This window comes from Typopeltis vanoorti, chromosome 4, assembly GCF_054136105.1.
Source record: "Typopeltis vanoorti isolate ZY-2024b chromosome 4, IOZ_Tvanoo_1.0, whole genome shotgun sequence".
NCBI classification, from domain to species: domain Eukaryota; kingdom Metazoa; phylum Arthropoda; class Arachnida; order Uropygi; family Thelyphonidae; genus Typopeltis; species Typopeltis vanoorti.
Genome location: NC_143552.1, coordinates 13,232,188 through 13,304,276, shown reverse-complemented (window position 1 = coordinate 13,304,276; position 72,089 = coordinate 13,232,188). Strand labels below are relative to the sequence as shown.

Genomic DNA, 72,089 nt, shown 5'->3' with positions numbered 1-72,089 from the left:
CAATTGCAACCAGATCTAATCAGCTGATAATGTGTAATTTTAGTACATGTTCATTTAATTTATACATGAAGTAAATTAAATTTCATTTTGTTAATTTAAAATCCACAATAGATATTATTTCACTGCTTGTTAAAAATTATAATCTTCATATCCCCTGTTATTGACGATAAATAAAAAAGGTTTAAGTCAATACCTTATCAGTCATAGAAGCATATCTTTGTTGAACAGAATATTCAGAAAAAAAACAGAAAACTTAATGTAAATCTTGCTGGAATGGAAAGTCATTAAACTAACTAAACAAAGAAGTTTTTGTTTTATTTTTCCGAATCCCACTGATTTGAATTTATTTCCTCGGTTTCACTTCTGTGTGCATGTGTGTCAATCGGAGAAGTTCTAATAGTACCATTTTTTTCGATGCATTCTTTAATGAAAGCATTAGCATTCAGGATGGTCTTCTTCTGGATACGTCCATTAGTTAAGAAGACGTAGAATCAATTCCTGACAAGAAAGCGAAAGAGAAGATTGGGGCGAACATTTGTATGTTGGCTATTCAGCTGAAGGTAAGTTAGATAATTTATACAGAGTAGCAAGTGGTTTTTCTCCTCTATAAATGAGAAAAAGTCCTAGAGGTTTTCTCCTCTAGGACTGTTTACTTCCGCAAAATACACAAACTGGCAGGTGAGATTGGCACATGAAATTGACAGACATAATACTTATTTCAATGCACCGCTTCGTTGTATTCAAATAATTCTTGGAAAGCAATTAGAACACTGAGAATTTAGTGCTCACACTAGATTCCACTCTGTAAACAGACAAAAAACAGATAAAAGAAATATCCCACACAATTCAGATGGTCTGAGTTTCGGTATATCCGTTAAGTAAACGGGTACTCCAAGCACTCACTTCTGAGATTATTTTTCATCATTCTCTATAAAGGATATAAATGTCAGTTTCTCCTGGTCTACTTATAAAGACATGACCGGTTAAAATTAATGCTTTTTATCGGTTTCAAAGAGAAAATTGTCCCATCTGACCAAAACCCTTTCATCCATTGGGGACTAATCAGGTAGTAAGTCATACCAATATCACAAAATTCAGGCGCTTGAATCGCTGTTAAATCTATCTAGTAGATCATCTTAGTAAAATCCAAAGCAGACACTCCAATTGGCCTATAACGAATGCTGTTTGAGAATTATTCCTTTTATGCATACTTGTTGTTTACAATTTGTATTGTCTGTTTAGTATTATGGAGTACACCTATCATCCACAAGGAGGTTTTCTCTGTGGCATAGCAAAATATAGTGCTTATCTTCAAAGATTAGATTCGTTGATTGAGAATGAAAACTCATGGCAAGTGAAATAGGTAAGCGGGAAAAAAAATAAACAAGCATCAATAATGCACATACATTATATTATAATAACTGATTCAAAATTTAAACGAACACTTTAACAGTGATCTTAAATATTTATTTAAGCAATTGCTTAAATTAAAATAGCAATACTTTTAAAATATTTTTGAAGTCTTTACGAGAAACGTAACATATTTTATATTTTAATTAAAATAATCGCATTATTTAAATCCACTTCCTAGAGTATATACAGAGAATGTATCTCTCTTTACCACCATCACGACCATGAATAAGTTTAGATAATGAAGATTTTTAACAGACATAAAACAGAACAATCCCCATAAGAGACAAACAGACAGAGAGAGAGAGAGAGAGAGAGAGAGAGAGATTATCTATTATAGGGTTCTGCAATGAATTTGTAAATCATAGTTTTGTCCAAATGAACTATTAAAATGACAAGTTCTAAAGTTTCACTGTAAGTAAATAATACATCAATTTTTATTTATGAATTATTTGATTCCAGCTGTTAGCCTGCTTACCTTAGTTTATAACAATTTGGCATCATTCAGTTCAGTAGGAAAATAACAATAGAAGTATATGAGTTACGACATAGAAGCAGGCATTGGTAGTATTAGCTTATACCAGTAAGAAAAACAAATTTCATGTTTTTTTCTTTAAACTGTACGGAAGCCCATGTTTAATGTGCAGGTTTCCCTTTTGATTGAAAAATAACGCTTAGTGTATTTCTAAATCATGTTATAGTTTCAGACAAACTTTATAAGTATGGAATAAGAAGTAGATTATGAATATGAAGAGAAATGAGCGATAAAATCATGCGATTAGGAAAAAATAAGTAAGGAAATAATCACTCAATCATAATATGTTGCTTTACTTAATCGCATTCTTGTATAGTCATACACGGCTTTACCACACTACTTGAGCTGTGTATCTTGTGTAGTCTCTTCATAACCTCAATAATGCAAAACGCCCAAATTATTTACAGAAATTAAGTGAAATACAAATGGTTAAAAACAGTGTCTTTCGAGTTCCAAAAGTAAGGATGAAATAGTTCCACCAGCTGCTTTTCGGGAATTAAGAGCCATAGAAAATCTATTGAATTGAGTTAATTTTTTTCCTGTAGATATAATTAATATTTGCTCAGCCTGTGAATAAAATGGTCCTGTTCAAACAAAAAAAGAAATGGCTCGATAAATTGTTATTCCTTTCTATTTAAGCTAGTGCATGAACATTCATGCACTAGATTAATTCTTATTCCTGTGTTATCCTATGTCTGTAAATTGCGCGTGTTCTTTTGACCGGTGTGCCAGTTTTGCGCGATCACGACCCAAGCTTTCCGGAAGGAAAAAACCGTGATACCTTCTTGTGAGACTGGCTAACTTACTTTCCATTGAAACGTTCTGATAAAAAGGCTTTTCACATCCTCGAAGAGATTCTAAGACGTGAACCCAATTCTTACCAACAAAGGAGCATTGTGAAAACCGAATGAGCTACGGACGCTCTAAATGGTTATTAGAAATCCCAAATATCAAATATAATTAAATTTCATACATTGAGAGTAATATTAGAGTCCCAATCATTTTAACCGTAAAATGGCCTAAAATCTTTCGTGGATCTTTAACCTTACATAGACAAAAAAAAAAAAGGAAAAAAAAGAATGTTTATCAATAATAATGTTGAATATATTGCATCGAAGTCATACGACCGAATACACGTTATATTAGCAGAGTAGCAAAAGTTTTACCTATAACAGCATTTAACATTCTATTGTCAACCTTTCCGTCGATTTTGCGAAAACTGTAACGATGCCTATGACAAATTTACGGTATTGTATATTGTAATTCTTTATCATTTTTGTACAATTTTTCCCAACTTGGCTATTACTCGTCGATAGAAACCATAATTGTTAAAATGGTTCTTAAAGTTGTATCTCCTATCTTAACAGTAATTAGATTTCGAGGAAGCCGAGAGTAGGTTTCTGCACTTGGTAAAAGACCATCCAGCTTAAGATGCTTTAAGGAAAGTGAGATGTTAAATTTTGCTACACATTGTAATTTCTGAATTTTATTAAATTAATTTCATTCAGAAATTGCAACTTTATTAATATCAGTTCCAGTAAATTAAAATTTGCTTTATTCTGTTTTTTCTCTTCGTTTCAAAGTGATTCGAATCCATGTGATTTCGATGCAGTTTTTCCTCTTTAAGTTCTTGCGAAGAGTTCAATAGAAATGAAAGTTGAGACTGCTTGACATGTTTTCTTAGAGATTCCAATTTCTCTTGGAAGAATCTTTTGCAAAGTGTCTGTTCCATCTGCTATTATTTTAGCATTGTAAAATTAGATTAATTATGAGTTATATACAAAAGAATAGAAACGGATCTCTCTTTTGTAGAAGTGAAGCTGCTCCTGAATGCTGGTTATCTTTTTCTGGTAATTTTCTTTCAGAGGATTTCTAGAAAAATTTATGCAGTTAAAGTATGCATCTTATTAACTTTATGACAAACTCAGGGTACTCACATCAGAGTTTGATGTAGATAAAGTATGAGCTGGTTACGCTTTTGCTCCTTTGCCAGACGAAAGCAGACTAAACGCAAGAAAAAAAAATGAATTTTTTTTAAAAAAATGCAAGGTGTCTGTTCTGGAGCATTGCCCAAAGGTGAATATCGCAGGTTCCATATTACTGAGAGAAGATGAGTGACTTTTGGTTAAATAAAAAAAATCACCTGACGATGTCAGATGCTGTCTCCATTAGAGTAAAGTTCATTCACGTAAACATAAAAAATGACGCGTGTAATTTTAACTGGGGACTGTTCTTTACTAGGTTAGCAATATCATTTATTCTGGTAGTTAAGTTAATGTTATATCCGTTTAATATGCTGTTCGTTATAACTTAAATTACGATGATCCGTTTTAAAATTACATATTTCAGTTAGATATGTAATTCAATAGATCAGTTTAGTATTATTGCATACTGTATTAATCACTAGCTTTAACTTTTTAAGAATAAAAATGATTGCATATTTCTCTCTTCAACATTAGCGATTATATATATATATATATATATATATATATATATATATATATATATATATATATATATATATATATAGTTGTAGCGAGGTTGTAGCTTAAGTTGTTATTTAGATGAACAGGATTGAAGATGATTTCTCTAGATTCCACAATTTTTCTCTCTATTTCGTCACTGCAACGGAAGATGTTAGTAGATTTTTCCCAGCAGATGACTTTGATTATCATCATTAGGATTAGCCGAGAAAAGGATATGACTTGATAATGCACTCGCTCGCTGTCTCTTGTAAGTAATGTCTCTCATGTGTTCTTCCATACGCATTTCAACAGATCTGTCTGTCTGCCCGAAATAAGGAATATCACAGTCACATAATATTTTATATACACCAGGGTATTTGAGTTGATGATGACGAGGTTTTGGAATCTAGAGAAATCATCTTCAATCCTGTTGATCTAAATAACAACTTAAGCTACAACCTCCCAGATTGTCATTCAGCTGTAATCATGTACTGGCGTTCACGTGATGCAGCAAACACGCACTCTCCCAACAATGCAACAAACGAAAGAACAGCTTCAAATACAACTACAACGTTTTCATGCTAATTATGTATAAATACTGTCTGTGTTGTTCATAGTCTTTTAACCCTCAATGTTTAGTGTTTTTTCTTTTATAATGTCACCTGAAGAAGGCTGTTACAGGCCGAAACTAGTAGTGTGTTTATATTAAAACCTTTTTACTTAAATCTCGGTTCTAGTCATTTAATTCTTCATAAAACTATGTATGTTAACCGAGTCAATGATCATTCTGTCATATATACTGTATATATATATATATATATATATATATATATGTGTGTGTGTGATTCAGCAAGAGGCATATTTCTCAAAATGTAATCAGCGCAACCAATCTTCATGCTTTCAGTTTTAAGATTAAAAAAAAAAAAAAAATCTGATTCTCAATTTTCTCTTCTTTTCGATAGAGATTACCATGTTTAAATGTCGTTGTAAGGGAGTATTTTACGAATTGTGCAGCTGAGTACTTAACACGCAATTTAAACATGATACTGTAGTACAAGTAAACTGTAATCCATGCCATTACCGACCATACCTTTTCTATAATTGTTCATCAGTCAATCGGTAGTTTTAAAACAAAAATACCTAAATATTCTATTATTCAAATATTTATAAGAAAAATGTTATTATCCAAACGCAAGCAAATAGATTACGGTAATAGATAGCTTGCTTCAACGTGCTTATGATTACGTGATATTCGTTTGCAGATCATTTCCCAAAAGACCAATTCCCAAAAGTGGAAGATTTCGATCGGCTTAATCTTCGGAAAAGGCATAAAATCTTTTTTTTATCTTGCTTGGATCTCTCTCTCTCTCTCTCTCTCTCTCTCTCTCTCTCTCTCTCTAGCAAGATTCCAAATATCTTTTTTATTTTCGAAATTTTTAACTCACACACGAATGTCATATAGCTATGCTTTTCCGTTGTTCTACCACATAGTTTTTCCTCTTACTCTGCCATTCATTTTCTTACTGGCTCTAGTTTTTATTCCTCTTATTATGAAATATAGAAACAGAAATGATGACATATTCTAGTCAATAAATTACAGACATCATTTACGTTGGAAATAAATATTAATTAAATCAAACTTTTCTGTCCAGTTTCAGGGCCATTCTCTGGTAAACAATAGTAAAGATACAATTGAATTAACTGAAAACGAAATCGTGTGGTATAATATACGATATTCACTGCAACAGAAGAGCTCGATCTATAACTACTGGAATGCAAAGAAAGACGCTGAAATTATTATCTGTTAATAAATCATTTAAGATAATGATAATGAGGAGTGTTGAGTAAAATGACTCCAAAACTGGGAAAGTTTAAGAAGCGTCATTTTGTTCAAGTTTGGATGAAAAATGTGAACTTCACTGCTTCTTTTGTAGAATCTTTTTATTAAAAATTGACTCCTGTGTAAAATATTAATCTTACTCCAACGAGTCCTGTGCTTTGTAGTATAGTGTGGTTGACAAGAAATATCTTATCAGCTTTATGGAGCTGGATGTAATCCTGATGTTCCCCTCGACGTATTTGAGCCTAATGACCTGCTTGCCCATAATGAGATAATCCGAATGAGAAAGAAATTCTCTAAACTTCCAGATAGGAGAGAGACAGAGAGAGAGAGAGAGGGAGAGAGAGAAAGAGAGAGACTTGTTGCATACAAATAAGGACAAATATTTGTCCTTATTTGTGTGCAATTTGGTGTGCAAATCTGGCGGAAGGAGACTTGAAAATTAATCTGGCAAGCTTCTGAGCATACCTTTCATACATTTTGTATAAGGAATGAAGACTCTAGAAACTTCTTTTGAAGTAGTACAAGGTATACGAGGCTAAAATTATCAACTACTTTGGTGATAACATTGGAGTTGTATTCATTTGAAACAAAAGTGGCTCTAATGAAGAAGTGTTCTGCTTTCAGAAGAGAGTCAGTGGAGCAATATAAATATCATTGACGAACTACGTTTTGATGACTTTTAATGTCTGCGATGGATTACGAAGAAATTGCTTATATATTTTTGGTATCTTGGTGTTGATAAGAACGTTCAGAAATGTAAGGCAATTGTTATTTTTTAATTCGAGACTATTTTATCCTGGGATGGACTGAATTAATTTTCTGAAGAGATATATGGAACCTGGATAGAGAAGAATTCCAACTGTGAAAATGTCGTCGACATATCGAAGCCATAAGGTTTAGAGAAAAAGGTGTTAATTAAGTTCTGTTCCAAATGATCCATGTTGCAGTTAGCTACGGTTGAAGAAATAGGCGAACTCATTGTACTACCTTCATCGTATTTGGAAAAATTTTTTTCTCGAATTATGATTCGACTAAACTTCGCGATACACGCAGGAAAAATATCCTGAGTATATTACGAAGTCGAATCATTTCGTAATACTTGGAGGAAAATTGTTGCGTGATAATTCTAACATATCAGGGGTATTTTTAAAGAGCGAAACTACATCGAAAATAATTACAAGATCTGGTGGTTGTACGAAAGTTATTTCGTACTTTATTGCTTAGAATATATCTTCTTCTTAATTCATATAAATGCTATTGTGCAGTTGTCTTTATTTCTTTGTATACTTCGTTCGGCAGCTCAGTTGACACGGTGGAGTCGTCATAGCAATGATAAAGCAGTGAGTGAGGGCTCGTTCAAGAAATATTAGGATTAAAGTCCAACCATTTTTTACATAAGGATCAGATTTCTTCGGAGATTTTTTTCTTATAAAAATATTTTAGGAAAAGAGGCTTAATCGAATTTAAATACCAAACTTTAATAGTTGGCTTACCCAATGAACCTACTTTACTAGGGGATCGCGATGATTTTAGGTATGAGGTGATTTTCATCACCAGGTGGTCGGAAGTATCCTGAAAGACAAGTACCATGCTCGATTGCCAAAGAAATATTTGGAAACCTAATCGTTTTCCTACGCATGGAACTAGTTTATCGTGTATTAGAAAGTAATATGGAAAAATGAAGATTTCATCATGCCCCCAGATTTGTATATCAACAAGTATTGTTTTTCTGAATTATCCTCTGCTTCTCTTTCGCATTAACTTTATGACGTACTCAAATTTACCAACCTCACTGTTTTACCGACATTGTTATCAGTTACATCGGCTTCCATAACATTATTTTATTTTCACATTCTGATTATTCTCCTAGAACTTCGGTTGCATATTGTAAAATTTATTATTTTTTCCATTTCTTCTAGAATACTGCATTCAAGAGCAGTGTAAGTGATACAAGGGACGTGATTTAATGTTTCGACTTCTAGACAGGTGTTATCAGAAGTTGCAATACTTTCCATCAATCAACGCGTTCGTGGTTTGTGTCAAATTTCTTACGACAAGCGTTATAAACTCCAAAGTTTATAGGAATAATCTTTAAAAAAATGCATTGCAATCAGTGTTGTCAGCTATGTAATCTAATTAACGAATGATCAAATAATATCCATCTAATAATGCAAAATATATTTAAAAGAAGGAAAATTGAAGATCCATTCTTAGACTATATATGTTCCCTGCAGATCCATGTATTCATAGATGCTCCATACTGTCACAGACTATAAAAAAAACTAATAAGAAAACTATGAAAAAGATTTTTTGCATATCGCTTATGTAATTTATGGACGATCTGCAAAAATCATTTGGTATACAATTTTAGCTCAGGATTTTCACTGTTACATATATAGCATTTCTGTAGTTCTTTCGATGGGAGTCTATGTCTACAAATTTTAACAGCGAACATTTGTAACAGCGATCTAAAATATTTCACTTTCTTTTTCTATAGCTAGTAACTTTTCAGTTTTCGTATACAGTTCCAGTAAGCTGTTTTTGTGGTCCTAAGTTGATGTTTTGCTGAATTGATGAACTGCCCGTCACCAACCAAAATGCACGAATCGTACATTCTGCATCGCAAATGTTAAAAATGACTTATTATTTCAAAAATGTACACGCTCATCTCTACATGTAAAAATCCATTTAGTGAAACTAAATATAGTTACTTAACTTACACAAGAAGGGTTCCTAATTTGGAGTGTTCACTGTGGTTTGGGGTGTCCTGAAGAGAATAAATTTCGAAACGCTACACCCACACTTTGGACAGAAGCCAGAAGGTTAATGGTTTTGGAAGGCGGCGTTAACTACCTGCTACTGCTTCCACGAAAGATGCAATTAAAGTAAAGAAATTAGAGCAACAGCTTATGTCAGAGGATGATTTCTTGATGATTTATTCTTAAATCACATTCAAAGGGGTATATCTTAGAAATATATGTAATTCACTTTAAAGAGAGATATCGGTGTCCTCAGTAATATATATTTCTATTACTTGCTAAATATGAAAGAAAAATGAAATTTATAAACATGAAGCGCATATATACGATGTTTAAGTAACATCCTCCAATTATTAGTACAGCCGTTCTAACGAATTCAGTATAAGTTATAGTGATCAGGAAACTGTTATTAAATGAAACTTGCAAGTGCTATCAAATAAACTGTGTCGATTAATTTCACTCGCTCTGCTCATATATTTCTCCAAAAAAAGTAAATCCCGATGAACAATCGCTAGTGATGTAGTGAGATGAAAGAATGGAGTTAAATCAACTGGAATAAATTAATTGCGTGGTAACTACAATTATCATTATATCTTATATATCTGTTTTCGCTTCGACTGTTTGCAAATATATATATATATATATATATATATATATCTACAATTGGAAGTAACTGGTCCCGAATTGACTGGATATTTCTATTGTATTCCATATTATTCCAGACAATCTTTATAAATAATTCAGTATAAATATAGATTAGGCATAATAGTCTGGAAACTGTAGAATATGGAGCGAAATCATTGAAATTGCAAAAAAAAAAAAAAATGATATATTCGTGAACTTCATTAACACAATGAAAAGACCGAAATTGAAATTTTTTCCTCATTCCGACCCACGACAGATTTTTCTAAAATTATAGTATATCCTATAATTTTAGAAACTACAGTATATCGTGAGTGCGCCAAGGAGTTTTTTTAATTAATTTTATACATACTTTTTTATTTTTTTTTACGTAGTCGGGAAACCCTGCTATAGAAACCAAACATGGATCTTTTTCAAGCCACTTCAGTTCTCAAATAAACGTGATAGTCGTCTCATACCAGGATATGAAAATCATCCCCTACCTAAAGACAATCACAAACATCCGCTCATGGCGGAATTCGAGCTTGTAGCCAGTTGGATGGAGAACGTATACGGTAACCATTAACCAACCTAACTTGCATTTTCAATCAAATTTAAGTCAGTAGTAATATATATTAGTCATAATAGTTTGCAAATTGTGGAAAGTGAGAAAAAATTATTAATAAAAACCATGAACTGTAAGCATTTGTTCATGAGAAAGACCGAGATTACTAAAGCTGCTCTATTTTCGAAAGAGAGACGGGAGCATGCATTGTATGACTCAAGTATAATTTATTAGGCAGAAAATATATAGTGATAACTCGATTAACGAAATGACTTTGTTAAGCGAAACTTCATTCTCAGAGGTAAAAATATAAATATACTATGGACATAATAGGAATACGTTCGTACGTAAAGAAAATGAAAGACTTTTTTTTTTGAAAAAAGAAAAGGTATAAGTTTAAGGGAGATAGTAAATCCCGTATTATTCTACAGCCGGGTACGAAACTCGGATCGAAATCCAAGAGTTTCAAGCAGAAGAACTATCGGCGACTCCAAGGTAAGTAATCACTTGGGTAGTACAACACTAGGGCAACTCGGAGCAAAGGTGGAACCAGCTCCGTCACTATCCTTAATATTTTCTCATAATGTAAAACACAGCTCCTAGGAGATATATTACTGTTTTACATTATGAGGAGAGAGGTCACTACCCAGTCCGGTTTCGACCCTTTTTGAGGTCTCATCAGTGAGTAGGTAGACCTAGAATATCAAGGTTTAAGTGAACCGAACTTACATATACCCCTACTAACGAATTGCCAAACTGGTAAGTAGGGATATATGTAGGTTCGGTTCACTTAAACCTTGATATTCCACGATAACGATAACGTTATCGTGGAATATTTCTTTTCTTTCTACGATAACGAGCCTCTTGGCTCGTTATCGTAAAAAGAAAAGTTTTATTAAATAAAAAGTCAATATTACATACCTAACAAAGATAAAATCACGAGATTTTAAAATAAATCTTTGGTTGCTAACACTTTTTCGGTAGGAACTTCTTTAATTTCGTCTTCATTTTCTTTGGCTTCTTTGCTAACAAGTTTTTCTAAATCTTCCACTGAAAAATCATCATCTTCTGCATTTAATAAATTTCTTCGTCAACAATTTCGAAGCCTATTGATTGAGCTATCTGCATAGCTTTATTTCTAATCTCTTGAATGTTATTTCTTCTTCTAGCACAACTTCTGGCCATAATTTGCGCAAAACTCCATTTAAGCATTTCTGAGGAACTTCTTTCCAAGAGCTATTAATGTTTTCAATTGCGCCTTTAATGGTGTAGTTTTTCCAAAAAGTTTTAATTGACATTTGCTCTTTATCTTCTGCTTCAATTAACTTGCTTAATATCCCATGCAGATAATAAGCTTTAAATGTTGCTATTACTCCCTGATCCATCGGTTGAATCACGGAAGTTGTTTGCTGGAAAAAAATACAACTTTGACAGGAATGCATGTGTTTAACGTACTGTTAAGATCAGTAGGAAGTCCCAGAGCGTTGTCCAACAACAAAAGAGTTTTTTCTTCAAAATTGTTTCTTTGGCAATATCGTTTCACTTCTGAACAAAAATGATTAACAAACCAATCAGTCGCAGAGAAATGAAGCTTTTTGAGAAAAAACTGCTTTCGTCAACATTGAACACCAAATTTGGGGAAAATTTTTCGCGTTCAATTATTTCCTTTAGTTTTTCTGGAAACCTTTCGCAGCTTCAACATCTGTACTTGCAGCTTCTCCTGATAATTTTACACTATGAATTCTGGCCCGTTTTTTAAATTTCTCAAACCAACCACGAGAAGCCGCAAAATTTTCTGCGATTTCTTCAGTGAGTTTAGATTTCAGTTGATTAAACAAAAATAATGCTTTTTCAAAAATCATCATTTGAGTTAAAGGAATATGACGTTGTGACATATCTATCCAAAAACTTAACATTTTCTCCATTTTTTCTAAAATTGGACTCCTTAAGCGAGTTAATTTTGCTGTAAAATCTGTACAATTCTGAGAAGACTGTTTTATTTTTTCTGATTGACTAAGTATGGTTGTTAAAGTTGACTGCGCTAATCCTAAAGAATGTGCGACATCGGATTTTCTTTCATCCCTTTCAACACGTTGTACGATATGTAATTTAGTATCTAAAGAAATTGCTTTTCTTTTTCTTGATTCTGACATTTTAACTTTTCTTCTTCTTCCTAACATGGAATTTAGGCCAAGTGGCCTGTTCCGGTCTCATGCCATTCCTTTTTTCTTGGTCTTCCGATTCTTCCTTTTCCACTTATTTTGTATCTGTATAATATTTTTGGTAGTTTGCTGTTGTCCATTCTATTTAAATGTTCTAGCCATTTTTGTTTATACTGTCTTATGTAGTAATTAATTGTTTTATTTTCAGGGATTGTGAGATTTCTTCATTTGTTTTGTGGTCCCACTTGATATATCCAGCTGTTTTTCTAAGGAACTTCATTTCTGCTGTCTGAATTCGTTTTTCATCTTTCCTTTTCATGGTCCATGTTTCACTTCCGTATAGTAGATTTGGTTTTGACAACATTATTATTATGCCATTTACTTTGACAAAGTTTGATATTTTAGTGTCTATGTCTTTTTCTTCTTCGTATGATAGATCACATCCCAAGTATCTCAAAGTGTTTACTTGTTCTGGTTATTTACGAAGTGTAAACAACAACTAAATTAAGCGGATGACGCGCGAAACTGTTAAAACATATATACCCTCAGCTTGAGAGTACGTGACGAGTCGCTGTCGGTTGACCTTTTAATATTTTTACGTAAAATGGGGCTTGAAATTGCCGACTTCTTTATATCGAAGCTTCATTACCAGAGATAACATTAACCGAGATATGACTGTATTTAATTACTTGTTTCGCATCCCATCGTGTACATCTTTAGATTAAATATTAAATATAAATAAGAAAAAGTATTTTTTTCTGACAGAGAGAGACAACAAACAAACAGATATACTAACCAGAGGTTGAATTGGTGTTCATATGTTAGACGCCTTTGAGTAGAAACTGCGGTAAGCGAAATATTTGTCACATTTCCGTAATAACTGGTGTATCCACACAAATTTCAATCTAATAGTGTTGCAGATTCGTTGTTTCTACATCTTAAAGATTAAATTAACAAAAAAATAGATATTGAAAAGATATTAAATATAAAGAACAATTTCTACATCATTCAAAACGTAAAGTCTCTTTCAAACAGGTTCTAGTATAATGCCGGGCTTTCTATTTAGGATGTCATCATTGATCTGGTTGACATATGCTTTTATATCTCATTTCCTGTTAAGTTTAACTGCTGCGAAATTTTAGCTGCTAAGCTCAGCATTTAGAGCGATCTGCATTTTTTGTTTGATCTAATTTGAATTACGACCTAATTTGAATTGCTGAGAGGCCAGCGTATTATCTCTGTTAACTCCTTGTGTTCTGCTGTCAGTCTTGCTGATTATTTAGAATGAGAAAATCAAGTTTCGATAAGAAACATTCTGCAGAGAGATCTAATGAAAAGGGATTCAGTCGAAAAGAGGTTTGCTGAAGGTTTCACGCCCCCTAGACGATTCCAACAAAGATTTTGCAAACGAAGATCCATACGTGAATAGAGTATATGACTGGTTTCTTTAACATTATCTGCAATCCACTAAGACTCCGCTGTACTACTATCACTCTAGCGGCTAAAGTCTAGCCAGTTTCATGTATCATTATTTCGTTATTTGGACCGTGAGTATAGCTGAAGATTAATTCGTATGAGTGAACACGAACAGATATACATTGTATAAACTGGGTTTAACCTTCTATGTAACTAAGGTGTAACGTAACATAATATAGCTGCAGACCAATTTACGCTTCAACTCATATAGTTTAAAGCAGCACAGGAAATTATTCTCACCCAAAGTAAAATATGAAGCAAGGTTTAATTCTCACCCACAGTTAACAAAAGTTAATATAAGATGCTACTGAGAAACGTATATTGCTGAAAGGATTCCTAAACTGCATAAATTTCATAAATGTGCTTCGATAAGACTGACTAGCATGAAAAAGGATAACTTACGTACACGTTTTTCCAACCTTGGGGAGTATCCAAGAAGACAGTTGATGGAATGAATGAGGAAATACGCCCTTTCAATTAGATGGACAAGTTTGGGAGTGGTGGCTGTTTGGGGAATAAAATGAATACCGAAAATGCTTTTCAGTTTCTGGAAAATTTGTGTTGCTTATACTGAAAGGCGGTCGGCGGTTCAAAGGTATGGCCGTTCTATAGAAACTATTCAGTTGAGTGAGTATCAACTTGATATTGTACAATATCATAATGTAAGGGCTTTATTTCAAGACACTGGGGGATGCAAGGATTAGATTAGACTGGCCACACAAGAGTCCCTTTATGAACCTAACATTCAGAATACATATGAAAATTGGTTTAGTAAAGAACTGACAATTTCAACTTCACTACGGAAATGCCTGCCATTTACGTGAAGAAATGAAATCGTGAAAACATCGTTCATTTATTAACATTTGGACAAAAAAATTGCAATGGCCGAAAAGCTCTAAAGCTTTCAAACGCACATAATATTCTCTAATGGATGTATAATACATTTAAAGAAAGTATGCGGTACTATTTTAGTTTAAACTTTTTGTTTGGAAATCAATAGAAATTCGTCTCCACCTCTCACAATTCCTGAGATGCATTCCTAAAGCAAGGCAGAAAAGCAATCATGCTTCCAGTCCTAACTATCATTTAGTAGTGTGTATTTGAGTCGTACAGTCGATTTTTCTATGTTGCGCTATTAAAATTCTGAATTTGTCCAAGTGCAAAAGACTCTACTTTTCTGCATAATATCGGCTGAAAACAAAATGCCTCACCAAAGTTTCTCTGGTCTGTGAGTAGAATATAACAAATTAGCAGGAAATTAACAAGAGACAACACAAGAAATTGCTTCGAAAAAGCATTGGTCGGCCTATCATATTGACAAAAATATTCTCACTAACTGTGCATCTTTCTCTATTGAATGGCTGGAGGATGAAAAGAATTATCTGCTACGGTACGTCTCCCAGTTATACAAAATGTAGGTTGATCGGGCACGGAATTAAATGTGCAAACTTTATTGAACCGAATTTTCTATCACCTTTTGATAAAACGATTTTGAACTTTCATAACTTTACAGAAATCATCTCTAACTACGCACTTTTATTTGAAGCAAGAAGTAATATAATTGAGCCAGTGGATCACGGAAATTAGATGGAAAAATTTGCAAAAGAACATATTCGGTGCAGTATGCAGAAGACAATATTTGTTCAGGATTTTTAGAATGGTGTGAGGATTAGAATTTAGGAGAGTAAAGGTTGATGCTCTGTAGGTTGTGATGATTTGTGTACCCCAATGTTTGTTAAATTAGAAGGAGGGGAGGAGTGTGCCGTACTGTGATCAGAAACACTGTTTATTGGCTGTGAAATGACTTGGTCATCGATATATAAAAGGAGGAAGGAGAGCGAGACAACAGAGCCTTGAAGAACGTCAACATTAGTTAAATAGTTTGAAAACAAAGAACTGTCCATCATCAAGCGTTGTGTGCATCTATTCAAAAAGATCAGTAGACAGAATAAATGAACGGAACGTACTTAATTGACTTTTATTTCAAACCCGGTCAAAAGCCTTGGAGGTATCAAGAACAATCACTTAGAAATTTTCCAAACTTACCCATGCTATTTGTTTAGAGACAAGTGACATAAGAAAACAGAACCCCTCTCTCCGTTAATCAACAGTGGCGCAATCCACTACTGGTGATCGTTTATTAGTTGAGTGCCTTCAAGGCAGGAATCGGGAGGTATTAAAATTAATGGACGTGTTTACCGAAACTCGGAAATTTTAACCCAATTTCCATGGGAGAAAAATTCATGCTATTACAAAAAATAATACGAGTGTAAGAGTTTAGATCCAAGAAATAGCAGTTAGATGTTATTCTCTCTCTCTCTCTCTCTCTCTCTCTCTCTCTCTCTCTCTCTCTCTCTCTCTCTCTCTCTCTGTTCTGATTTCATGTAGTGTGGAAATATGGATGAAATCGCTTTCAGAAACGATAACTAGAGAGAGAGCAACTTTCAGACCATTTCTGGCTCATGTTTTTTACCTAACTAGACATAATATCCACTAATATGCGATGAGTCAGAATTCTGAACCATTCTTTCTTTAACAGGATCAATTCACGTAACATCTTCGTTGTTATGACAAGTGCCCGACATTTACGTTTACCTGAAAACCGTTCTACAAGGGGTGACGCTAGAGCTCTACGCAACGAAGTAAATCTTTCGACATAATTTCTCCTCAACGCATGGTGCAATAGACAACGACCACCTGTATGGATCACATTAAGGAAAATGTCATTAAAATTAATGAAAATTAGAGATAACCACCTTAGTTCTTTACTTTATGTAGATTATGTTATAATCCTAAAAATCCATTACAAGCAATTCAGTTAAACAAATCTTCACGATTCGTTTAACTGAATTGGATAAGTGCTGTAACAAATTTCGTGAAAATCAGCAAAACAAAGGACTATGAAAATACAAGTAGGTAAGAACATTTGAAGCATCAGATAATTTTACTTTTCTCCATCCGAAATGGAGAAAAGTAAAATGTGATGACTATTTAACTGAACACTTTACTAAATATGGTAAATTAAATGAGAAAATAGACAACAGAATAAGCAAAGGTAGAATGGGAGTAGTAAATTGAATAAATTTGTATGATACAAAAGATAAATTAGTAAAAACAGTAAACTAGATGATGTATACGCTAGGGTTTAAACCGATTTCAACTTATAGATCTGGAAGCTAAGTTAGTTATAAGACAGTTGATCGAAGACTGGAGAGCACAGAAATTAGCGTTCCGAAGAAAAATCATGGGAATGAACAGACGGAATTAACCTCAAGCGGAACGATCAAAGAAGAGAGGAAAAATATTACCAAAAGATGTTTGGGTTATTTTTTATAATTCTGGAAGCAATATTTTTTTTTCATTTTTATATCATTGACTTTCTCAAAATGCGAAAAAACACCTACTCGAATTGTTCTCTTGCAGTAGTGATTTCTAAATTCCTGGCCTGTTGGCGTGTTTTGTTGATGTAGAATCTACTAAAATGTTTTCGGTTAATTAGGTTTTAGATTAAATCAGACAATTTTTAAAACAAGAATTGGGCAATAAAGATAGAAAATAATAGATTTAATACATAAATCTGGCTGAAATAATTTACTGATTTTTTTAATATTTTTATGATAATTGAACTGATCAAAGTTAGTCAACCTATCGCACATTTAATTGTGTAAATAGTCTAAGGATTAACTAATTCGATTCCATTGGTCTAGAGTTTTTGTTGTTGTGTGGATTTGTGGCCTAACCAACTCAGATTATATCCAATTTTCAGCTTGGCAATGAAAGTGTTAAACCTGGTTTTACTCCATTTCCCAAGTAAGCAAACAGACAAACGAGTCAAGTCTGCCCCTGCAAGTGTTGCAAGTCTAGCTGATCCTACACGTAGTCCAAGACCAAGACAACTCATGGTAAAAGTAGTATAAGCTCTGATCACTAATCTTAATAGTTACCCTTAATGCAAAGCACATCTCCTAGAGGAGATGTATGATGTTTTGTATTAAAGGCAAGGTGGCCACTACCCAGACCAGTTTCGGCCTTCATTGAGGTGTATTTAAGTAAAGAACTCTCTAAAAATCAGGACGATCCCTAGACCACTCCATAGTGGCCGAAAGACCGTCCAACTCAGCGTTGTTCCACTCAGTGACAGGTTCACTCCGTCACCGAGAAGAACTTCTCAGCGTTGGCTCTACCCAGTGGCAGACTCTCCCCACCACCAGCCAGAGCCATAATCTCAGCGGTGGCCCTACTCAGAGACAGGCAAAAACCTATCCCCAAGCAGAGCCTCTCAAAGCCAGCCCCCACCAGTTCCGACCCTTATCGAGGTCTCATCAGTTGGAGCCAGGCTAGTAATACCAAGATTTTAGTAATACAGAGCTCATAAGTATTTTACCAGAACAAGTTACCATAAGGTATTTTAACCTTATTAAATGAAAATCTCAGGAGGAGATATAAATGTAGAAAGTATTTTACCTTGGGTATAATAAATATTAAAGTTACCAAGCTATTTTAAACCTGGTTTTACTCCATTTCCTAATTAAGCAAACAGACAAACGTCAAGTTTGCGCCTGCAAGTGTTCCAAGTCTAGCTGATCCTACAGGTAGTGCAAGACCAAGGCAACTCATGGTAAAAGTAGTATAAGCTCTGATCACTAATCTTAATATTTACCCTTAATGCAAAGCATATCTCCTAGAGGAGATGTATGATGTTTTGTATTAAAGGCAAAGGGGCCACTACCCAGACCGGTTTCGACCTTTATTGAGGTCTCATAGTGATCAGAGCTTACGCTATGAACTCTTTTATGGAAATTCAATAGCACTTTTCCGTATTGAATCCAGATGTGGAATTTAGGTTGCTATTTAATCGTTTTTATTAGAATTTCAATAACCTTTAAGACTCTAGATAATATTGATATTGCTTTGTAATTTCAGAATGGATTTCTGTTGGCTTCTATTTAATATTCCCATATTCAAAAAATGTATTAAACATATGCGTAAAAATACTTTAATATTTTCGACATTCATATGATCATATTCCACTTTTCTTCTTTTTTCTTCGATTAGTATAATCTTTATTTCATCCTCAATGACTGTAATACATACAGGGTGTTCGGGATAAATTTGACATATTTATAATTAATTATATTTTTCCGTAAGTTACATGTATTAACACACACTTCTCTTCATTTAAAAGTTTGGACCCTTCTTCATTCATATACAAGATGTCAGAAAGGATGGATAGCTGGAACCCACCTGAATCATGGAAGAGAATAACTTGTATCATGATGATTCGTGCCCGCCATCAAAATAAGGATATTACGACTGCTGCCCAATGCTCCCTGAATACAGTAAAAACAATCAGGCATGAACTAGAGACTTGCAATGGTGACTACGAGGATGTAGCAAGAAGAAAGATCCCTAGCAGACGATCTGATTGCGTTCGTACAGCAGAATTCCTCGCAAATCTGCAGGAACAGGTGTTGAAGAACCCTGGCATTGGAATTCGGGCTTTGTTCGTGGAGTTGCTAACTGTAGTCAAGCCCTGGATAACAAGGGTAGCCAATGGTAGGCCGTATGTATGGCAGCAGGATTCGGCCCCTTGCCACACCTCTGGGAAAAGTCAAAAATGGTTGTCTGAAAATTTCTACGACTTCACCAGTCCAAATGTTTGGCCTCCAAACTCCCCAGACCTTAATCCCATGGATTATTTTGTATGGGGCGCAGTTGAAAAAGACACCAATCGCACTTCCAGTAATACAAAAGCCCAGTTAATGGATAAAATTAAAACAGTTTTTGCGGCCCTTCCCAGGGAGACTGTAGCATCAGCTTGTTCGAGGTTCCGAAGCAGAATTGAAGCTGTGATCGATGCTAATGGTGGTTATTTTGAGTAAATCTTGTTGATAGTATTGTAATTAACTCTGCCTGTAATGTTTTTTTGTCAATTCATTAAATTTAATAGATACAAAGAAGATTTTCTTTTTCCTTACGAAACTGTCAAATTTATCCCGAACACCCTGTATATGTATGTATGTATGGAGCCTCCTTACCTCAGTTGATATAGACAAGCCGTTTGATTTGAAAGACCCGGGTTTGAATCCTATCTATGACTTGAATAACCTTCATGGTTTACTTTTCAGTCAAATGTTAGCTAGACAGTCTCATACGTGGGGAGACGGGGGTCATCAAAGCAGACCGATCCCGTGACAACACAGATCTATGGGCATAAATACTGTACTTGCCCTTAGGAAGTGCAGTAAAGGAGTGATGAGGTGCTGGCTGCATTAATTCTTGTGACCGACCCTTATCTGGGGAATTTACCTGTCTTAGGTAGATTTTTTCTTTTTCTTTAACTCAGCCGTCCCTAAGGGACGGCTGAGTTAAAGAAAAAGATATAATAAAAATAGAAAACATTCTTATCTTATCCGTGATGCTAGTGATTTACGAAAAAACAACCTTTCGTGGTAGGAATGACATTAAAAATATTTTTAAAAAATGAACCATATTAATACCGATTTGAAAATAGCGGTCTCTCTCTCTCTCTCTCTCTCTCTCTCTCTCTCTCTCTCTCTCTCTCTCTCTCTCTCTCTCTCTGTGACTTTCCTAAAGCAGCATGACTGTCCTGATGACATTGATTACATATAAGGAATAATCGCAATAAAAATAATTTGCGAGATTATTTTGATTCTATGTAGCTTTAGGATTTCCTCTATGATTAAAATAGATTTAGAGAAGCCTCGCACATCTCTTCAGAATGCTAATAAATATTCCACGCAGTTTGCTTAAAGTAACCCTTTGACTGGCGCGTAAGCAGCATGATGACGCTCCATATTTGTATATCTTGGACAATTACACGGTGAAGATCAAATATCTTTTCCTCCATTATCCAAAGCAGCATCGTGACCCCTCAGAGCGGGTTTATATCTACTTAAAACAAGTCATTATTATGATTACTGAAGCAATATTGGAGGATGTCTTCACCTCCATCCTCCTTATTCATTAGAAAAGGCTCTGACATAAGTGATGTAAACGAAAGAATTTTTCCGGTGCTTTATCAAAACATCCCAAATTAGCAACCTCCCCGACCTCCCCCCACTAGTCGGTCACGTCTCGAACAACTTCATTGCTTATACGTCTCTCTCTCTCTCTCTCTCAACTCAGCTCGCTTGCTTTCTCTATGTAACGATTCGCAGGAGTTAGCAATCTCTCGCTTAACTGCCAAATTAGGAAAAGAACCACAGTATCCAGAGTTATCCAGGGGGCGCTGAGAAATCATGATGGAAATGGCAGAAGAAAACACTTAACAAACAAGGCAAGTTTTCATTTTATAGGGTGGTGCCTGCTTGGTGTACGTGCATGTGTTGAAGTGTGTTTCACTTGGTTGTTTAAGCGGAGATTTTCCTGCAGCTTTGCTTTTTTAAAGCCATGGTGAGTACAAATTCAATTTTTTCATTAAACTCAGGTCTGTCATTATTTCTTGAATCAATAATTAATCTTCAATATGATATTCAATAATCATTTCGCGAAATGATTAAAAATCTCTAAAATTCAAGGAGAATAATTAAATTGGTTTTAAAAAGTAGTTTTCCTGACTTCTAAAATTAGTTGAGTGTTTAGATTATTGAGCCAAAAGCAATTAGGACATCCTTAAATTGCTTGCGTTCTCTAGGTTTGTATGCTGTGTGTGGATGAAAAATCCAAGATTACTGAACGAAATATCCTGCGATTTCTTTACGAAACTGGTTAAACCACATGTAGCGAAAACCGTGCCAATAATCCCTCACAAATACTGCTCTCACAACAGGAATCGAACTCGGTCCTTTCAGTCAAGGCGCGTGGCATCCTTCGCTACCGATTGTGATATAAATGCACTCTAATCCTGTATAAAAACTACTATCAAGCTGTATCCATCCAAATAGGAGGAAACTAAGTAGCAAGTAATTATTAAGTTTGGTCTTTAGTTGTATTAATAAGGGACCATCTGCTCTTACTTTTAGTAACAGAAAGAGAGAGAGAGAGAGAGAGAGATTTGTAATTCAGAGTATAAGTGGAAACTGCTTCTCAGGCTTTCTAATTAGGCAAGAAATATTATAAGTAATTTTGCAATAATTAGAAAAAAAACGTAAATACATAAAAATATCCAGAATCTTACCATTCTCAGTCATGTTTTTTAACGTCAACTATTGTTTCGACAAGAAATTTCTCTGAGATAATTAATTAATTGAAGAAAGGTGCTATTTCAGAAAAAAATTTATCTGTTCATATTACAGGTTTATCTATTGATATCACAAACGAAACAAATTTTCAAAACTTATTACTGTATCATCCACAAATAACCAACTTTTGGGTATTTTGTTTAGTAGATTACAACGAACTCCTTACTGAAATGAATGTGCTGCACTTATCCGTTTTTTCTTAGTAGGTAGTTCAAACGCTCAAACATTTGTTGATATGCAGTAAAAGGATATGTTGAACCGATGCCATTTTTTAACTGGTTGGCATAATTCCAGAGATGAGCAGCTTAATTGTGTAAAAACTCGATGTTATGAAAATTAATAAAATCTCTAGTACATCGATTTTTACTGTAGGAAAACACCTTAAAAACCTTGTATATAATGTGCCTATGTTTCGTATGTTTAAACTTTGTAGAAAGATCAAAATAAGCCCAAAGGGAATTAACTCGCTCATTGGTTAAGAGCAGAAGTAGGATGTTTGAAACCAATGGTAGTGTCTGCAAGTCGGCAGTTTCTTTTGAAAAGTATTTACGAGTCCTGTAGCAGGTGACCTTCAAGGTCAGTATTGAAAAGGGACAGCTTCCATCAGTCGGAAAGTCCCGTAGGCCACGTAGCCGGATTAAGGACATCAAAGGGAAAGAATAGGATTTGTCGGCGAAAGTTCGAGAACCGCCAGTCACGTGCTGTTGTACGGGGTTCTTGTAACTACTCGCAAGACATGTACCGGGAGATTTGGGATCCAATAAACTTAACCCAAAGTGCAAGGGTATTGGGAATATAAGGCTTGGAATTTTGTTGAGAAAGGCTTCCTGTTTCCATCTTGAGTGAGCTATCCACGAGAGGTCGTGAGGAAGAAGTGCCGTTAGTTCCGGTGGGGAAAGACGGAGTTCCGTCAACCAAGGGAATTTCCAGTCCGAAGCCAAGGATAAAATCGGAAGCGACAGTCTAAGAAGTATTTCTGCTACTGGTCCTGAAGCCTTTGTCGCTCTGTTCGAGTACGTGCATTCCCATCAGCCTACGCAGTTCTTCACCGGTCAGTTCCAGCCGCCTGAAGACGCCCTGTGACTCCCATCAAGGAAAAGAAGAAAACACGGAATGGAGAAGAAACCACTCAAGCCCCGGAAAAGAAACAAGGAGGGAAGGCGTATGCAAGACAGTCAGAGACCCACGTGAGTCTGAATGTTAATTATTTTACGTTTGTGATTTAAGAGAATTCCCCTCAAGGAACTGCTGAACTATTTAATGTAGAAAAATAGTGGTTTAAGGTACATGAAATGCTCGTAGATTTGTGAAAAAATTATTATTGAGTTTAACGTGAGCGTAGTTAATTTCACTAAGAAAGATTGGGCTAATTAAGACTTCCATTGAATAACGTGTGTGTGTGTGTGTGTGTGTGGTGCATGGTTGATAACTAATTACGATTGTTAATGCGCACCTAGAAATTTCTTGTTCTGCGTGAATGATATTTAGTATTTGTGATATAGAATGCATTATCTGAGATTTTAATTAGAGAAAAAAATAAGAGAGTTCACTAAGCATTACATTTGAGTAATTATTCAAGATTAATGAATTTCTTGTATGAATGAAGTTTTGAATTCATGTATTGTATGGTAACTATTAGATATCAGTAATTAAATTTTGTTTATATATTAGTACATAATGGTTTGGTCTCATTTTCTTGTCTTTTGCAATGCACTGATTCAAAAATAAAAATCGAACCTAAGCGGGAAACGTTGATATAAATAGTAAGTGAGAAAAGGGCCAGGACTGCAAAGCAAATTGATAACTTTGGGATGATAAAGAGATTTTGTTGTGAAAGATTTAATAACCTATTGGAAGTACTATATTTCTTGCACTATATCGAGGCATGGATGGCGCAGTCATAAATCTAAATAAATATTCTCAATGGTCTCGGGTTGAAGGAGTATAAAATACAGAAGGTAGGAATCTAGATTATAAAAAGGGGAACGTATAAAATTAAGTGACGATATATTACACTGTCGCAGCATCACCAGGGTATATAGTTAAAGGAAACAGAAAATAAACCTTATTTTTACAATTGCTTCATATCTTGATTCAAGCTGCATCAGTGAAAAGCAGATTTCAGCATTTCAGAAAACACTTTTGATGAGAAGCATCAAAACACTTCTAGGTGGTTTTGCCAAGCAGGATCCTGTCTGTTCAGGAAGTAAGTTTGAAAGTTACTGGAGTTACGTTACAGCTTTAAATTGTAGATATTACTATATGTTTTGTCATCCTGACAGAAAATCTGCGTTGATAACAAGTCCAGAAGTACAAAACACCATGGTAATTAAGGAGTTATAAACCGGAAGTCGATACCTCATGGGAATGACTGTGCTTATTTTTACGTAATACCTCATTAACCGTTAATGCATCGGAAACACCAAAATACTGTTTTCGGATCACATTTCACTTTTTACTTAATTGAATTCAAGGTTTCACTAAAGAAACGCATCTCGAAATTCGAAATTCATTAATACAAACCTTAAAATATAACGAAAGGCGAAACAGGATGCTGCGTCTTCCAAGGATAGCTGTGCATACCAAGGGAGTGTTTTATTTCAAAAGTTTCGTTTCCCTGGCTTGGTTACAAATAGGGATGAATAATCCTCTTTGTAACCATTTCCACGTTTACTTCCTGAATGCAGAGCTATTCGGCTTTGGGTTCAGGAAGTAGAAGTGGAATTTTGGATAAACACAAAGGAGTTAACACAAGGTAACTTAACTAGAAAATATTTTGACAAGATATATAACTACGGAATTCACAAATACACCTCGAAAGTATCTTTCCACTATTAGTATACTAAAAGATGCATTGGTTATTTAAAATTTTGTTGTACAGCTTAATAAAGTCCATGATTCATATTTTATTACTACAATTTTCTGTGTAATTAATCAGAAACACGTTTAAATAATTCGATATAACCATGTTTAAACGATTAAATACAATCCTAAGCTCCATTATTACTCACCGAATTTACCATAGACAACTGACCCAGCATATTCATTGAATGAAAGATATTTAATATATCAAAGGAAAATGCGACAAAAGAGATTCAATGTACTCTAAGTAGTTTGGATTGCACAGTATGTAAAAGGAAATAAGTTACTCTCGATGGCTTTAGCAGGAGAAGATTATAGAGGGCACCAGCAGTTTTCAATGACGCAAAACATTTTGACTTGTACGAAAAATAAACTTGATTTTTGATAACTTGCTTGCTGTTATCGAAAATTGTAGTTTCTGAGTTTAAGACATCTGACTAATTCAAAATGGGAAATGATTTGTTTCTGACGTTTTCGAAAGAAAAAAAAAACTAATAAAAATCGTCCGTAAATTAATGAAGGACAACATTGAAAGTATCAGAAAATAGTCAATTATTTTTTTTTCAATATCGAATCAAATTTATTTGCGATTTAAGCATATTAAACAGTGATTATTATTATTATTATTATTATTATTATTATTATTATTATTATTATTATTATTATTATTATTGCATAGTGAAATTATTACTAGACTGAGTTTATCTTTAACCAGTGGCGGTTCGTGGCTTGAAATCGTGGGGGTGCTGCAACTTTCAAAATATACATACACACCGTAAGTACAGTGTATACGTGTTTGGATAAAATATCAAAATTATGATAACAAAATTTTAAAAAAATTAAAAATGAAAAATATTGTTTATTATCGATAAAATTATACAGTTTGGTATAATTCAAATATACTTAAAAATAAAATCCATTCCTTTAATTGTAATTAAAGGAATGAATTTACAATTTTTGGACATTACAATTAAATCCTTTAATTGAAGAGACGGAATAAACACGATAAGCACTACAAACACTCTACTACTGGTGTAAACTGCATTAAAGAACAGTGGAACTGCGCGACGGACAGTGCCGCATTACGCTAATAGCTCGTATCTCACTATGATGTGCATATGCTTGCGCACGTAGCAAATACTAGCAATATGACACTCTGGTAAACACAGTGCTGCTAGTGTCCTTCGCCCTCCTAAGTGCTACAAGATGAATTTTTATTATTTTTTATGCAAAATAAGAGAATTGTATAGGATTGTTGATGATAAAATTAAATATTACAAGCAAATATAAATAAATTAATAAATATATTTATATATCTAGAAAAATTAGAGGTGCTGCAGTTCCGCAGTGCCTATGTCTTTAACATAAACGATTTTTTATGTTAAAGACAATTTCATGATGAAAGGTTTGAAGTAACCTTTTATTGTGAGTGTTGCAACTGTTCCTTAGAAAATAAAATTAATAAGATTTCTTCGAACTAGTACGGAAATAAAATGCAACTTGATTTAATAAGATGTTGTATCTAAAATCAATTTAATTTAAAATATAATTAAAAAAAGCTTTTCATTCTGTCGTTTTCGTCTGCCGTGTTTTTTTTTTTTTTTTTTTCAAAGATTTAGTTCAAGATGTTCTAACATTCTGCAAAGGACAGCGATTATTTATCGAAATTCAATCCATCTTTTAGCATACTTTCAAAATGATGTAAGGCATTTTTCGCTGAGTAAAGCAAAAGTGCTTCTAGATAACAATACCATCTATCGACAATTTGTGTCAAAAATTACAATCCTCGATGGGCCGGTTGGTCCTGGGGGGAAGGGAGAAGAGAGAGTTTTGAATATTCTTCAATAGTCGAACAGAAATCACGCGCACATCTTAGTAATCTAAAATAGCACTTCGAAAACAGCAACACTCTCTTTTAATCGATATTCAGATCGCAATAATCTCTTGAAGCTGTACGTGCCGAATGAAGGCATTCTCTACCCCCCACCTTTTGCTTATACTTAACGCCGATGGCCCTTTTAGTAGTTAAGTGTTCAGTTAAATGCTATGCGCTATTAAACGTTCACTCCAATGAAGTCAATCATCCAAATATTAACCATCGTATATCATAGGGATGAAGCGTCCAAAATCCACTGAGTTTAAAGCGGCAACGGAGTTTTCGCCTGACTTGCTTAACGAGGGCATACAGCAATTCAATCCGTATTTGAATAGGAAGTAAGGAGCAAGGTTTACTGGTTGACAATACATATGCAAAATATCAGCGACACGTACAGAAAGACTTATGAAGTTATCAGCTTTAATCAGCTGATAAAAATATAAAAGTCGCATTAGCGAAGACATGAACTTGAAGACGCAATAATCTAATACCAAGAGATGCTCAGAAGGGTGGAACATAAATCTTGACAGTCTGATTTATAAAGTACCAATCAGTAAATTTAATTTAAAATTTAATTTACTAAAAAACTAATTTTATAAAACACTAAAAACAATCTGAATTCTACTTAAAGATATTTAATTGTAAAGAAGCTTACATTTGAGGAAATTTTAGACTCTTTTCTGAGGTCTGAGTTGTGCATGTGCGACCTGAAAATACGAATGTCAACTATATATACAGCACAAAATCTATGTATATATAGCTTTTGTGCAAATTATTTTAGTTATTTCCAGCCAAATAATGGTGATCCAAAGTAAATCTTCATCATCAGCACGGAAAATGCTTCATTCCGTTACGAACTTTGCAAGAGTTATGCAGATACAAACGAACCGAAAGTGTAGATGTGCATTAAGTCACATTATTATATCTGAGCATACAGAATTAAAATTGAATAATTTTCTTTCGCTGGCTTCTCTAGAGAATAGACATGATCTTCGACTTCGAAATGAGTATAAACATTCGATCCAATACCGTAATTATTGGATCATTGCAAGTTTGATTGTCATGGTGAATAACCTTGTGACGCCAGAATGGAATAAATTGTGACATCCACTTTAGTCGATGAGTTTAATGCTTTCGTTATGGGATGATGTTTTCTACACCTTCTGGTAGAAGTGAAATCACACCTCTGAAGAAGACAGATTGCAGTATTTTGGTATTGAGCATCCAACAATTCCTGATACGTATTTAGTTCTACACATTGGAAAATAATTTTACTCAAATATCCTTCTAGGACCCTCAACCAATGTTGAAAGATTTTACTATTGTTATGTTTTCTTTCTCCAAATTGAGATAGCATTTCGCTACTATCAAGGCTTTTGTATGCATAATGGATGGTATAACTACCTCGAGTATGATGATTAAATAATTTTGCAGAATTCAATAAACTAATACTAATGAGACTGTCAATAATTATGAGAGCCATTCCCTTTCCAGGAAACAGATTCTGTCTTTGATAATCTTGATTGGAACTTCGAAAATATCCAAAGTTGACTGATTCCATTTGTGTTCAAGGGAATAACATTATGTGAGAAATCAGAATAATCAAATCGAATTAATGATATATGTCTTCAAGATATATCATACGACTTTCTTCCAAATTAATCCAATTGCTGGTTTTCATACCAAATTTTTCAGTGAAAGAGACTTATTAATTAAAGGATTTCAGAGACTTTTAGTCGATTTATAAGGACATATATCACCAGCTTCACAAGCAAAGAGCTGGTTTTCGATTTCAATATCAGGCTTCATGCTACTTTCCTTTATAATGTGATCCAAAGAGATGATGAATAAGAGTTTACGTGTACCAATCTCTCACACTTGATTTTACATCACACCGTCTCCCTTTACTTCCTTCACTTCTAGAAGCTGAAGTATGACGTACGTAAGCTGTATATTTCTCTGTGTAATATCACATTGCGTCATATACAGTAGTTGTAGGGTTTCCAACAGCTTTTCTCTTGTCACCTTGTCATATGCCTTTTCCAGATCTGCAAAACTTAAATACAGATCCGTGTTATATTCCCATGGTTTCTGAACTATATTTCTAAGGATCAGAATTTTCTTTTAATAAAGTAAAATTCTGATTTTACTTTATTACAAGTAAAAATCTCATCCTCTCGATTTCTAATTGGTCTGAACCTGCTGATGGAATTCCCCTCCCCCCCCTCCACAAATTTCTTACGTCCTCCTGAGTTTTCTTTGCCGGATTGGTTTTGCGAAGTTTTGATTTAGAATTTCCAACTTCCGTCAGGGTGTTGTCATAAGCTGCAGTAATAACAACAATTCCTTTGCGAGTAGAATCAATTGACGGTGGCTGTTCAAAGGGGAAACGAATAGTGAAAACAAGCTCGAGTAACTTTCTGCAGCTGCATAAACAGACCGAAAGTAACAGAAGAGCGCTAGAATTATTGTGCGTTTCTCCCGTCAAGAATTAATTTATTTTAATTCTTTGAAATCGTTAATTTTAGTAAGTAATTGATAAAATAAACGCAGAATTTTAAAATACTGATTTATTGTGTAGAATTTTGCAAATGTATTTACCAATCTGAACAAATATTGTGGTGCCATCTAGTTGCCACAATTTGAATTACTCCGTACTCTGTTGATATATTATTCTAATAATTAATGAAAATTAATGAAAATCAGAGCAGCGTAAATTAAATGGGTTCATTTATGAATAAATCAAGTTTTATTTACAAGCATTATATTTTAAACGTTCCATTTCCCAATGGATGATCAAAAAGCAATGCTAATACTTATACTGCAGATCACCTGCTAACATTCTAAGAGTTTCCGTGTATCATGCCGATAGCTGAAGAGACGTGGATATTTGTGTCAGGTACAGTTTAGTAAAGTTAGGTATTGTTCTAGAACAGGATCGCCATACTCTCTGGACCGATGTTATAGATCAGGCGTGGCCATCTTCATTCTATACGAGGGCCAATATATGATGAGTGGTAACGTCACGGGCCGCACACTTTTAAACAGAACTTAAATAAAAATAAACTCTGCATTTTTTCAAGGCAATAGTCATATGTATTGAATTACTATATTTGTTAAATCACTTTACTACTGGAAGAACAATATAAAATACTTGAAACTGACTCTCTGAAAGGGATCACTGTAACCAGAGCAGAGCAAGTGACTTTCAATGATGCGTTACTCTGGAGTGCACAGAAATCTACCACTCCCACTACTACAACTCGCACAGAGAAGCAGTTGATTTTATAAATTGAGTAATCTTTTTAAAGCAATTTTGATTCCATGTTGAGAATATAAATTGTTTCCCTCATCAGAAATAATGAATATAACTAGTATATTAAACAGAAAATCTGCGGTGGAAACCAATAGATAAATTGATAATACATATAATTTAATATAGTTTTTATCCTGCCGCGGGCCGCAAAAAATCATTATGGGCCTGCTGTTGGCCACCTATGGTATAGATCATGGAGAGCGAAAGAACTATTTCATTAGGGTAAAGTCACCATCATGTTTTTTTATTATTATTATTTTTTTACAACTATTCCCGATCCCCTCCCTTTTAACACCGCGTTTTATGTTGTTGGAAGTGTTTGTAAATAGGAGCAAATAGCAGTGGCGGCAGGTGAAAATTTTAAGTAGGGGTGCTGCATATACCAAACAAAAAAAAACTTTTTTTCTTAATCAGTAACGAATTTATTAATAAATAAATTTACATATTAAAAATTGCTTTATTAAAAATGTTTTATCCTCACCACGAACAAACACCAATAATAAAAGTTTCGTATCAATGACAAGCACAAACGAATATCGGCGTTAGATCGCAGTGCATTTGTTTCGTGTAACGATAATTGAAAAAATATAATTCTTTTCATATTTTCAACAGTGACACTCGTCATAATTCAGCCTTGTATCTATAATAAATAAATAAGTATATGTTATTTTAACAAAATAAAATAAGATTTACAAAAAAAGAGTTCACCACGAACACGCGCCAATAATAAACGTTTCATATCTCACAGAAATAACGCGCACAAGGTTATGATACACTGCCCAAACGGCAGTGTATCCAATAACGTAACGTGCAATGACAAGTGCAAACGAATATCGGCGTTAGATCGCAGTGCATCTGTGCAACGATAATTGAAAAAATATAATTCTTTTGTGGTAACTAGTTAACATGAATGGCTGTATTCAGTCGGCAGTAATGTTCAGGTAGGTCACATTATTCCGTGATTTGTTGGTACCATACACAACGACAATGACGTCAAGAATATTGGTCTGGAATTTCAACGCCAAGTCCACTTCCTTGCTTTCTTGTGACCATGCATTACAGAATCCATGGCTTTACATTGCTCTCGCCATATATTTGTCCTTCTGTCCACATGAAATAACAGAAATCGGGTTTCTCCTCGCAACGTCCTCCAGTGTTCTACGATCCAGTGGTGATAATCCTTTCTTCGTTTGAACCATGATTTTGTTGGACAGGCGTGATCATCTCCTGTTATTTTTCAGCCGATATAATGCCCAAAGTGTTTTTTAGGATACAATTTTTGGTTGACCGCGCAATCATATTTTTCTAATTGTGTCACATATTCATGATGGACTTGATATGATCCTCGATTCTTCGTCTGGTTAAGTATCGCTTATCTGTTTCTCGTCACATGATTAATGTTGACTTTATATTTTCTAGATATATCCGATTAAATATATCGAAATATCCGAACTGCTGTGGACGGACCGAAAACATTTTTGAGATAATTTTCTGGTCCGTCTCTCTCTCTCTCTCTCTCTGTCAGATGAAATAATGCAAGTACCGTTTTCCGGGAATCAATCTACCACCAGCTTATCGCTTGGTGGTAGATTGATATGGAAAGCTTCTGGAAGGTACTGGAGACTGAAATTTTTTAAAAAAATCTCAGTCTCCAGTACCAGCCACATACGATTAGTGTTGTTATTATTGGTACATTCCATTTAGTACGGGAGGAATGAAATATGTGGTTAGCATTGTAATAATTTAATATGATTACGTCTGCTCTACTTCTCGCTTCATGTCTAAAATCATTCCTAGCCTTTGATGGTTAAGGATGAAGATTGCCGTTCACTAGTCTTCAAAAAGTTAGTTAGGAAAGAACTATTCGCCTACTATCTTTAAATATTTTTAAATTAAATAACTTAATATTTTATATAAATATAAATAAAATGGATTCAAAATAGAAGGAAATTAAAGAATGTAATTATTCGGAATCACTAATATAGTTTTGAAGAAAATTTTCTTTTATCTTTAAATAATTGTTTTATGAGTTTTTTATTTTATTTTCCTTCTGGTCCTACCTTCGCTTTTAGTGCTAAAATTAATTCTCTTCATGCAGAAGCAGATCATTTTTACTTTTTAGTTCTTTTTAAAATGGATGTACTATAACGGAAAGACTGAAGCTTCAGTCTTTCTGATACCTTCCTTCCTTCTGTTTGTATCCTGGTAAAATCTTTCACCGAACTTTTTATTCCTCATACCGTCATTGTGGTAATTACGTGTCATAAGATAATTCATGTCACAAGATAATTTTTCGATATTATCTTATGTTTACATACTTGAAATATATGCAAAATTATCATTTTGCGTACATTTCAAGTATGTCTTTGAAAGCAAATCTGCGCTGCTCTTAAATAATTTTGCTATTCCATTTTTGAAAACAGTACCTACTTTCCTTCGCAATTGTTCATGGTGCATTCAAATCACTCATCTGCATTTTTTTAAAGTTTTTTTTAATATATTTTTCACTCACGTGCTTTTGTTGTGATAACCATATTATGCAGCAGTCCTGCTTTTTGTATTTTACCTCTTCCTTCTGCTTCTATGTTTTCTTATCATATATTGACAGTTCTTTTTTTTTTTTGAAAAGACAACATTTTGAGGAGTTACAGTTCGAATAATTTAATTCGCTCTCTGTGAACTCTTGTCAGCGTGAACTCTCAGCTTCAAGCTAATAAGAGTAACTTCGATCGCTTCTTATACCGATATCACATTCCAAGTGACATTAAGCAATAATAATAAGCGACTCACTCTGATACGAACGGTTGAGTAGAATATTTCCATAAACTATAACAAAAAACTCCATGTTTTTCCTTCCATAATGTTTATGGAATGAAAAACATTTTCAATATGAAATGTCCTTTCTAGCCTAGTGATGAAATATTTCTTTTCTACACATTTTTTATTCGTGCAACACCGTTGGAACAGCAAAAGGGAAATACTTCATAAGAAGTACTTCATGTACGTAGTTGTTTAACACATATATACAGAACTTTATATGGTAGCCATGATTTATTTTTATCCTGAATTCTCAGTCAAAAGATCACTCCTATAAATGTTTTTGACAATTCTGTAATGTTTTGCACTCCCCTTCTCTTCTCTATAGCGAAATCAGAACACATAACAAAATGTGTCGGAAACTATTTACAGGCTTGTGGTGACTATGCGTAACAGAAAAATAAACAGAATAAAACAAAGACAATGCGTTCAGAGAAAAAATAGTTTCTTTAATTAATAAACTTGGGTGATTTCAAAATGATCAGACATCTGTTAATTATCTCTGTTTAAAGACTTAAGTAACGTTTTTGGTTCACAGTTCTATCTTGTATATCATGTTTTCACCCCCCCCACCCCCGAAACATATACACTCACGCCAGTGTAACGTGATGAAACACGATGGCTGAAAATATTTAGATCGGATGACGTGTTCTTTAATCAGCAAAGAGATTAACGAAACATAATTTTAAATCTAAACACAAAATGAAAATATGTATTGATTCATGCTTGTACGAGAAGAGGCTCTCTCTTCAATTTGAATGCTTGGAATATATTTTGAATTTAGAAGCTCTCCATATCAGAGTGCAGCAAAATAAACATTTTGAAAGTATTTACATGAATTTTCTCTAGAAGGACTGAAAAAAAAACCGTTCTTGAAAAATTGCTGAGCAGATTTGAGAGAATTATAAGTTCCTTCGGCGTAGAAAGGAACTTAGCTTCATTGGATTGTCATTAGTTGGTTTGCTGTTTCGATTACCAAGGCCAATAATAAGTTTACAAAACAGGTGGTATAAAATATGTCTGTAAATTGTAATGAATATATTTGTTTATTTGTTCTTTCTATTGGTGTGTGTATTTCCAGTCAGGTTGAGAAAACACGAGATTTCGGATGGAAAAAATCTCAAACCGACTCATGACTCCTAACTTACCTTTATATGAAAAGCTTAACTATAAAAAGTCTGTGAGCTAAACGCGTCGCTCGCAACTGACTAGATTCGAACCCTGATCTTTCAAATTAATGGAAATTGTGATTTTTTCCAAAAAAAAAAAAATGACTTCGAATTTCTATTTTCAGTCTGATTTAACATTCCCTTATTTCAAGTTGTAGCATCTTATGCTTCAAAATAAACAACAATCTATTTGACATGAGTACGGCGTTTTTTTTAAGAAACTCCCTCCCATGAAGTTGGAAACATTTATATAATGTTATTACGATATGTATCCACGCGGTTAGCCTAGTTGCTGTGCGCTTCGCAACCATATGATAGGGGAAGGTGTGTCCCAGGTTCGATTCCTGTCGAAGCTTCCTGAGCCATAGCAAAGTTAGCCGTTCTTGGGCGCGGCCAGTAGAGTTTTTTCCGGCAGTTTTCTGGCGTTTTTCATCAGGCAAACCGGCCCCTTGAACACAAACGGCTCTACAGCCATAAATACTTCAAGTGAGGGGGCTCAACTCTCCCCAATAGGGATTTGGGAGGAAACTCCATACGAATAAATAAAAATAAATTACTATAGGTCGGCTAAAGTTTTTTTTTTTTTATTATCATTTATTTTGTTTAATTTATTTTTACATAAAAATCCAGAAACTCTGCTCTAAAGATCAAACATGCTTTCTCAAGTCACTTCGAGCAAAGAAATTTATCCCACTGAAGACATTCACGAACATCTATGCCAGCAGCAACATTCGATCCTTAAGCCTGTTAATCTGAGAGTGGATACGTTAACCACTCTTCCAATCTAATCGTACCAGCTGAGTGTATTACAATCTTCAAATATTTCAGTTCTTGGTTGAGTATTATGTATTGTGTTTTTTTTTTTTTTTTGTTATTCTTCCAAACTTACATATACTTCATGAAACCCATATGAATGAATGTGTGATGAGTGTTTACAAATATTCGAAACCGGTCTAATCGTAATTAACTAATCGTAGTCTGATATGATCCGCAAATTCTGCAGACTAGCATTAAAAAAAGAAATACAAAACGATGGTTGTTATCTTAACTGGTTTGAACAACGCAAAACTTTCAAATTAGAGTGAACATAATATAGTCTAAAAATACTTCAATTTGAAACATATTTTATACAAAATGGAAAATAATAATAAAAATAAATGCGCTAATTTGCCGTGAACACACAGGTAAATATGTTCTCAATACCTGATTGAAATATTAGTATCAGATACATTATTTGAAACATTACGTTTGATAATTTATCGATTGGGTTAACTTGTTATGAGTAAGCTATTTTAGATAGTAAAGCTAATATCGAGACCAACTGAAACGCTATATTTTATGTATTGGTTTTCAGCTGAACAGAAAGGAAAGTGGCTTACTTTAGTAGGAGCAGGGGCTCGTAAGCAGAGACTCTAAATGGATCTTTCTACCCGGTTCTTGATAGAAAAGGTTCCTCCTCCTCTTTGTGATGTGCTGAAGAGCAATTGACATAGGAATAGGTGGAAGAAGTAGAGGAGAAATTTTAATATATTACACAAATAAAGGAGGATGAAAAATTTAGAAAATTAGAGGAATGAAAGTGGAGATAAAATAGCTTTTATTGATTCTTTTTAAAAATAAGTTTTTCTAAAAACGGAAAGGATTGCTTCTGTGTAAGCTCGCACCTTCAGCATTAAGAAGTGAGAGGAAAAAAGTTTAAATCTTTGATTATTTTCATATCCGTTTAATGTCACTTTCTGTGATAATCTGATTCGTATTAATGATGAAAACAAAGGAAATAGCATGCAGCCTAGCCTTACCCTTGATTTTAAATCAAACTGGCTTTATCTACCTTCACTTCGAATTGCCGTGAAACTTAAGAATACGATATACAAGTATATTGCTCTATTATTATTATTATTATTATTATTATTATTATTATTATTATTATTATTATTATTATTATTATTATTATTATTATTATTATATTTCGGAAAAGTTTTTTCCTTTTATTTTATCATAAATCTTTTTCAACTAAAAAATTTAAGCACAAATCTGTGTTGCATTCACATGATTTCGCGAAAGTTTCTTGTAAAATAAAAATCTGTTCCTCACAAGACTTATTTTTCTGAACCCCGCTTGTTCTTCTCCAAGATTCTCTTCAACATTTTTTCTTTGTTTCTTCTAAGCATGCTTGTATAATTTTTACATGAAGTACTCAGAATAGAAACCTTTTTAATTCTCAAATTCAGTTTAATATCAGTTTATTGTCACTTTCTATGAGAACGATAATCTAATCATTGGAAATTCGACCTCCTAGCCAAACTTTCTGAATTATTCAGTGCACTCACTGAAAATCTTTTATGCCTCCATATTTGAGCATTTCTTGTCGAATATCATCAACTTTAGCTACCTTTCATTACTTGAGATTTCGGATGACATTTTCAAATATTGAAATATACTCATGGATGCATTCCTCTTGAACATTCTCTACCACTCTTCTCTCAGTACTTCTTTCATTAACAATCTTTCAAAGGAACTACCCCCAGATATCAAGAATATATTTATCTTCAGTTTACATCAACATTATCATCTGTAATTCTGTTTCTAGTAATTTTTATTTATTTCTACGCATTTTCAATGACATTTCAATGGAATATTTTACCATCTCCATGGTATTGATTGTTTTTTTTCTTTTATCATCTTTTTTCTGAATTTTCTTCTCTCAGGATTTAAATAAGAAATCGAGAAGATTTCTTCCTTTTTTATCTTCCCAATCTCAAGCAATGAACTTTCCTTTCATATTTTGCATTTAGATTTCCAGATTTGGTTTCATTCTTGTTTTCAAATTCTTACATTTTCTTCACCAATCGCATTTATGTATTGGAGCCTACAATTCACCTGTAAAAGTTGCCTAATGTTGATTTCTTAGTACACTTTCGTACGTTTATGTCTTTTTATTACTTTTCAGTTATGGTATTAATTTTATCTTGTTCAAAACTAAAAGGAATTATTTTCTATTTAAATTCAGTGTATACGCTTTTACTTGAAACACTCTGAAAACATCACCACTATCAATAACATAGTCAATAAGACTTTCTTCTGGCATGTTTTCTTCATGCGAATTCATTCACATCTTCAGGTGTTAGTACTAACTAGTCCGTGTCCTGAACCGATTCCGTTATTATTAGTTTTGATATTTTCTCCCATTATTCTCAAAATGTTTACGTCAGGGATTTGTTTCCTGCTCTGCTTAGATATCCAACAAGAATCGGCTTTGCCTTTTTATTTTTTCTATGTCAAATGATACTTACTTTGCCAATGGTCTAACAGAATATTCGAGTTCCTGAAGGAAGTAGAATATTTTGTAGAAGAAGTAGAAGAATTTTTCTAGTTACTAAGGACATTTGTTCCAATTTTCCATTTTATAACTGGCCCGCATTATTTATCTAGCAATTTCCTGCCATTCAAGACCTTTGTCTTGGTATTTAGTGCTGAATAATATACTCCCTTTCACTGAACGCTGTTTCTCGAATATAACATCATATACTTGTTATTTAGAAATATTCACACCTGGTTTAGTGTTCGTTGTCGCAATAAAACGATTATGTCGAAACGGTATTTCTATTTCAGTCATTTCTTTTCATCGTGCAGCCTTTTAAATCTTAAATCTTTGTGTAATTTAATTTAATTTTTAAAATTGTCGAATAACTAAATCAAATAAATAACTAGTAATCAGATAACTAAATGACCTGTAATTAAATTAAGGAAATAATCTAAAAATTATTTAATTTAATTTCATTGAGTAAGTAATTTAATAATTTAAAATGAATCCAGGTTACCTTTATTTTTAATAGTCTCAGAAAAAGACTAAGAGTGAGTCCCAAAAGAAACGGGCCCAGAGGGCCACCTCCAATGTATTTGCTATGTTTGAGCAGAATCAAATTGCTGAATTTAAAGAGGTAAGAAAAATGCTTAAAATTTTACTAATTATGTAGAAATGATTACATTTTAAGAAAATACCTCCTGTTTTAGTGAAAAAATAGTACTTAAAGTACTCGATCTCCCATTAAAGCAGGGAATCTTTTAATATTTCAGTCTTCTATTATTCATGTGCTCTTCTAGCAATCAATTATTTCGGTCTTCGTTAAGATGAAAGTAACGTAGGCATATTTCCTACAGTTTCATTTCTTTTCTCGATTCTTTGTATTATGCCACGAAAATCGCTGATCGGCAACTACAAAGCACCAAAGAAACCAAAGAAGGCGTCGTCATTACAGTCTTGTATGCTAAAGGTGTTACAAGTGCAGAAATTCATCGAAGCACAGCGTACGACAAAGTGGATTTCTATGAAGTTTAAAAGAAGTTTCGTATCTTCAAAAACTAGTGGAATGAGTGTCAAAAAATGACTGTATTCGCGTTCATATGGATGAATGATGAGAACGATGAAATTAATATGCGCTTGCTCTTGACACTCAAGTGAAAATCAAGTGCCAATTAATAACTATTAGCTTATGTTATTATTAAAAACCATTTATATGTCAGCAACTAATAATTTCTGTAAAGTATGAGCAAGTTGGGTTTGCAAACAACTGAAGGACGAGCATTGACATAATCGGCTAGTCACCTGATGTGCTTGTCACACTGATGATGAAAGATGCATCCACAATGATAGGTAAAAAATAAAAAAAAATAAAATAAAGTTCAAAGTGGAAAACACAGCCTTCACCTTTTTAAGACAAAATAAATAAAAATAAGAAAATAAAATTACTCGCAACCTTTTTTTGGGGGGCATGGGATGAAATGATATCCATTCTTTTCTGAGATTTACAAGATCTACACTTGAACATTATCAGTAAATGAGTACGACTATAAACAGTGAAATCGTACCTGAGTAAACCCAGAGGACTAGTGTTATTAGGAATTGTGTTCCTGCATAAAAAAGCACATTTCCTCCATAAGATAAAAGTTCTTAATGTGAGCTCCACATGTCTGAGGTCGCAAAATCGATGGAAGAATATATCATATTAGGACTTCATATAAGGCAGCGGATCAGAAGATAAAGAACCTATTAATATTCTTCTTGAACAACTGCAGATAGGCCTTGCGAATATTTCGTAAGGAAGGCGCAGCTGTAGGCAAAAGAAGCAGATGAAATGAAAATGGAATATGAAAAAGGAGTCCAGTGAGTTTGCATCTGAACTAATGCAAACTCACTGGAATGATGTTATCTTATCGTTTTCTGACAGGCTTAACAGACATCTAAGGAATAATAAATGCCAGTTCATTTGAACAGCAATTATGAATATATCTTTAGAAAAGATCAGGTGGAAATTGATTATCTATGAGACAGTGCTTAGAGGGAGTCTCCAAGAGAAGGACTAATAAGAGAACTACCTTCTTATGAGAAGCGTAAAGAATTTTCTTGATGATGCCCATAAAAAGATGCTGCTCATTGTGAGAACACTGTTCTCACAATCGAAATGTGAGAACAGTGTTCTAAATCTAAATCTAAATTCTAACTCCTTCAGCTAACCCTGTAGGATTTCTACAGGATTATGTTTTGCAAAATATGTTTTGCAAGAAAAAAAGAAAGAAAGTAGGATTCTGTTTTAGTAGCGGTGGCTAGCTTCTGATCTCCATTGAAGAATGGCGTGATGGATTATGTTTAAGTCAATGATTACAACAGATCTTGACACTTTTGATGCTTGCACACAGCAAAGCGTGTCAAATCATTTGTGGACTGAAATAAACGCAAAGTACTGAGCGTTAGAGGTTAGTGAGAAGTCATTTATCTGTAGAAAAAATATATAAGGAAACAATACAAAAAATAGTAGGAAACAGTACCTAACCCTAAGGCAATTTTGCATTGCACAGGGGCCTGAAGAGAGGAATTCCTCCACCATGACATGTAGTAGACGACCACAATAAAAACTGGCTACCTAATTAACATGTTCATTGCCAAACACGCGATATCGCGCGGTGCGAGATCTCACCAAACGGCCGATCACGCGTTATCGCGTGGACGTCGCTAACTAAATAAAAAAAATTTAAAAATTTGGCCACCACACGAAATTCCAATTTTCAGCTTGGCAATGAAAGTGTTAAAGAAAGTAAACCAAATAACTGTAATTGTCGAGCAGGCTGTATGTGCTAGGATCGATCAAGGCACCATTGACCTTCCCCATACAATTCAGTTATAAAATTAACAGAGTATTACTTGGGTCATTCAAACAAGCAATGTTTTGTTTTTAATTAATTTAGTATTATTTGCTTGAAATGTCCGCACAAGGGACAAATAAGAAGGTGCATTGTGTCTTAAAAGAGAAAAAGAAAAAAATTGCATTTTATAGATAGTAATGCTCAAACAAAACAATAACAAACACAATATGCATTTATTACGTTTACACGTCTTTCCACATTAAACCTTGCATCAGTTTACAAAAGGTCAAACAAAGTGATTTTCTTTTGATCCTACTAGCATGGATTAATTGCTTTTAACGCCTGAAGTTGTTGCATTGCTCACATTTCTAAACACCTATTGACGCACTCCAGAATCAATAGAGAAAATAATAAAGAAAATAAATGAATCCGCAATATTATTGCATTAGTGGATTCATGCAAGCCTTACATTACCTGAACCAACATACAGCGTCGTCTTCAGTGGGGCAAAGGGTATGTACAATAGCACGTGGAAGTTTGGAATGCTGTTAATGGATGGTGAACGTCTTTTACTACAGTGAGTAACCCCGACTATGAAATTAGGAGGTTGCGGTGTGATGGTACGGTCCCATTTTTCTTGGTTTGGCCTCGGATCTCTGTTTGTAGCACCACGAACATTGAAGTCCGAAAGGCATTTGAACATTCCGAACAATGCAAAGATGCCTACTTTGGCGTTTCTACGGGACTGACCATTGTCTCTTTCAGCAAGACAATGGACCGTGTCCTGAGTGACATGAGCGTCACCACACTTTACTGGCCTCAGTCACTACACTTTACTAGAGGCCAGTAAAGTGTGGTGACGCTCTTCGAGAATAAAGTAAAGATCTTCGAGAGCAAAGTAAAGCCGTGATCTCAACCCTATTGAACATCTGTAGAATGAACTGGAGTGTCGGGTGAGGTCAAGGGATGTCCGCCTTACAATGGTCCAACATTCCCATTGATCGCTGTCGTACGCTTGTGGAAAGTATAATCCTGTAGTATTGTAGCAGTCATGGCAGCGAAAGGAGCTCCTACATCTTAGTAAGGCGGGCGCCATGGCTGGTTGTTCCTCACACTATGGTGTCCGTTGGCTTCTTTCCAAGCAGTGTATATTAGTATTATTATTATTATTAGTAGTAGTAGTAGTAGTAGTAGTAGTAGTAGTATCCACCTGTATTGTTTGATTTTTATTTCTATTTTTCAGGCATTCCAGCTTATCGATTCAAATAAGGACGGTTTCATCGATAAAAATGATTTGAGAGCAACATTTGACTCTTTAGGTAAGCAAAACTCCAAATATTTACGATCTGTTTAATGAACAATAAATAACTCTTTGTTTGATATTTTTAAACTGATATTAAATCTCTTTGAACTACGCTATCTAATCAGCTGATGTTTGGTTGAACGGCATGGTGTTTGTTTTATCAGTGTCGATTTTGTAATCTGTTAATTAGGTTATTACAGTTTTTAAGAACTACATTTTTTTACAGTAACTAAAAAGCTGAAAGTTGCATCGCATGGTGTAGTGGGTGTGCTTAAGTAGAGCATGAAATATTATAATTTTGAATCAGGCTTGAAGTATACGAAATGTCGAAACAGAAAGAGGAAAAATTTGTTGTATTATAAAGTATGCACACATTACTTAAAATATTAGCATACTCGAATGGTAGCGTAGGGAAAGGAACTTCTAGATTGCAATAAGCAAATTCATTTCTAATATAAAGTAAATAAAAGTAATTTTGACTTCTCTTGGAAAATAGGACTGATATACTTTACTTGCAAAAATATCGTATAATCCTACAAAAGAAATACTTGCATTTTTAAATATGCATACACAAATATAGAGCTAACAAAAAAAAATAGTGTGTATACACACACACTAGCGCGCGAGCGCGAAAACAAATTTTTGATGAACGGTTCCTATATTTCTGAAGTTATGTATCGTTTTGTGAAGTGTGTGTACTATTTTTTTCAGGTCGACTTGTTCCTGAGAACGACCTTGAGTCGATGATCTCAGAGGCACCAGGTCCCATCAATTTCACGATGTTCCTCACGATCTTCGGAGAAAGGATATCAGGTAGAACAACTTTTGTGCTTTTTAATGGCACTTTCATTTTCGTAACACAGCTTACTAAGATTAATGCATCAGCAGTGCGCTTTTTTTCTATTGCCAAATCTCCATCCACAAACGCCATCTCGATGGCCTCTAACATTGGGACCAGTAACGCCAGTAAGTTGGATTTGATGAGAACTTGGTTGACTTGGATGATATGATTCCTAAAAAAAGAAAAAAGAAGAGAAAACATGCAAATAAAATTCGAGCTCTATGAATATTTCATATCTAACTAATGGGAATGAGAATACCTACAATTATCTTCAGAAAATGCTAAATTGTTGTACAAAATATCCCCAACAGACTTGACTCATCCGTTCCGTCAATTCCAATATGTCATTTTATATTAAGGTAGGTAACAGAAGCAAAAACATTCTAGGATATACTAGTGGGTCCATGACCTCTTCATTCAATGGCAGTAAAGAATTTAGTGTTGTACTGAAGTATACCAAATTCCATAATCTATTTACCATAACCATAAGAAAGTATGTTAATTTAAAAAATGGGCATGATTATTATAGTTATTTTAAATAATCCAGTAAAAGAAAATTATTATTATTATTATTATTATCATTATTGCTATTTATTATTATCATTATTATCATCATTAATCAACATTATTATCATTATCAATTTGCTAATTTTATTTATTTTTGGTTCCAAAAACGGGAAGCAAATGTATACTTCATTTTTACCAATACAAAATTATTTTACTTATAAATTTTAATACAGTCATTATTTTTATGATTTCATTAATATTTAATTGAATAATTAAGTAACTTGACAATGTCTGTAGAATCACTAAGGGGATTTCCTGGAATCACTGATAACACCCAGTTTAAGTTTGTGGAGCCTATTGCAGAAAAGTATAAATGCTCTCAATGCAAAGGGATTATTGCTCTTTTATTTAGGGCTTCATGTGAACATAGTTTTTGTTCTGCCTGTATTGATACCCTAAAGGAAAGTGACAAATATCCATTTGATAAGTCAGCAATACTTTGGAATAAGTTGAAACCTGATAAATCATGTCTAGAAGCTGTTTTAGCCATTCAGTTCATTGTCCAAATGAAAAGTTAGGATGCTCAAAAGAAATTATGCTTTGTGACATACCAAATCATGAAAGGTTCTGTCCAAGGAAGATAGTTTTGTGTCCTTATTGCAGTGAAGCAAATATTATAAAAAGTGAGGTTAAACAACATTTAGAAGTGGAATGCTCATCTAGACCACATCAGTGTATTTTCTCTTTCTTGAAATGTGACTTTTCTGCACCAAAACAAGTTCTAGAAAATCATGAAAATTCACTTAGTTCACATGGCAAAATTATGATCGATTTTCTTCAGGAGCAGGATGCTGAGCTTAAAGAACTGGAGAAGGCAAAAGACCAAGCTGTAGAAACAATCAGTGATATTTTATGCCAACAGAAAGAAACATTAATGCATATTGAAAGAGTTAAAAATGATTTTCAGGACTATCAGTCAGAGAGTAACCAGCTCCTAAACATTTCAAATACCATCCAACAATCTCAGAACGAGATAATGAAGAAAGTAGAAAGTGTGAGTGCTGAAATTGTAAAACTAAAAACAGACAATGAATTACTGAAGAATCAATTCCATTCAGTTGAATCTGCAAACACAACTTTGATAGATGAAAATACAAAACTAAAATATTGTTCAGGAATTGGAATCAAGTGTAAAAGATGAAGTACTGAGGACACAAAGTGAAATGGAATGTCTAAAAAGAGAGTCTCTGAATGTTTTGAAATCTTATGAAAAAAAAGAATGGGAACAACAAGCTGTTATTTGTCACACTAATCAGTTTGTTTGGAAAATGCAACATGTTAGCCAGTTATTAGAAGACTATGCTGTAGATGATATATCTTATAGAGAAAGTCCATCTTTTTTACATAGGACCATTTGGATATCATATGAAGCTTAAAGTAGAAACAAATAATATAAAGAAGGCTTTGAAAGTTAAATTTTGTATTTTGAAAGGAGATAATGACAGTACTCTGAGGTGGCCATTTAAGAAACTAGTTCATCTGGCTATCCTTGACCAATCTCAGGGAACTGAATTAGAACATATAGTTGATCCAAACACTGAAAATGAGTCATACTTTCAACAACCTTTGGATATTCGCAATGAGTATTGTGACAAATGCCTTCAAATATGTGAAATTGGAAACAGCAGTCCCTATCTATATAATGATAGTATATTTATAAATTAAAATAAAATTTATAAAATTAATTAATTCCAAACACCAATTATTATCCCAACACCAATCTGAACACTGGACTCCATACTGTAAAAACCTTTTATACTAAGCTAGGAAGACAAAAACAGATAAAAACTACAAGTTCCTGTGGACTAAGGATTTACAGATATTTATGAGAAAGAATGAAAACACTCGAGTTTATATAATTGCAAGGGATTCCAACCTACACAGCCTACTAATATAAAACACTAACTCTTCACATCCTTAAGAACAAGATTAGAAATCACTTAAAAACTATATAATATAGATATCAAATATAGGAGAACACATCCAGTCAGACAATATAAACTTCAAGGTATTTGACTCTTAAAAGAAATGGTCAGATAACATTTCCACCAATACTGATTTCACTATCGTACACACAAAGATAAGAAGTATAAACAAATACTGGCTTACATTAATAACACTGCTCAACTACAGCATGACAAACATAGATGCTCTAATACTGACCGAAGTTGCAATACACGACACAGAAATCAACACATACATCGTTAATAATTACCAAACCTACAACTTATGTAGACCAAACAAAAGAGGAGATGGTGTCGTGGCATTTATCAAAGAAAAATACAATGTGACTGAAAAACAAACTCATTTCGAATGTGCAGAAACAATTTTGGAAATCACAAATAGCTACAAACGTAGTATCAAATACACAATAAACATAATATACAGCCCCACAGATAATAATCCACTCAGCTTTCTTCATGAGTTAGAAGCATGGCTAGGCGGCATCGAACCCAGTACAACACATAGGCTAATACTAATAAAAGACATTAATATAAATACTCTTGACCACACTTCTTCAACCACTAACATACCTTGATATATGAAGTCAGTACAACATAAACCCCTACCATTAAATTCCCAACAAGAGACGAAATACTCAACATTTCACTAACACAATCAGGCATTGATCACATCAACATACGGGCTCCCATCCAAACATATACATCATCAGTAATTAACGTCAAAATTGTCGATCACTACTTTGTCTCAACTTCGTTTTATTACGTTACCTAACCCCCCCCCCTCCAACCAGCACAAAAGTCGACAAACCTTGATCCTATTAAAGGGCTTTGCCGATAACCATGTAAAAAATACAGACTGGAATTGCCTACTTAAAATAAATGATCCTGTAACATTATATGAGAATTTTCAACTAAAGTTCATAGAAATATACAAAAAAGCAACAAAAGCCTACACAAGCAACGCGAGAAACAGGAAACAATCCATGGATAAATGACGACGTACTAAATAGTATTATTGTAAAAGAAAATCTAAGGAAAAAACTAAAAAAAAGTCACCCAGCAACACACATTTACAAACCTTATACAAAAACACAATAAATCAACTAACAACAAAAATTCGTAAAGCAAAAAGACACTACTACTTTCAAAAATTCATCGAATATAACGACAACATGAAGCAAACATGGGCTACACTCAAAAAAAAAAAATTCATCACAAGATTTTATTGCAAAAAGCTTCGGTCAGGATACAAATCAAGAGGAACTAGCAGACTCATTCAACTATGCCTTCAGAAACAATATCACACAACACAAAAAAGACAATCTACCAACGATCAACAAAACACTACCGACACAAAGTCAACAACAAACTATGTATTTTCCACTCGTAACAAAACAGGAACTGAAAGAAGCACTCTTACAACTAAACCCAAAGACCACTCCAGGAATAGAGAAAATAAGCCTCGCAGACCTTATGGCACACTTTAACACACCCTACACTCTTCAAGCCCTTCAATCCCTACACCCTTCAAATAAATCGAATACTTTTGAGATACTGGCATTATTCCACAACAACTAAAAACTGCAATAATTACGTCAATTTACAAACAAAGTAAAAGAAATGATACTCAGAACTACAGATCAATAGCTACCCTACCAGCCATTTCAAAAATTCTAGAAAATATAACACACACCAGACTACACAGAACTATTTACAGAAGTACAACATTATCTAACAAAACCAATACGGCTTTCAGAAAACAAAAAGCACCATCACTTTATTAGAAGACATCGCCGAAGCAATAAACAAATCTCTAGACAAAAACAAGTACGCCGTCCTTATACTGCTTGACTTAACCAAAGCATTTTATACACTTCAACACGACATACTACTCACCAAACCATACTCAATTGGTATAAGAGCAACACTGCATACATGGTTCAAGAACTACCTCTCAAACAGAACACAAGTAACAAAAATAGGTACATGTCACATACAAATAAAACACGGTATTCCTCAAGGTGCCATATTATCACCCACTCTATTCAACATATACATTAACGATGTTCTTAACATGGCCATAAGAAGTCAAATATTTCAGTATGCAGATGACACCGCCCTACTAGCAATCCACACAGACATCAACACGGCTCTCTACAAAGCACAACAAGACCTCAATGAAATCACAACATACTTCTACCAAAAGGCAATTGTAATCAACGGCACCAAAACACAGATGTTAATAATACACGACCCGAGAATCACGCGCCCCACATCACTATCGATACACTGTCACACATACCGCTGCATTAAAAACAAAAAAAAATGCCGATGTCCCAAAATCAAACCTGTAACACATGCAGAATACTTTGGTCTCTACATAGATTACCACCTTAAATCGACAAAACATATAGAATACCTACATACCAAACTCCGTATCATCGCAAAAAAACTCTTCCAAGTTAAAGACATTATTCCATCCAACATAAAAAAAAAATCCTATATCACGGTATCTGCTAATCCCTACTCAGATACGGAACAACAGTCTATGCAAACACATCAAACAGCCACCTAACAAAATTAGAAATATTACATAGGAAAATTCTGTCAACTGTGATTTTGACACCTTATACGCAACAACCAATATCCGACCAGCACATGGCGGCACACAGAATCCTGAGCAATAAAAACCCGAAACACTACATCACATTAATAAGGAATTGCTTCAACATCACCTATCTAAACAACAGAGACACATATAGTATAACACGACCTACAACAATCCCTACACCCTTCAACAACTCATACGGTTCATTTGTGAGATCACATCAGATACCCACGCAACTCAACAACCAAGAAATTTAAAACACAGATAACTACAGAACATTAAAACACGAACTCTGGAAAATATACCAACAAAGTTAATATACCATTAACGCTAATATACACATCACAGATCACCAGCAATCCCATACATAAACAGTAACAACAACATAAATAGTGATGATTACTAATTTAATAAGCCGAAAGGCTATTTTACCGGTGAATATGTTAATAGAAAGGGGGTTGGTAAATCCCTTTATGTTTTTATAGCCGGGTATAAAAATCGGCGAGCCCAAGTGATCATTTACACTTGGGTTCGCCGATAGTTTTTTCGGCATGAAACTCGATGGATTTCGATCCGAGTTTCGTACCCGGCTATAAAAACATAAAGGGATTTTCCATCCCCCTTTCTATTAACATATTCGCCGGTAAAATAGCCTTTCGGCTTATTAAATTAGTAATTAACAATAAATATAGGAGTACACCACTTCGGTAATTCGACAGTAGAGGTATGTAAGTTCGTGTTCACTTAAAACTTTGATATTCCAGGTCTACCTACTCACTGATGAGACCTCATAAAAGGTTGAAACCGGTCTGGGTAGTGACCTCTTCTCATAATGTAAAACAATATATAAAACAATATATATACATCTCTTAGGAGCTGGGTTTTACATTATTAGAGAATATTAAAGTTAGTGACGGAGCTTGCTCCACCTTTTCATGGAGTTGGCCTGGTGTTGTACTACCCAAGTGATCATTTACACTTGGGCTCGCCGATAGTTTTTTCGGCATGAAACTCGATGGATTTCGATCCGAGTTTCGTACCTAGCTATAAAAACATAAAGGGATTTACCATCCCCTTTCTATAAATAGTGATGACTAATCCCACTCTCTTCACAAAAGCTAACCCAAGCTTCGAAGTAAGTTGGATTAATTTTCCTCACTCATCCACACGTAATCCTCATAATCAAAGACTGCAGATTATATAAGAAAACAGTCACTAAGGTATATAACAATAATGAAGATACTGATATTAAAAAAAAGTTGTGTATATGTAAATTGGCAGTATAATAATAAGCTATGATATTCATATTGAAAAAAAAATTATTTACATTTATATTTAAAAAAAGCACTGTACTCTACATTTTGTACTGAACAGAAAATGTAATAGTATACTTTATTGTATATATGTAAATACTCTGTATGATGATAAATAAAATGTTACTACAGTTTAAAAAAATTATTATTATTATTATTATTTCAAATTCCAGGCTTTCAACAATATGGATCCTGCCGCCTAACAAAAAGAGGGAGTGAAATATTAATATTTACCGAACATAAATTAACAGCAAAAGAAACTGTTTATCAGTTTAAGTATGCTGAAACCCTATGGAATCAAAATCATTAATACCACCAATTGACAGCACCGCTTAATACTAAATGCTATTACAGGCCATCAAACTTAAACGAGATAAAATTCCTGCACGAACTCAATTGCTGGCTTTCACGGCAAGAATTATGCTCAACCGAATACCTAATGATAACACTGGCCGACAAAAAAAAAAAATTTTTCCTCCTGATTATGATCTGACACTTGTTTTTTACTAATTTGGGTGCGCTGATTTTCAAATATCAAACCCATTTTTCTCTATCACGTCAAGTGTTTCCTCTATGGCATTTTCTTTTTGCTAATTTGTAAGTTTTTGATAGTTTTAAGGAGGCAGTACTATTTAGAGGATCAAAAAAATCGATTTTTTAATACTATTTTCTGAAAGTATGTACTTTTAAAAATCTGTTCCTAACTTTTTATCAAGAAATTCGAAAAATTCCCGAAGATATAGCCTATTATTCAAAGCGGTGCGCAGATCAAAATCGGAGCGCTCACCGCTCTCACTTGTTAGTAAACGAATAAATGCGTAAGAACCTGCAACGGTACGTACTGGCGCTTTGAATGTGAGAGAGGCCGATAATCGACCTAATACATTTAGGTGATGAAAAGTAGGCGATGACAATTGCCTAAAACAAATGAATGCTATATGCGTTAGCGGACAAAGAACGATCTAAATTAGTCAATCGTTAATCGATCGTGAAAGTATGATGAGCGCTTATAACGTTTAAATAAAGTCTCTGTTTTTTTTTTTTTTTTGTCTTGTTAATTGCATGTTAGTCGGCAGTGAAGAAAATACATCATGTCTGCTACACGAAATTGTGTCAATAGTGTAGATTCCTTCTGCTACATTTGTGGCAGCTTTACTGTTCCCAGTCAAAGGTCACTGATTTCGTTAAGAAAGTGTACTTTGCATACTTTGACGTAAAAATTGCAGATCAGGACAAGTCATGGGCTCCAAATAAAGTGTGTAAGTCATGTGTAGAAAATTTACGACAGTGGAGCAAGGGAAAACGCCAAAAATCAGCTTTTGGCATTCCAATGATTTGGCGTGAACCGAAAAATCACGTAAATGATTGATATTTTTGTTTAGTTCAGACTTCTGGTTATAATAAGAAGAATAAGAAAAAAATTGTGTATCCAAATCTCGACTCAGCAATTCGGCTCATTCCAATGAAATAGCCGTGCCAATTTATAAAGGACTTCCTTTACTTGAGAACGAGCATGATCGGGATATGCCAGATGTTCTTGAGGAGCAAAACCCGGATGTTGATTTAGACAATGAAAATTTAATTTCTAGTTCTGGACCGCAACGTTTTACTCAAGCTGAATTGAATGACTAAGAGATTTGGGCCTATCAAAGGAATCATCGGAACTGTTAGCTTCAAGATTAAATGAAAAAAACTTACTGGAGCAAGATACGAAAATAACTTTTTATCGTAGCAGGGAAATTAATCATGTACAATATTTTAAACACGAGTGTGGGTTTATTTACTGTAACAATGTGTCAGGTTTACTAACTGAAATGAGTGTTGTACAATATCATCCAAATGAGTGGCGTTTATTTATCGACAGTTCAAGCAGAAGTCTCAAGTGTGTCTTACTACACAATGGGAATGTATATGGCTCAATTCCTATTGGCTATTCAGTCCACTTAAAGGAAACATATCAGGACATTAAAAAGGATCTGAAGTTATTAAAATATACAGACCATAACTGGATCATCTGTGTGGATCTTAAAATGGTGAACTTTTTACTTGGCTTTCAAAGAGGATATACAAAGTTTCCGTGTTTTCTATGCTTCTGGGATAGTCGAGCTAGAAACCAACACTGGAGTCAGAAACATTGGCCTCTTAGAATATCCTTAAATGTTGGAGAACAGAATGTTATAAATCAACCTTTAATCAACAGAGAAAAAATCATTTTTCCACCTCTACACATCAAACTAGGTTTTATGAAGCAGTATGTTAAAGCTTTAGATTTACAAGGTGACTGTTTCCAATACATATGTGAAAAATTTCCACGACTTAACTATGAAAAAATTAAAGCCGGTGTATTCGATGGACCGCAAATTAGAACTTTAATGAGAGACCCAAATTTCATCAATTCTATGAACGAAATTGAGAAAGAGGCCTGGACTTCATTCACGATGGTTGCGAATAATTTTCTTGGAAACAAAAAAGCGTGCAATTACAAAGATCTAGTGGAAACAATGCCTTGAAAATTTCCAGTGCCTAGGTTGCAACATGAGCATAAAGCTTCATTTCCTATACAGTCATCGTGACAGATTTCCCGAGAATTTAGGTGCTGTAGGCGATGAACAAGGCGAAAGATTTCATCAAGACTTAAAAACTATGGAAGATCGGTACCAAGGAAGATGGGATTCTCACACGATGGCCGACTACTGTTGGAGTATTCAAAGGGATTGCCAAAACAGAACACACAGCAGAAATTGCTACAAACAAAAATTTATTCCCTGAAACTCATGTGTAAGTAAAATTGTTATTTTTTTTATAAATATTCTTGTAATTTTAATGAATATTGTTAAGTAGTTATGTATCTAATTATCGGCCTCTCTCGCATTCAAAGCGCCAGTACCGTTGCAGGTTTCTACGCATTTATTCGTTTACTAACAAGCGAGAGCGGTGAGCGCTCCGATTCTGATCTGCGCACCGCTTTGAATAATAAGCTATATCTTCGGGAATTTTTCGAATTTCTTGATAAAAAGTTAGGAACAGATTTTTAAAAATACATACTTTCAGAAAATAATATTAAATAATCGATTCTTTTGATCCTCTAAATAGTACTGCCTCCTTAAAACTATCAAAAACTTACAAATTAGCAAAAAGAAAATGCCATAGAGGAAAAACCTGACGTGATAGAGAAAAATGGGTTTGATATTTGAAATCAGCGCACCCAAATTAGTAAAAAACAAGTCTCATATAAAAGTCAGCAAAAACTGTCGGTGATATAAACATAATTATTGCAAACGAAAACCATAACAACACTGTACAATACCTAGATACGCTATCCAAGTATAACCTAATACCATCCATAACATCATGTATTAGAGAAGAATAGTCGGCAATACTGTCACTGCTTCCTGGCTAGATCATAAATATTCGAGCAGCACCAAATAGTTACACTGCAGCAGTCATAAAGTGCAAAGTAGCAGACTATTACTTCACCTGCACACTATAACAATATTCATGAAATGCTCCACATATGAAAAGCAACACAAAATAATAATAGATGAAGAAATGGTCAACCAGGAAATACGAAAAATCGACTGGGAACACATGGCATCATCACATTCAACAGATACCTTATACAACAACATTAAGCTCACAATCGAGGAAATATATAAGAAAGCTGCAAAGAAAGTCAGAATTCGTTCAAAAGTAAGCCGAAATCCTTGGATAATTCAAAACATAAGTTTGATATACAGAGAAATGACATTCTATGAAAACAAATAAAATGATACCCAAATAATGCAGCTTTAAAAACTGAATATAAGACAACAAGGAATCGCCTTACAACGCAAATAAGAAAAATGCAAAAAGAAACTACTACAGAGACAAATTAACCTCTGCACAAAACAACATGAAACAAACCTGGTATCTGATCAACGAGATGCTGGATTGTACTCCCAATAACACGGCCTCTGAAACCATGAAACACAGCTTCGTGAAAGGCGCTAAATCTCTCCAACAACTAGCAAATGACTTGAACGTGTCCTCCGCAGACTCCATCCAAGAACTACAGAGAAATATCCCTCTCCCTCCAATCACTAAACGTGATCACCCACTTGGACCACAATCAAAACAGACATCATGGTTCCCAACCACAAAAGAAGCAGAGCTTCTCTCTATAATACATGAAATCAAACCAAACAAAGGCCCAGGATTTGATGGAATAAGACCTAAGGATATCAAGCAAACTAGTTTAGGCCCTATCTTACTAAAATTAATAAATTAAATATTTAAAACTGGACAAATATATACCAAGTATAAAAACTGCCATAATCACACCAATACACAAACATGGAAAAAGAAATTTACAGACCCATAGAAACACTACCGATTATCAATCAAATCATGGAGCGGATCGTAAGAATGAAACTTGCAACGTGTACAGAGAACTTTCATATTATCCACAAAACACAATATGGTTTTCAGAAAAATAAGGTAACGACATCTCTCTTGGAAGACCTTAAGGACGAAATGAATACTGCCTTATTAGAAACGTTAAGACATGTTGGAATAGATGGGCCTCTTCACAGGTGGTTTAGAAACTACACTCAAAATAGAAAACAGATCACACGTATCAGGCCAAACCGCAATAGAGAACTACCAGTAACACGTGGAGTGCCACAGAGAGATTCTCTCTCTCTCTCTCCCCAACTCTATTCAACATTTATATGCACGATAGTAACCAGTTACATCTCAAAGGCAAGATCTTCCAATACGCAGACTATACAGCTATAATATCCATTCATAATAATGCAAGCATAACACAAACAAATATGCAGCATAACATAAATCTGCTCATTGACTGACTACCAAAACCTCCATACACCTAAACTCCAACAATACAAAATTAATGATATTCAGAAATCGACTGACTCAACCAGTTGATAATATATATATATATTATATTTTATATATATATATATACAGGGTGTTCGGGATAAATTTGACATATTTATAATTAATTATATTTTTCCGTAAGTTACATGTATTAACACACACTTCTCTTCATTTAAAAGTTTGGACCCTTCTTCATTCATATACAAGATGTCAGAAAGGATGGATAGCTGGAACCCACCTGAATCATGGAAGAGAATAACTTGTATCATGATGATTCGTGCCCGCCATCAAAATAAGGATATTACGACTGCTGCCCAATGCTCCCTGAATACAGTAAAAACAATCAGGCATGAACTAGAGACTTGCAATGGTGACTACGAGGATGTAGCAAGAAGAAAGATCCCTAGCAGACGATCTGATTGCGTTCGTACAGCAGAATTCCTCGCAAATCTGCAGGAACAGGTGTTGAAGAACCCTGGCATTGGAATTCGGGCTTTGTTCGTGGAGTTGCTAACTGTAGTCAAGCCCTGGATAACAAGGGTAGCCAATGGTAGGCCGTATGTATGGCAGCAGGATTCGGCCCCTTGCCACACCTCTGGGAAAAGTCAAAAATGGTTGTCTGAAAATTTCTACGACTTCACCAGTCCAAATGTTTGGCCTCCAAACTCCCCAGACCTTAACCCCATGGATTATTTTGTATGGGGCGCAGTTGAAAAAGACACCAATCGCACTTCCAGTAATACAAAAGCCCAGTTAATGGATAAAATTAAAACAGGTTTTGCGGCCCTTCCCAGGGAGACTGTAGCATCAGCTTGTTCGAGGTTCCGAAGCAGAATTGAAGCTGTGATCGATGCTAATGGTGGTTATTTTGAGTAAATCTTGTTGATAGTATTGTAATTAACTCTGCCTGTAATGTTTTTTTGTCAATTCATTAAATTTAATAGATACAAAGAAGATTTTCTTTTTCCTTACGAAACTGTCAAATTTATCCCGAACACCCTGTATATAATATGAACTGCAATAGCCACATAATCCTTCTACAAAAGAAACTCCGAACAATAACTGGCAAACTACAGTTTAAAAGATATAGTTCCCACACGCCTGAAAACACTAATATACAAGGCACTATGCCAAATATATTAAAATACGCTATAACAACGCATGCTTTCTGTGCACACTACAAACTAAATAGATTAATATCGTTACAGCACAAACAGTACAAAGTGATAAAACTTATCATTTGGGAACAAAGAGACAATACCGGCTTCATATACACAGCAATGCCAGAACACAAAATACTAACAGCAAAACACTAATGTCACTATGCAGCTATGCTAAAATATTATTTCGATGCCAACTACAGGACAGCCAGAAATACATGCCGTATAACCAGTCCTCAGACAACTAATTATATCACATATAAATATAATAATCACTACGGAAATCACTGCAGCCAGAAACGAACATATGTTTTTGATAATTCAAATATTTCTAATGATTTTAGAATCCAAGAGCATTGGATGGAGTCAAATGCTTTCTTATAGTCTATCCAAGCCATGTTATAGTCTATCCAAGCCAATAAGGACCTGGTCCTTTGTTTCTCTAGATTTTTTAAAAATGCCCTTTTGTTCAATCGGATAAATTTAATTACCTGATACGTAGTGGTATATAGAATTTGCTGTGATTGTAGGGAACAACTTAAACCGGGTTGCCAGGCATGTTATTGGAAGATAGTTACATGATCCCGCACCCTTATCCTTATCTTTCATGAAGAGAAACGTACGCCCAGATATCATCCAGTCTTCAACTGAGCCTGACTGCAACAAATAATTAAATGGTTTTGCTATTCGATCATGTAGGCTGGTTAGATACTTTAACCCAAAACCATGTAAATATGTCTTTGATTGGTGCGCTCCAGTTTTTTTTTTTTTTTTTTTTGTTGCTTTTTTTTTTTTTAATTTTCTAGCTTGTGCACCAACTATTTATTTAGTAATAAAGACATCTGGCATTGGTTTTTCTGTCATTCTTGATTCTATTTACTTAATCCATCAGGCATTTTATCATATTTATCATATTCAATAGAATTATCACAGATTGACTTCCAAAATTTGAGTATTTCTTCTTTTTCCGGCGAATGGTTGTCTACATTTGTATTTCCCTGCAGAAATTGAAAGAAGTAACGTTAGTTCAGATTCATATCTTCTAATTTTCGGAGCAGTCGCAATAATAATTTGCTTTAGCTCTTCAATAACTCCAACAATTGTTTGGTTGGTCAAATTATTACAGATAATTTGAATCTGATATATATAGTTTATACGTTTTCATTTTCTTTCTTTTTTATGCTATTATTTTTTCATCTCTCCTCCTTTTAAGACTGTTTAATTTGCTTAGATCAGTTGGAAGTTCGCCCACTTCGGACTTCGCACTTGCGGTTTGCAACAGCTTCACTGTAATCATATAAGCTGGGCTGTATAAGAGCTGATTTGTTTCTATGAGAAGCTGGTTTAGTCAAGATTTAGGAGGGTTTTCAATGTTGGTAGTCCTATATGGTCATATATGGAGTTCATATGTTTAAATATGATCAACTTCATTTCCAACTGCATTTCTGTCGAAATATTCTGAGATGTGTCGTCAGATTGCTGATCACTGGGTTGAATTTCGAAGTTAGATACAGTTACCTCCTGTTGATTTGTTGTTACTAGAGCTGTTGATATTAATTTCGTAATTATTGAAATTCAAGTTCAGTGAATATTTTGTTGTGGTATATAAAGTTCTTTTGGTTCGTAAGTTAAGACTTTGTTCTGTTATTTATTGCAGATTCTGGAAATTTTTTCCATATCATGTGCATACGCTTTCTAAAACCCCGTTTTTCTGGAGTTGATCTGTAAAAATGTTTCACAACGTCCTTGTGTTCTTCTACAGTCCATTTTTTACCTTTAGTTTTTTTTAGAACCATCGCTTTTTAGCATCCTGCTCTGGTTGCCCTGCAAGGAGAGTTGGATCTTGTAGCCCACTTACTACCTTATGTCCAAGATCCTCATCATTTGATGCAGACCTTGATGACCCGGGCAGCGACTGATCCTGCATGGATTTCTTCTTGCTTTTCACCATCATGGAGGATGGAAACTGTTAGTCTGGCTCCTCAGTCGAGACCTGTCTGACTAGATTGGTGCTGCTCGCTAGCATAGCTCTCAACCTCATTGAAGCGTGGATGTCCCTCCCGTCCGCCGCGACCAGATCGTGTTTCTTTGGGAAGGAAACATTATTATTATAAGAAAATACCTCAAGAGAGTCGAATTCATCTATGGATGCTACATATCATTCATACTAACTGTCATGCTCTCATGCCTTCTGTTGAATTTATTATTTTCACACTATTCGCACTTACCACCTAAAGGCAAGTTATTCCAATCACGCACCTGTCCGTGAGAGAAATATCTAGCTCTCACCCCTTGCTTCACTGCATTCATATTCCATGAATGTCTCACCGTCCTCTCCCTCACCCTCTATAAAATTAAAAATTCCATCTATAGGTATCCCATATAATTCTTTTAAAACTTTGTAAATCTCTATCATATCATCTCTTTCTTCTGTTTTCTAGCGTCTTAATTCGACAAATTTTCATTCTCTCATCAAAATCTACATTCTGCTATCCCCATATTATCTTTATTATTCTCCTCTTTATTGTATTTGTATCGCGTCGGAAACCAGGAGACCACATTTCTACCCAATAGTACAGATGAAGTCATATCAATGCATTTTAAAGAGGCAAAATTATTTCCTTATTTTTACATGCCAATTTTCATTTCAGCACATTGCATTATCCACTCAGTTGTATTCGAAATCTTCGTTATATGGCCCTAAATTTCAACTTCGTGTCTACTAAAACTTCGAGATCGCTGGCCTAATCAGCTTCTTTGCACATTATGTCACTGAAATAATATGCCATTGAATATTTTATTACATCAAAGTGCATACGTTACATTTACTAGCATTGAACTGATAAACATTTTCACATGCTCTCAATTCTTGTTTATTCAAATCATTCTGCAAGTATGCATGTCAGTCACATTCTTGATTACCTTGAATATCTCTGCGTCTTAACAGCAGTTATGTCTCTTGGTAAATCATTTCCAATGTCATTAATGTAAAGATTAAATAACATTGGACCAATGATAATCCTGTGGTACACCATTGGTCACCTTATATCTCACAGACTCACATTCGTCTTATACCACTTTTCAATATATGTCAGTCAGCCATCCTTTTATTCAGATTAACAGCGTATAATCCAATCCCATATCGTTCAACTTATGTAACAACCTTAGTGCGTGAGTATCCTGTCAAAATCTTCAACCAACTCCAACCAACGGATATACCATGATACCAAAAGTATCATGGTATATCCGTTCCCCATGACCAACTCAATTGTAACATTACTATAAAATGTGAGCAAGTTACTCAAGTATGACCTTCTCTTAGTAAGCCCATGCTGTTCACTGAAAAACTATAGATTCTCTATTAACCCATTTTCTGTACGCGATCGATTTTTACCAACTTTTTCAAACTTTTCATGACCACTTCCACTCCAGAAATACTGATATATCTATTCTTCGAAATCTCGGGAGTATTTCCAATATTCCATAATTTAAGTATTTTATTATTACTACATTTATTATTATATGGGGTTCTGGGATTGGATTATACGCTATTAAGCTATGCACAAGCACTGAAGATAGCATTCCCATCTAATAATCGATACCATTAAACAAAACCCAGTATATTCCTTAGTTGGTCATAATTTCCTGGTTTGTGATTCGGTATATGATCTTTTCTGAATGGAACATCCATATACGTCGCCTAAACCCATGTCAGTACCACATTATAATTGTCACCAACCGGAATTAAAATGTGCAGTTTGAATAAATAATAACAATTATTATTATTTAAATAACAAGATGAACCACCCAATAAACATGTTCATTGTTGCAAATTTATTGAAGAATATTTTAAATTAATTATATTTGAAAATAAAATATATAATTGTAAATAATTCGTCGACTGTTCGGCTACTTAGCAAACTCTATAACTGAGAAAGGTTAAGTGTAAATTTTCAAGCAAGAATAAAAAATAAAAATAATAAAAATAACTACACGTGCTGTTTAATTCGGTGGTTATTTTTACTACCTGCTTCAGCAATTTAAGTTACTGATCCTGAAAAATGAGTCTCAATAGTTTTCCGCGATGTTGGATAATTAGAGGATTACGTACATAGTTAAGTGTTAATAAATTAAGAGTTTCGTCATATTTAGACATTTTGATTAAAAACCAACATTTCATGTACTTAAATTCATGCAGAAAGTATTTTTTGGTATAATTTAGTTGAATTATTGATATTAAGGAGAATGACCAGCTCAATATTTTTGCTTTCTTAATTAAAATTTCGTTAAAACTCACTCAATATTAGATACTGTTCGACTTATTAAAAAATCCTAAAAATCATCATTGTAAAAGGAAGTATTATACATCAATCCTAATGTATAAAACTTCCTTTTACAATGATGATTTTTAGGATTTTTTCCCCTCCAATTCATAAAGCAACACTTAACCTATCCTTTTTCATTCATATATGAAGAATGTTCACATTGTTTCATTTATCTTTTCAGGAACGGATCCAGAGGATGTTATAAAAAAGGCTTTCAAAACTTTTGATCGTGAAGGATCGGGGAAAATTGATGAAATAATGTAAGTTATCTTTAGCTATCGCTCTTGATAGTTTAATAATTAATTTCTAATTCCATCACTTTTACAGATATAGGCAAAGATATTATTTTTTGTTTACTTTAATTTTTCAAGTTAAGTTATTTGATAAATTTAACTGTATTTACACCCACACACCCACACCCACACACCCACCCACACACCCCACACACACACACACACACACACACACACACACACACACACATCTGCTGATCACTTGCTTCAGCATTTACTCAATCAACGAGGTACATCTCCATCCATCCTTCTAAACAGTCTAGGCGTTTAACAGTAAGACATCACAGAAGCAGTCATATAAAGTTTAGACTGCAAATCCCTTTTGATTGTAAATGCCCAGGGCCCTACTTACACTTTTTCCGAAGCAGGCGGAGCCCGAGGTGATAGATTGCTCCGGAGGCTACTCCCTCATTGTTTGGGGCCCTTAAATTTGGGGTACAAAGCTAGAGTCTCGTGCGCCTATGCATAAGTTCGTCCCAGGTTATGCCTGACTATCTGGTAGAATTACTGAGTACAATTTTATTTTATTATATACTTAGTAATATGATAAACATACTTCTTGAATTATACCTCAGTGATCCCCTCTGTTCTACCACGTGTCACATCACTAGATGGAATCAGCTGGATTCTTTATGAGCATAAAGAAATGCACTTTGGGGCATCAATATTAAGAATAATAAATAAAGACGTCCCTTCATCAATATTAGGACCTAAAAGTGCCTAGAAAGCACTCTCTTATTCAGTATTTCTAATACGATGGGTCCATTAATTTCTGCCTCTGCCATCATCCTCTAGCCCTTCTGTTAGCATTGAACTCAATGCTCTTTTATTCACATAGCTGCTTGTGTTTAGTTAAGAGTGAAACTTGTAGAGGTCCTCTACCTCCACTTAATCTATAAAATGATTGGAGATCATGGTTTCAATATGCTCCTTTTGTACGTTTCTTTGGAGACTACGTTTGCAATATATTGCAGTGATATTTGATAACTGTCCAAGCTCTTAGAATGCAAGATAATCGTAATTCTTCAGTTGATTTTGGCATCACCATGTTGTCTATAGCCTCTGGAATATAATGTGACAGTTTCTCTTCTGTTAGAAAGACCTAAGTTTGAATAATGTCTAGGACGGTACAAACTTTTATAATATCTTTTCAACTCAGTGTAAGCTAGCCGATCTCATCCGAAGGAAGCCTAGTTAAGAAAACACATGCAGTTAACAGACGTAATACACTGACTTCATAGAGCTGGTTGCCTTGGCCATAGTTCCAACTTTTAACAGAAATCCTGTGCTTGGTTATAAATTTGTTGGTTGAAAGGTAGGGTGAGGAGGGGTATACAGGATAAAGATAAAGGACGTCGCCCAGCAATAACCATCGAATCTGCTTCGCTGACATTAGATTAAATAAACAGTAAATAGCAAATTTCATAAATTTTAGTTATACCGCATAATGCTGAAATGATTCAAAGTTCAGTATCCGTAGCCAATTCCTTCAGTATCCATAGCCAATTCACCAACTTCTATTCTGAAGTGTGTGTGGGGGGGGGGGGGATAATTAAGATAATCTAGGGAATTTCTGTGCTACCAAAATTCAATCGTCTCTTATTATCGAAAGAAAGATCTTGCTTCACTCTTTCTCATTTTTGATAATACTGAGGTCACCAACTAGGATCAGTTTTATTTTGTTGGGTTGATTTTCTTATTCCTTGCGTTTCCTGGCATAAACACATCACGTCCATGGCCTCTTCTGCTCACGCCCTAACACTTTACAAATCGCAAATCCTCCCAATCTAAGAATAATGTTCTTTGGAATGGCCACCCATTTATCGTTTGTTCGCCCAATAGATATCGTATCTGGCTCGTCAATAACCACAGCAGTAGATTCCATGTTTCTCTCTCGCTGCTTGTTCACACAAGCACTATTGCATTGTAGATATTTTGACGGCTCGTGGTTGGAGACGCACACAAGCACACGTGCTTGTGTGCGTGCGCGCGTGTATAAAAGTTTATATATATATATATATATATAACAAGGCACTTTGATGACATGGGATGAGATTGAAAACTTTTCGCTTTGTATTTTGTTTATATTATTATTAAGATGACTGCATAAAACTCGAGTAGTGTTGATATTCTTTCATCAAAAGCCCTTTGTTAGAATTTGCACTACAACGCGAAAAACTTTAAAAGGACTGTTTGAACGGAATACCTTCCGTTCAAAAGTTCAAAAAGTTAGAGGCCTGAGTTGGATATAGAAAGTTTTATTTTTTTTTTTTTCTATTTCACAATAAGCATAACTCTCAGAGAATCAGAATTCATAACGCTCAGAAATATTATAGGCTTGCTACTAAGAAGAGCGTTCGAAAATAACGCTTGTTCGCGCACGGCATTAGAAGGGTGAAGGTCTTGGAAGTACGTTAAATTTTGTTTCTTCGTCCCTTCTCTCGAATTTAGCATAGAGCAGGAATTTAGCATACTTAAGGAAACAAGACTTATCAACTTCTCGTTCTTAAAATTAATTTTAATTAGAGCAATTAAAATACTTAGAATAGTGATTTCACCTTCGGTCCATAGCATATACTGCTTTGGAACGATAGGTGGAAATCTCCAAAATAATTGTAGTTGGCTAGGTATATACGCTAGGTATTCAGTTTATTGTTTTCCTAATCATCCACGAAATCCACTACTTTTTCAGAAACAGAAATGGGTTTTTCAACCATTTTTCAACTATTTTTCAACCATAATATATAACACGGATATACATAAAGAGCGGTGTGTGTGTGTGTGTGTGTGTGTGTACAATAGAAAGTTTGCTTTTTAATTCATAAAGAGATAAAAGAGAAACTTTTCTAAACTACATTGATATAAAGAATATTACAAAACTGATACAAGGTCTAATTCTGTTTTTTTTTGTGTTTCAGATTGAGAAAAGCACTAACACGATGGGGTGAAAAATTTAAAGATAACGAAGTAAGTCGCTCTCTCTCTCTCTCTCTCTCTCTCTCTCTCTCTCTCTCTCTCTCTCTCTCTCTCTCTGTGTGTGCGTGCGTGCGTGCGTGCGTGTGTGTGTGTGTGTGTGTGTGTGTGTGTGTGTGTGTGTGTGTGTGTGTGTGTGTGTGTGTGTGTGTGTGTGTGTGTGTGTGTGTGTGTGTGTGTGTGTGTGTGTGTGTGACATCTCCCAGCTACCTTGCAATTTCCCTTGTGCATATACTTATGGGTATGTTATTACATAACAACACTTATACAATAGTTCATTACTAGTATTTATAGCCACAAATGCATCTTTTTACTCACAAAGTAAACAAATAAACGCTGAATAGGTGAACGGCCCATATGCAGTTGTACAAGTTGAATAGTGGGGAAAGGACTATGATGTCTCTCAGGTTGTTGTGGGATTGTCAAACAAGTTCGTTACATTTGTAGTACATATGTTTCACAGCATTTGCGTCTTTAGAATTAAAAATAATAAAAAATAACTAAAAATAATAATAATAACTGGCATATAATTTAGGCCCATTCAATCTAGGTTCCAAGTATATTCGTTGAGAACAAGAATGATGCGAATATACCATAATGCTGTGTTTGTTATGATTATTTATTAATATAATAATTTATTCATTTGTTTAATACAAGGAATGAATTCGGAAAAGATTATAACAATAAATAAATATAACTTGATTTGGTATATATAGTATTAAAACATTTTTAAACAAAAATGAATATTATAACAAAAACACTATAAGGATAACGGTGAAATTTAGTATACTGACTCCGAAAATCTTCAGTGAACTGATATGAGTGTCTGTGTATTATTTCAACAGGTAGACGAGGTATTCAAAGAAGCTCCTGTCGACAGAGAAGGAATGATAGATATCGACGGCTACGTGAAATTAATATCTGGCTCCGGTTTAGATGAAGAGGAGGGCGCTTAATTTATCTTGAAAATACCTACGCTGCGATCAGTGATCATGTTTGACGGTGTTAATTGAGGAGGTTGTTAAAGGGACACATGGCTTTGCTACCATTTCCACAAAGTTGTTTTGTACAAAATTATTCCAGTTCAGCATGTGGATATGACATATCAGACATGCAATATGTCAATGTCTATTGTTTAAAAATACGCTAATGTGTTCATAAATAGAAGATGTGATCCAGTAACGATGATTTTAATGATTGTTCTGTTTCTTTCTTTGTATTTTCGTTTTGCAAAACAAACCATTAAAAACTAATAGAAAGAATTCTTATGTGAAATATTACCAAAGTTTCATGTAGAAACTTCTGCCTTCTTATAATGGAGAAAGGCGAACAGCTTTTTATTTATGTCAAAAATAAGTGTATAGATCTGTTATATTTTTATCTGTTTATTTGTAAGAATAAAAAAAAAACACTCTGAGCGATGAAGTAATTCTCCTTAAATAAAATGAATTAATAAACAAATAAATCTCTAACGCATTTTATTGCCAGCCCAAAGAAACTTTTTGAAGACTAGTGGGTAGGTATCATCAATTCTTCATGCATTTACAGATACAGTGCCCGCAAACTGTCAACACATCAAAACTTTTCTGGAGAGCGCAGCAGACAATCTGACTAAAGTTGCTCTAGTTAGCGACTAGACCAACTTTTAGAAGGGCGTCGCATTGGGTGGTCTACCACTAAGAATTCAGATGTATTTCCACAGGGCTACTAATGCTTGCAAATTGAAAATGCTGCAGTTCAGCTTGTTAAACGTACATTTGCGCCTATCATTTCCAGTATAATTTTTCACAATTTAATTGCCATCTAAGTAGTTACAGTACTGAATACTTCACGTTCACACACAAACAGTATAACTATCATGGCATTATCAAGGAAATTCAATAGTTCATAGGCTGACAGTTTGGGGAGCGATAGCTATTATTGCTACCGAAAAGACCGTTATTCCATTTCTATGTGGTTTAAAACAGTATCATCCGAAGCCTTTCATCCATTTGGATTAGAATTTGGACATATAGAATAACATTGTTTTCATATTGTGATTCAATTTTTAATGATCACGGAACAGAATGTTTATTTAAAAAAAATAGTTCGTATCTTCAGAATAGGAAGATAGTTTTTTTGTTTCTTTAACAAATTAAAATTGCTATCAAATAAATATTAAGCAAACTGGGAAGACACGAAGATCGGAATTAAGAAATCGATCGGAAAGTCTTAACTAACAACTATCAGACTGAACGCCTTCGATTTAACTTCTGTTATTTTGAATTATTCTTAAGTCTTCTAAGATCATGAAACATCAGAGCATTTCTGTTTGTTCTTTTGATCTCAAGATGGTTTACCCGTTTTTCCTAGGTATAAACTGAAGCTTAAAATCAGTTAAAATGAAATGGCCTACATAAAATTTGGGGATGACTTGATAAGATTTGAATCCAATCCTCTCTAAGCTAGAATCTGTCTGGTAGTTTTTTTAACTAAGCCGCACCACTATCTTCATTTAAAACAAGAAAAATTCTATTAGGGTAGGATGATCTAACTTGGATGCTACGTAGCTCAGTCGGTTTCAACGAATTCTTTCGGTTAGAAAGGACTGCGTTCGAATCCCATCTGGGATACGAAGAACCTCTATGAAGATTTCAGTTGAATGTGAGTTAGTGGGTCTTATAAGGACGGACTAACGGTCTTCCTCCCGGAATTTCGGAATGCCATGTTATGTTGATGATGATCTAACTCTGTTGTGATAAAATTATATCTTTAATTTAACTTAAACTTCACTAATTCAACAAATTGAAATTGTCATAAAGATAACCGGTATGATTTGAAGGCGACATAATTATAATAGTAGCCATAGAGATTAGAAAATTAAATGATTATGCTTTCTTGGAAATAAAAATGGCTTCCCCTGTAGAATAGTTGTTACTGAGCTATTCCAGCGATTATACATTCTTTGCACAGTAGCTAGAGAACGATCATTAATTTAGAAGACATATGGAATGCAAGAAACATTTATAACAGCTTTCCAAGTGAAGATGAATGAAACTAAAGAGTTTTTTCCTGAAAGCTCAGATTTATTTAATGTGATAGCACAAACCATGCCAATGATGTTTTTGTTATTGGTGATTACAACCGAAGCAAACTATAAATAGAGCTAAGACGCCATACACGAGCGAGGTCTGGAAAGTACTGATCGACACCTAGATCAAAAATAAAATTTAAACAACTTATATAACCACAAGAAAGAGCATACTAGTAGCAGTGTTCTGAAGGTTCTTATATCCTCGTATGTTCTTTCTTGTGGTTATATCAGTTGCTTTAATATCATTTTTGTTCTAGGTGTTTATCAGAACTTTCCAGTCCCCCCCCTCGCATATCATATCTATTAAATAAATGAAAACATTGGGAATTGAGTGAAAATGTGAATTCTGAAAACAAAAAAGGACAGTGCATTCAGTAGTTGCATTTAAATGAAGATTGTTTTGGATCTTTGCATCTGAAGAGGAAAATGAGTTATTAATTACAGTAGACTGCCCCCCCCCCTTATCCGCGTGGGATAAGTTCCAAGATTCCCAGCGGATACCTGAAACTGCGGATAGTACCGAATCTTATATATACAATGTTTTCTTCTTATACATACAATACATGTGATAAAGTTTAATTTATAAATTAGGCTCATTTAGATATTTACAACAATAACTAATAATAATAGAACAATCATAACAACATACTGTAATAAAATTATCTTAATGGAATCTTAGTAACCTCAGCATACGTTTTCTTTATTATTTATTATTTTACGAAGTCGAGAACTTTCACCTTTTCACTTAAAAGAAAGCACTTTACGGCTTCTCTTGGGCATAACCGAATTGCCAGCGTTGCTACTCTTGCGCTTTGGGACCATTATTAAGTAAAATAAGGATTACTTGAACACAAGCCCTGGGATATCGCCACAGTCGATCTGATAACCGAGAGCTACTTAGAACGGAGCGCAATATTTAAAACTTAGGAATTGTTTATTTCTGGAATTATTCGTTTAATGTTTTCTGACGGCTTCTAAGTGACTAACAGGAGGGTAGCGTGTATGGTACAGCGTGAATACGCTGGACAAAGGAGAGGGTCACTTCCGGGCATGACGGCGCGAGATTTCATCACGTTGCTCAGAATGGCACGCAATTTAAAACTTTTTAAATTATTTATTACTAATAGAAAGAGCCATAAGGCTTCATTTTGGCGACGTAAAATTACATAGGCAAAGTGGATACTAGATCCCACATTATTTCAAAGCCGAATGTTTGCAGAAACTATGAACGTTTTCGTAAGTTGACTGGAGAGTTCATGAGAATACAATCCTCGTCGTTCCCGAGTTGCTTTAACTTGAACTACTTAAGTTAGTTCAGAGGCCTCTCTGCAATTGAACTCGGGGATGCTGAGGATTGTATTCTCGTAAAACTCTCAGGTCAGCTTACGAAACTTTCATAGTTTCTACAAACATTCAGCTTTGAAATAATGTTTGCATCTAGTATCCACTTTGCCAATGTGATTATAAATTATTTATTTCTGGAATTTTTCATTTAATATTTACGGGGTTCACCGCGGATAGCGATCCCGCGAATAAAGGACACTACAGTATTAATATATATCAGTGAGAGCCTCCGTAGCTCAATCGGTATAGATTAAATCCTTTGGTCGGAAAGACCTGGTTCGATTCGCGTCCATGGCGTGAGGAACTTAATCTGGTCTCTTTCGACCAAACGCGAGTAAGCCTGTCTGATACAGAGGAAGAGAGTTTTTCCACCCGGAAACTATGGTATTTCGTCCTTCAGAACAGGCAAACCTCCCCGTGAACACACACACACACACACGGATCCTCAGTCAAATATGCATTCTTAAAAATCCCTCATAGGAAGGCTCAACAGGTCCTAAGGGACGGTTGAGAAAATTTGGGGGAATCCAACACAACAACAACAAATCAGTGATGTAGAATTTTCAAATTATATTATGAAAACAGACGCTTAGCATTGAAGTTATAATAATCTAACATACAACAGTCTTAAGAAAAATAAACGATGGATGTTTATCTCTGGATTAGGAGTGGTTAAAATTGAACAGAAGAAACTAAAGTGCTAAAGCAGTCTTTTTTCATGTGTTAAATGAGCGTTTGTGCACTTCGATTTCCCTTTTGTGAGTAAAAATTGAACTTTGTAAAAAAAAACAAAAAAAACATCCAATCTTCATATATCTCATTTGAGAACGAAGAACAAAAAAAGTTCGCAGTATGATCGACTTCAAAAAATATGGATGCAGTTAGTAACATTTGTATACAATTCTAAATAAAATATTACTGAGAACAATGAATTCATTTTCGAAATTAACCCTTCAATTAATATTGACAGTTTTATACATAAAACTACATTAATTCCAAAATAAAACCATAGGATTTCTTAGAGAAAAAAAGAAGACTTTAGAGGAAAACAAAAGTCTCGCGGGGAAAAGATCTGAAAAAAATTCTCCAATCATATATTCATACAAACATTAAAAATGCAAAGATAAAGTACTTTAAAACACTGGTTCAAACGTTAGCTTCAATATTCAAGAATGTAGCCTTAACTGTAATTCTCAGAAGTAAGTCCAGTCACTTGTAACAGTCCAAACTATAATGAAAATATTACTTCTCCACAGCTGTAACAATCGAACATCTCAACAGCACGGGATTTAAAATTTCTGTCACATTTGTCCCCTTACCAGTTATTTTGATCTCTAAATCGAATGATCCATGCATATCAGTGATTTCAAGTGGATGCTCGAAACACTCTACCCTCTTCTCAGTTTCTGATCTTTGATATTTAAGTTACAGCATATGGGTTTTGATATCAGGTGAGTCAATTGAGTTGGGGACTGGCTGTCTGAGAGGTATCAGAGAGTGGTGTACGCGAAAGCAGTAACAAGGAAACAAAAAATATACTGCTTCAGGGCTCAATAATGGGATTCCTGTTTAACCAGTATATCAATGACATTGTCAATGGATTTCAGGGAGATGTGCAGATGATGTGAAGCTGAGAAGGGTTATTAGCAATACTGCATATGTGGTAGGCCATCGGGAGGATTTGAATAAACTGGACAAATGAAAGATTGTTACAGTTTAATGCAACTAAATATAAGATCTTGAAGTTTGGGTTCTATTGATGGGAAGCTGCATATTCTATTGGAGGACTATAGTGGAGGGGATAATCGAACTTAGGATGATGATAGATAGAAACTCAAAGTTTAGGAAACATATTGCGAAGATGTTGAAGGTAACCCATAGGATTGATGCAATGCTGAGATGGATGTTGACCAACAGATATATATAAGAGTTGTGGTTCCATTGCATAAAGCCCAGATCACATATATAGATTATTGTGCTCAGTTAGATCACCAGTATTTGAAGGGGATAAATTAACCTTGGAGTGTGTGCAAAAAGAAGATAATGAAAATGATATCAGAACTGTACAATGTTAGCTATGAATATAGACCGAGGACATATGAACAGAAGAGGTCGGTCATTAGAAGGAGAGGCAATATGATTGAGTGAGGCAAATGAATGGGGATTTCAGTTTAATTAAACTAAATGTACAGTCTTGAAGTTCTCTGTTGGATTAACTGTACAAGAGGAAGTCGATATAGCAAGGGACATCCTCCAGTGTTTACGGGTAGTAAAGGACTTTTATTGAAAAGTTTTTTTTGCATGGGTTTTTTTGCAAAGCATTTTTTTTTTGGAAAGTTTTTTTTTGCAAAGCATATAATTTATTGAGTGATAGGGTAGTGAGGGCACAAATAGTGAATGTGTTTAAGGAAAAGTATGATAGAGTGTGTGTTGTTTAAATGGGTCCCAACAATGAGTCTTATGACTCCATTTAAGCCCTGAATAATAATAATAATAATAATAATAAATATTTTATGCTCACGTGCTTGTGTTCTCTGGCCTATAGGAACATCCTACTAAATATTTCTCCTGCCCAACTCCACCTTATACCATGTACTTCAAACTATTAATGCCTTCCAGATTCTCCACTCTGAGAGAACATAACTCATCACATTCAATTTTTCATCCTTGCCCCGAATTCTTTCAAAATCCTCCAGGATATTTTACCATCCTCTTATTGTTTATCTTTTATATTCTTACCAGCATATTTCTGATATTTTTGAGCCAATATTACTTACTACGAACTTTTGTTATACTTTCTTCTTTTCCAATATTGACTCCTTTTTAACTTACTCAGTCTACATTGGACTCCTGATTTTTCTATCGCCAATCAATGTCTTTTCAGAGTCTTTTACCGAGTCTTCAAGGTTAGATTCTTTTTTCGAACTCTCATTTTTTCTTGAATAATATTTGAATATTTGTGTTCTATATTTCCTGTAAACCTGGCTGACTTTGATTGTGTATAAAACCTTTATACACATTTTTCTTTTCAATATGAAAGGATAAATCTCGTATATACTCCTGTGTCCTACATAAATGTAAAGATATTGCTATCAACAGTAACTTAGTTAGACAACTCCATTCTTGTGTCAGCTCCCCATTTGAATTTATGCGCATCTTTATGTTGGAACATGGAGATAGTAACAAATATTCCATCTTGTGAAATCCAGCAGATAAAAAAATGACCTTTCATTAAATTCCTAAAAAAGAAAACAAAACAATAAAAGTTATTATAGTAAGAAGAGAAAAATATACCCCAAAGTTAAAAATTAAAGCAGAAATCCAAAGTACAGAACGAGTCAAATGTTACACTTATTTCGGACATTTAATTACAAAGGATGGAAAATGCAATTGAGAAATTAGGTGAAGACTTGCAAACTTAACCTTTGATAGAATGAAGAATATACTAACATCAAGAGAAATCAGCAAAAGGATTAGATTATGAATGTGAATGATTAAATGCTTTATTTAGTCTATGTTTCTCTATGGAGCAGAAATATAGATAATAAACAAGAAGATAGTAAAAGTGATGCTTTTGAGATGTGGACGAGAAGAGCGTTTAGGTTCTCATGGATTCAGAAATGCAGAGATTTTGGTGGCAAGGGGTACTAAATTGGAACTAATAAAGACCTTGCAAAAAAGAAAACTATTATATATGGGTGATATTGTGAGGCATGAAAGTCTTCAAAAAGATTTATTAGAAGGAAGAACTGAAGACAAGCGAAAGAAAGGAAGAGTGACATACATGGTTCAAAAACATAAAGGAGTGTTTTGCCTGAACCATGTAGAGAGTAACCCAAAACAGAAATAGATGGAGTTCCATAATAGTAAACCTCCTGGATGGAGATGACACTTAACAGGATGAGGCAGGAGAGATAATCATGTGCATATAAATGTAAATTGGATAGTCAAGATTTGGAACCTAGAAATGCAGCAGTGTTTTTTTTTGAGGTTTAATAAGCAATAAGATGTTAAGTTTGGGTGACTATAGCTGATGATGCACATAATTTATATGTTTCAGTTAATGTCATGATTGTTGTTGAAGTGGATGTGAAAGTGTTGTTGTCTTTGCACTTTTTTGTTGTTATGATTTTTGAACATTTTTAATAATTATGTTATTATGACATGGGCATCTACATTGAGTCTAAAGACTCATTTAAGCATTTCCACAATACCTGCCATACTTCTTTTTGAGCTCATTTATTGACAAAGCAAAGAAATACTTACTCTGACAACCGATTTCACCGATTCACCACTATTCAAGGAAAAAAAAATCTAGTCTTCATGTCCTTGTTAACCACATTATCCAATTTTCAAGAATGATCCCTCCCCTTATCCTTCCCCTATTACTGTATTACCTCATCAAAAATAAAAACTTTCCTCTGTCCCTTTTAAAAATAGTCCCTTTTATTAACTTATATGTCTGTACCATATCTTCCCTGCTTCCACCTATCAATCAGTTCTTGTAATCCATAACTCTTCAGTATATTCTCGAGGAGTATATACTGAATTCTCTCCATCAGTTTCTTTCCGCAAAAACCTTACATGACGAGATATGTGGACGATAGTTCAGTCTGCTATAAAGAGATGTACTCCCACTCACAAAAGAGTGTAAACCTATAGTACATTAGTACATTGGTTGTTTAGTGACGCATACAGGCTGGCTGAGTGCTTAGCATATCCAATCTCCAACCAACATTCTTGCGGGTTTGAATCCTGTCATGGCGTGGATGTTTGTAATTGTCTTTAAGTGGGCGATGAAATTCATGAAGAACTGTGAGTAGAGCAAGGATTTTCTTTCTATTTTTATTAATTTTATATATTTTTTGGTATTTTTATTGATTTTTTGAGTAGTTAGAAACTCTGAAAACCAAACACGGAAATTATTCAAGCCACTTCAGTCCTCCAATAAGTGAGATGTGGTCACCAGCTATGAATTTCACCGCCCACTTAGACAATCACAAACATCCACGCCATGGTAGGATTCAAACCTGCAAGAATGTTGGTTGGAGAGTGGATATGCTAAGCACTCAGCCAGCCTGTATGCGTCACTAAACAACCAAGTAATACTATGAACTTTAAGCCACTTTTATTGAATTTATTGATGTTTTATTGAAGTTTATAAATTTAAATCATTTCTTAGATTGCTGCTTCCTTTGGCAACGTTACACAGCAGATCTGGGCTTT

General features: G+C 34.4%; 2 protein-coding genes across 2 annotated transcripts; both read left to right on the top strand.

The window, feature by feature from the left end:
* The first annotated feature begins 21,115 nt into the window (after positions 1-21,115).
* LOC150107114 (myosin regulatory light polypeptide 9-like) lies at positions 21,116-63,863 on the top strand. The gene is made up of 7 exons (XM_090391006.1): positions 21,116-21,136; positions 37,917-38,021; positions 41,465-41,540; positions 42,236-42,337; positions 59,362-59,440; positions 62,392-62,440; positions 63,292-63,863. The coding sequence occupies exons 2-7, from the start codon at positions 37,986-37,988 to the stop codon at positions 63,400-63,402; spliced, it is 453 nt and encodes a 150-aa protein (XP_090247132.1). The 5' UTR covers positions 21,116-21,136; positions 37,917-37,985; the 3' UTR covers positions 63,403-63,863.
* Positions 43,160-44,597, top strand: LOC150107115 (uncharacterized). The gene is made up of 4 exons (XM_090390985.1): positions 43,160-43,445; positions 43,577-43,926; positions 44,048-44,236; positions 44,331-44,597. The coding sequence occupies exons 1-4, from the start codon at positions 43,160-43,162 to the stop codon at positions 44,595-44,597; spliced, it is 1,092 nt and encodes a 363-aa protein (XP_090247111.1).
* Positions 63,864-72,089: the final 8,226 nt, after the last annotated feature.

Excerpts from the sequence above, each read along its gene's own strand:
- LOC150107114 (XM_090391006.1), top strand. The coding sequence starts at position 37,986 with ATGTTTGAGCAGAATCAAATTGCTGAATTTAAAGAG. Across the intron at positions 42,338-59,361 it reads CTTCGGAGAAAGGATATCAG|GAACGGATCCAGAGGATGTT; the intron begins GTAGAACAACTT and ends TTATCTTTTCAG. Across the intron at positions 59,441-62,391 it reads GGGAAAATTGATGAAATAAT|ATTGAGAAAAGCACTAACAC; the intron begins GTAAGTTATCTT and ends TTTGTGTTTCAG.
- LOC150107115 (XM_090390985.1), top strand. The coding sequence starts at position 43,160 with ATGTCTGTAGAATCACTAAGGGGATTTCCTGGAATCACTGATAACACC. Across the intron at positions 43,927-44,047 it reads TAATGAAGAAAGTAGAAAGT|GAATTGGAATCAAGTGTAAA; the intron begins GTGAGTGCTGAA and ends AATATTGTTCAG. Across the intron at positions 44,237-44,330 it reads AGTTATTAGAAGACTATGCT|AAGGCTTTGAAAGTTAAATT; the intron begins GTAGATGATATA and ends AATAATATAAAG.